General features: G+C 33.3%; 7 protein-coding genes, 1 long non-coding RNA gene and 3 pseudogenes across 15 annotated transcripts in view; 7 read left to right on the top strand and 4 right to left on the bottom strand.

Annotated features, from left to right (window-relative positions):
* Window positions 1–9,155: 9,155 nt before the first annotated feature.
* Window positions 9,156–9,728, bottom strand: LOC110673967 (uncharacterized). The gene has a single exon (XM_021837219.2). It carries the CDS (start codon window positions 9,726–9,728, stop codon window positions 9,156–9,158), a length of 573 nt encoding a protein of 190 aa, XP_021692911.2.
* Window positions 9,729–11,238: 1,510 nt separating this feature from the next.
* LOC110631475 (60S ribosomal protein L19-3) lies at window positions 11,239–15,800 on the top strand. The gene is made up of 5 exons (XM_021779315.2): window positions 11,239–11,438; window positions 14,669–14,791; window positions 14,966–15,279; window positions 15,415–15,461; window positions 15,534–15,800. The coding sequence occupies exons 1-5, from the start codon at window positions 11,327–11,329 to the stop codon at window positions 15,556–15,558; spliced, it is 621 nt and encodes a 206-aa protein (XP_021635007.2). The 5' UTR covers window positions 11,239–11,326; the 3' UTR covers window positions 15,559–15,800.
* A 140-nt stretch (window positions 15,801–15,940) lies between these two features.
* On the top strand, window positions 15,941–27,155 carry LOC110631474 (phospholipase D zeta 1). Of its 2 annotated transcripts, XM_021779313.2 has the most exons (20): window positions 15,941–17,220; window positions 17,646–17,747; window positions 17,892–18,007; window positions 18,109–18,250; window positions 18,774–18,944; window positions 19,524–19,697; window positions 20,556–20,798; window positions 20,903–21,019; window positions 21,415–21,554; window positions 21,666–21,815; window positions 22,303–22,459; window positions 22,546–23,055; window positions 23,883–23,993; window positions 24,328–24,474; window positions 24,555–24,752; window positions 24,935–25,036; window positions 25,681–25,812; window positions 25,951–26,016; window positions 26,521–26,582; window positions 26,697–27,155. In XM_021779313.2, the coding sequence occupies exons 1-20, from the start codon at window positions 16,948–16,950 to the stop codon at window positions 26,941–26,943; spliced, it is 3,360 nt and encodes a 1,119-aa protein (XP_021635005.1). In that variant the 5' UTR covers window positions 15,941–16,947; the 3' UTR covers window positions 26,944–27,155. The 2 variants fall into 2 exon arrangements, with proteins under 2 accessions (XP_021635005.1, XP_021635006.1); XM_021779314.2 differs by lacking the exon at window positions 15,941–17,220 and having other exon boundaries at window positions 17,654–17,747; window positions 17,917–18,007.
* Window positions 27,156–28,329: 1,174 nt separating this feature from the next.
* LOC110631440 (probable protein phosphatase 2C 34) lies at window positions 28,330–30,586 on the top strand (annotated as a pseudogene).
* A 714-nt stretch (window positions 30,587–31,300) lies between these two features.
* Window positions 31,301–33,001, bottom strand: LOC110631442 (mediator of RNA polymerase II transcription subunit 20a-like; annotated as a pseudogene).
* Window positions 33,002–33,217: 216 nt separating this feature from the next.
* On the top strand, window positions 33,218–35,808 carry LOC110631441 (uncharacterized; the record flags this gene model as incomplete). Its single annotated transcript, XM_058137209.1, has 8 exons — window positions 33,218–33,515; window positions 33,595–33,725; window positions 33,821–33,898; window positions 34,030–34,074; window positions 34,176–34,220; window positions 34,349–34,400; window positions 34,752–34,848; window positions 35,390–35,808. Coding segments are annotated over 8 exons (912 nt in total), but the record flags the coding sequence as incomplete, so codon positions are not given.
* Window positions 35,809–42,984: 7,176 nt separating this feature from the next.
* On the bottom strand, window positions 42,985–47,222 carry LOC110660274 (uncharacterized; annotated as a pseudogene).
* Window positions 47,223–47,626: 404 nt separating this feature from the next.
* On the top strand, window positions 47,627–49,773 carry LOC110660271 (uncharacterized). 2 transcript variants are annotated; one of them, XM_058136436.1, is made up of 4 exons: window positions 47,627–47,988; window positions 48,091–48,142; window positions 48,234–48,301; window positions 48,949–49,773. In XM_058136436.1, the coding sequence occupies exons 1-4, from the start codon at window positions 47,848–47,850 to the stop codon at window positions 49,498–49,500; spliced, it is 813 nt and encodes a 270-aa protein (XP_057992419.1). In that variant the 5' UTR covers window positions 47,627–47,847; the 3' UTR covers window positions 49,501–49,773. The 2 variants fall into 2 exon arrangements, with proteins under 2 accessions (XP_057992419.1, XP_021674206.2); XM_021818514.2 differs by having other exon boundaries at window positions 48,955–49,773.
* A 90-nt stretch (window positions 49,774–49,863) lies between these two features.
* Window positions 49,864–59,123, bottom strand: LOC131173850 (uncharacterized). 2 transcript variants are annotated; one of them, XR_009144159.1, is made up of 4 exons: window positions 58,783–59,123; window positions 50,616–50,662; window positions 50,192–50,377; window positions 49,864–50,103 (listed from the first exon to the last, which is right to left on the bottom strand). It is a non-coding gene; the product is annotated as an uncharacterized LOC131173850 (long non-coding RNA). The 2 variants fall into 2 exon arrangements; XR_009144158.1 differs by having other exon boundaries at window positions 50,616–50,693.
* Window positions 59,124–63,497: 4,374 nt separating this feature from the next.
* LOC110660268 (probable polygalacturonase) lies at window positions 63,498–67,579 on the top strand. 5 transcript variants are annotated; one of them, XM_021818506.2, is made up of 7 exons: window positions 63,498–63,647; window positions 63,960–64,043; window positions 65,030–65,347; window positions 65,472–65,592; window positions 65,702–65,876; window positions 65,986–66,056; window positions 66,595–67,579. In XM_021818506.2, exons 2-7 carry the CDS (start codon window positions 64,032–64,034, stop codon window positions 67,260–67,262), a joined length of 1,365 nt encoding a protein of 454 aa, XP_021674198.2. In that variant the 5' UTR covers window positions 63,498–63,647; window positions 63,960–64,031; the 3' UTR covers window positions 67,263–67,579. The 5 variants fall into 5 exon arrangements, with proteins under 5 accessions (XP_021674198.2, XP_057992720.1, XP_021674197.2 ...); XM_058136737.1 differs by lacking the exon at window positions 63,498–63,647 and having other exon boundaries at window positions 63,771–64,043; window positions 65,986–66,044; XM_021818505.2 differs by lacking the exon at window positions 63,498–63,647 and having other exon boundaries at window positions 63,775–64,043.
* Window positions 67,580–69,581: 2,002 nt separating this feature from the next.
* Window positions 69,582–71,157, top strand: part of LOC110660267 (uncharacterized) — a 7,202-nt gene continuing 5,626 nt past the window's right edge. The window contains exons 1-5 of the mRNA XM_021818504.2: window positions 69,582–69,734; window positions 69,925–70,018; window positions 70,269–70,409; window positions 70,541–70,656; window positions 71,113–71,157. The exon at window positions 71,113–71,157 is cut by the window's right edge and continues 110 nt beyond it. Coding sequence (XP_021674196.2) covers window positions 69,929–70,018; window positions 70,269–70,409; window positions 70,541–70,656; window positions 71,113–71,157 — 392 coding nt within the window. The 5' untranslated portion in view covers window positions 69,582–69,734; window positions 69,925–69,928. The remainder of the gene's footprint in view (window positions 69,735–69,924; window positions 70,019–70,268; window positions 70,410–70,540; window positions 70,657–71,112) is intronic.

Here is a 71,157-nt window from a genome sequence, read left to right on the forward strand (position 1 = left end):
AAAACTGTATCTTCCTTACCACCAATCCATACTGCAAATGGTACTAAAATGAACATCACACATACTGGTCATGTGTCTACCTCAAATCTTCATCTCCCTGACACCTATTATATCCCTAATTTGGCACTCAATCTTATTTCTGTTGGTCAGTTGTGTGAAAAAGGACTAAATGTTATTTTTTCTCACCATGGTGTCCAGGTACAGGATCCACAAACGGGACAGATTCTTGGGGAGGGTCACAGAGTGGGTCGATTATTTGAGCTTACATCTTTACATCTTCCTCAGAGATTTGTGTCTGCAGCTACAATCCCTAATTCCTCCATTCACCAATGGCATCTTCGTCTTGGTCATGCTTCTGCCAGTAAAATTCAACCTTTAATTTCTCGTGGATTATTAGGATCTACTAAGTTTGAGTCATTTAATTGTTTAAATTGTCAGCTTGCAAAACAACCTGCATTATCTTTTTCTCATAATAATACTACTTCAGACACTCCTTTTGGTTTAATTCATTCTGACATTTGGGGTCCTTCTCCTATTTCTTCAATGAATGGTTTTCGTTATTTTGTAATATTTATTGATGATTATTCTCGGTTTACTTGGATATATTTTTTGAAACATCGATCTGAGTTATCACAAATTTACATCACATTTGCAAAAATGATTAAAACTCAGTTCTCTTGTGACATTAAAATTCTCCGAATGCATAATGCCATGGAATATCGGGATTCTTCTTTACTTCAGTTTCTTAGTCAACAAGGCACCGTTGTTCAACGTTCTTGTCCTCACACCTCTCAACAGAATGGGCGAGCCGAACGCAAGCATCGCCATATTCTTGATTCTGTACGTACTCTTCTTCTTTCTGCCTCATGTCTAGAAAAATTTTGGGGAGAAACAGCTCTTCATGCTGTTTATATTATTAATCGTCTTCCTACCTTGGTTCTTCATAATTTATCTCCTTTTGAAAAGTTGTTTGGACAACCTCCTGACTTTTCCATCCTTAAACCTTTTGGATGTGTTTCTTTTGTTCTTTTACAACCTCATGAACATACCAAATTAGAACCCCGTGCTAGTCTATGTTGTTTTCTTGGTTATGGCATTGAACACAAAGGGTATCGTTGTTGGGATCCTGTTTCTAATAAGTTACGCATCTCTCGTCATGTTACCTTTTGGGAAAATACTATGTTCTCTTTTCTTTCCAAATTTCATCACTCTGTCAATCGACTCTCTATTTTCACCGACTCCTCCAAAGAGTTGTTTCCAAGTCCCGATCCAGTGATTGTGATGTGCTCAATATTAGCCCAACTACACCGCCTCTGTTGAATCGCACCAGCTTGTTGATCCAAGACTGCACCTGCATCTCCTCCTAGCACTACTCTTCGTCGTTCTACCCGTGTAAGAGAAACTCCTCATTATCTTTCTGATTTTCACTGTTACTCTACTATTGCAACCCTTCATGAGCCTCGTTCTTATCATGAGGCAAGTACTGACCCTCTTTGGCAGCAAGCTATGACTGACGAACTTCAGGCTTTAGAGAAAACTCATACTTGGGATTTAGTTGATCTTCCACCAAACAAGACCCCTATTGGTTGCAAATGGATTTACAAAATCAAGACCCGTTCTGATGGAACTATTGAACGCTACAAAGCTCGCTTAGTAGCCAAAGGGTACACTCAAGAGTATGGTATCGACTATGAAGAAACTTTTGCTCCAGTGGCCCGATTAACATCTATTCGCAGTCTCTTAGCTATTGCTGCAGTTCGTAAATGGAAACTTTTCCAGATGGATGTCAAAAATGCTTTTCTTCATGGTGATTTAACAGAAGAGGTTTATATGCATCCTCCTCCTGGTTATCATTCTCCTCATAAGGTTTGCAAACTTCGGCGAGCCTTATATGGATTAAAACAAGCTCCCAGGGCCTGGTTTGCCAAATTTAGTTCCACTCTTGCTCAACTTGGTTTTCTCTCTAGTCCACATGATTCTGCATTATTCACTCGCCGAACTGACAGTGGTATTGTTCTTCTGTTGCTTTATGTTGATGATATGATAATAACAGGAGATGATTCATCTGGTATTTTAGAGTTACAACATTATCTCAATCAACATTTTGAAATGAAAGACCTGGGTTCTCTCAGCTATTTTTTGGGTCTTGAAGTTTCTCAAAATTCTGATGGCTATTATCTATCTCAAGCCAAGTATGCATCCGACTTACTTTCTCGAGCAGGCATCACTGATAGCAAAACAGTATCAACCCCATTGGAGCTCAATTGCAAACTCACACCTCTTGATGGCACTCCTCTTGATGATCCTACTTTATATCGACAGCTTGTCGGGAGTCTTGTTTATCTCACAGTTACTCGACCTGATATTTCTTATGCTGTTCATCCGTCACCATTTATGTCTCCTCGCTCAACTCATTTCTCTGCAGTACTTCGAATCCTTCGTTATATCAAAGGCACTCTTTTTATGGTTTGCACTTTTCTGCTATCTCCTCCCTAGTATTATCCGCTACTCGATCTTGATTGTCGACAATGGTGATCGGCGCATCGTCGCTCTACAACTGGTTATTGTTTCTTCTTGGGTAATTCTCTTATCTCTTGGCGTAGCAAAAAGCAAACTGTTGTTGCACGTTCTAGCACATAATCTGAATATCGTGCTCTTGCTGATGCTACATCTGAATTACTTTGGTTACGGTGGTTATTAACTGATTTGGGTGTCAATCATTCTTCTGCCACTATGCTTCATTGCGATAATAGAAGTGCCATACAGATTTCTCATAATGATGTATTTCATGAGCGTACCAAACACATCGAAATTGATTGTCATTTTGTACGTCATCATGTTGCTCATGGCACCATATGTTTGATTCCTGTCTCCTCTGTCACCAAACCGATATATTCACCAAAACGCATCCTCCCTCGGCCGCCAGATCTCTTAAGCAAACTCAAGTTGGCACCTGTGCTACCACCTTGAGTTTGAGGGGGGGTGTTAGCATAATTACAGCAATTAGCATGATTATAGGAGATTTGTGTAGCATAATTACAGCAATTAGCATGATTATAGGAGATTTGTGTAGCATAATTATAGCAATTATTATTCTTGTCCAAATTAGTTCATATTCTCATGTATAAATAGATGTAATATCTCTGTAAATGAGATACAGACAAATATACAATCCTTTCTTTCATTACTTGTATTCTCTCTTCTAACAAACATCACCCAAACCACGTCACAATTGATCAAGCTTAGATTTTAGCCTGTCTTTTTCAGAAATGAACCTCTGAGCAATAGACTTGCCCCACGATGCCAAATCTTTAGCACAACCATCAATCCTTTCTAACAAGTGTGAACCAACTGTTAAACACCAAGAATTCTCCACTATATGAGTAAGTTCGGGTTCAAGGAACCACGCATTTTCAAAGACAAACCTATACTTCGAATAGCGAGATGGAGGACTATCAAGAACAATTTTAATCGATGAATGATCAGAAACAGAAGCAATAAGATTATGCAAATGAACATTCGAAAAAAGAAGAAGCCAATCAACAGTAACAAAAGCTCGATCCAATTATTCTTGCACCCACCTTTCAGACCCCCTACTCCGTTCCCAAGTGAATTGATAACCGATTAAAGGCAAATCAAGAAAAGCAGTCATCTATGGTCGATTGAAAGCCATTAAGTAAAGATTGAGATTGAAGAACACCACCACTCTTATCTAAGGCAAAAAGCATGTCATTAAAATCACTCATACACAGCCAAGGGTGATTAGAAACCAAAGCAAGACTCTGAAGAAAATCCCAAGAAGCTTGCCTACGGGCTTGTTCAGGATACCCATAAAAACCTATAAAACGCCAAGAACCTGAAATGTTGGAGTTAACAACACAATCTATGTGATTTTGAGAAAAACCACTCACTGGAACAGAAACTGAATTCTTCCAAAACAGAGCTAAACTACCACTTCTCCCCACACAATCAACCACAAAACAACTATCATAACCAATAAGGAGCTTTATTTCACTAATTCTTGAAGAAGAGACTAATGTCTCCATTAAAAATACAATAGAGGGCTTATTTTTAACAACCAGCTTCTTTAAAACACGAACTGCACAAGGGTTGCCCACCCCTCGGTAGTTCCATCTTACACAATTCATGGCTCTCGGTGGGCCTGAACATCAGAACCCGCCAATATATTAGCATTGGAGGTCATTACAATGTCATGAGAATTAGCTAATCCAGATGACACACCATGCACGCGTTGCCTCTTTTTACCATCATAAACGTCAAGCACGTCAACTTCACCTTCCTCAATAGTTGCGTGGTTTCTGACTAAATTCTTTCCCGTCTTCAACGACCAGTCCATTATGCACGCTTTAATAGTTTTTCTCTTAATATTATAGTAAATAGTTACAATATATTAACCTATATTAATTATATATATTTATACTTGTAAATTTTTTTTATTATGGAGTTTTTATTAAAAATTTTAAGAAATAAAAAAATAATAAAAATAGAATATAAATAATTATTAAAAATTTGAAATCATATTATTTTTATGTATTAAAATTAAAAAAATATATAAATTAAAATTATTAATACCTACGAGAATTAGAATAAATAATTTTTTAATTAAATTTAAAAATAACGATTAAGATTTCAAAAAAATTTTTAAAAAATTATTATGTGATGCATCCATTAACACACCACGTGGCTCAGCTTACTCCCCTCTAAAAAGTAGCAGTTTCCTTTTATTCCCTTTTCACATGAAAAAATTGCTTGCATTTTTATAATTAAAAAATTATACAATATATATTTTTCTCATTTGTAAATTTATGTATTTTTTACTAATATAATTAAATTATACATGTACAATAATTTCTATGTAATTTTCCTCAATATCTACGTACATTTTTCTTTTGTCTATTTGTAATAAAAAAAATAATAATTTTATTTAAAAAAAATGATCTCACCAAATTCAAAATCCAAAATGGGAATTATTGAGATAGAAAACAGTTGATAAATGAACATAAACAGTCGGAGGAATATGTTCAGGAATTAAATAGATACCTAAACAGTTAAGTCAAGATATTTGATAAATTTTTAAAATTTTAGTTAATAACTGATATATTTTTTTTTGTTTTAGATTTGATGGAGGCTCAATGGACCAAATAATAATTAATAGACTACACAACGAGAAGTAGTCATCTCCTTTCTTACCATAAAGGTTAGAATAGGTAATTAATTAAAGAAACTCAAACTCAAGACCTCTTCACTTCCTACACCTTAAAGATAAAGGAAGACCAATCAAATTAGCCATTGATTGACTAACTGATATGAACTTGTTAGGATACTAAACAACAATTTGCATCAGCTCTAAACTTAGGTTTGTTCTTAACTACTATATATATATATATAAGCATTTGATAAAACTAACCCTTCTTTATTGTTATAAAATTTGGACCGAATCAGTTAATTGAACTAGTGAACCGGTAAATTGACCCCTTAAACTAATCCAAATTTGCAATTAAACTAAACAATGAACTAACTAGGTGTGACCTAATTGACTTGACAATTGAACCACTAACCCGATTAATCCGACCAGTACAATAATTCAATCAAATCTTTTTTTTTTTTAATATTGCTATAAAAAATTAAACTCAAAATTTCATAAAAAGCATTTAAAATCAAAATTAATTAAACTAACTTAGTAATTATGTGTTTTTTTATTTGAATATATATATATATATATATATATATTTTAATATATAATTAATATTTCACAAATATCAAAAAGAGAATATATATTTATAGACATTTTTATACATTATATTACTTGAATACTTTTATATAAAATTTAAAATTTAAAAACACTATTAAAACTTAATAAATGTAACTTAATAAATGTTATAGTTTTATTTTAAATAATTAAAAATTAATGAATTAATTATATTTATTTATTTATATTAATAAATATTATATTTAATTAATTTTTAATAACACTAATAACCTATTAATTGAATCATTAGCCCATTTACTACTTCTTTCATTCACTACTTTTTTCACCGGGATAACCTTTGAGTCGAGTTTAATATCAATACTACTTGTTTTATGTATATTCACAACTTCACTCCATGAATACATAACATTAGGCCTTGAAATCATAATTTTTTATAAACACATTTCTAAGCAATTTTAAGTTTGCTGGAGTAATTTGCTTCTTTAACATAAAAATATATTAGACATTCTTATGATTTCATTATTTACTTATGTAAAAATAATTTTTATATAGGTAGCTATCATTACACCCTTCGATTTCTCAGTAGGATAATTAATATTGACAAACAATGATAAAATAATAAAAAATAATATTTAAATAATAAATAATATAGCATAATAAATCAATAACTATACATTTATTTTAACAGTAAAATAAATTATATAATATATAATCTTACTACTAATTTTATTAAATATAGTTTCATCAAACATTTAATATAAACTATTTACCATCTATTAATTACCTGTTGTAAGCTATCCATAATAGTTATTAGCTATTAACTTTCGTCTATCAATTAAACTCGTCTATCAATTAAACCAAATAGGGCCTAAGTCAGATGGACTGTTGGCTCCACCACCATCACAATATCCTCTATTCTTAAAGCCCGTTGAGAAAAATTATTTCTTCCTCTTCAGAAAAGCATCATCAGATAGGGATTGTTTAGCCAGACCTCCACTGGATTTCACCAAAGACATCATCCGTACTTGTTAATCTATAACTACAATATATCTGTGATCAGATCTATCTAGCACATATATATATAAAAAAAAAAACAAAAAAAACCCACTCTTACCACAAGCCGAACCATTCTTAGGAGAAAGAAACTACACTCTTCGTTCCATGTCTATATCAAGATCTACTGTCTCAATATAATTAAATATAGAGTAAGTTCAACACCTCCAGTCCACAAAGTGATTCCCAGTGATGAAAGGGCCTCAATTGCATTGCCAACTCCAAATTACTTATCACACAATATAGAAGTGGTACATCTTAAATTATAATTGTCTAGCAATGCTAAACACCAATTTTTGCCTAAAAGGACAGGCCAACAAAATAAATTAAAATTTCTTCCAGGGTTTTGAGATTCAGGTAGTAATTCTTCATATGAACTCTAAAATACATTAAGTATGCAGCCCAGCCTCAATATAGATTGCAGCCCAGCCTCAATAAAGAATTGATTCTATACAGTATTTATAATTTACTATTCGAAACATGTCCACTTTTCAGAGATAATATATAAATTTTACCAAAGAGGATGACAATGAATAACAAGAGAATCATCCTAGATACAACAAAAAAAGGATGGAAGGAAACATATATCAGAGAAAAGTTAAAGGTAAAGTAGACAATATGAACGGATGATAAGCAAGATAAAAGAAACAAAGGTGAGAATATTAAGCTGGCATCAAGTTTTCAAAACTGACAGAAGCATGGCAAGAAACAATTTACAATGTAAGAGCAACAAAAGGATGAAGAGATAGCACAAACACAAAGATTTGGTTACCATAAGAAATAATGGAAGTACCCGTCTAATTATTCAAGATAATACAAGGGCGTGCGATTTCAGTCCAGTTTGGGGTTTGCCTAGGAATCGGAACTGAACCAAAATTTCAGTACGGTTCCAGTTCAGTTATTGATTCTTAAAACAATTTTATGTAATTATTTTCTTAAAAAATCATACTTAATTAGTATTTAAGTTTTGAATTGGGTTATTAATACATAATATATCTTTTAACTATTTCTAAATTATACAATCTTTAATTATAAGGTGCATATATAATTTAAGATTATATATGTTATATTATATAATATAATATATAAGTATATTATATAACATACATTTTAATTATTTATTAATTATGTAATATCTAACTATAAGATACAATTATAATTAGGAATTAACATACACAGTATAATAGTATTTATAACTAAAATTATTAAAAAAATATAGAGAAATGAAACATAATATTAAGTTGTATTTAGTTCATAATTATATATAAATATATAAATATATATAATCATATTGAAAGTATATAATACATCTAAAAAAAAAAAGAAAAACATATGTATAAATTAAGTTCTCGGTTCGGTTCTGATACGGTTTTTAGTGAAAAACCAGAATTGAACCAAAGAATCAAAATAACTTTGATTTGGTACGGTTCCTAAATTAACTTAGAGGAGAGTAGTACAAAGCATTATAAATCGTTTAGAATGGAGAAAGAGAATCCATATAGCCGACCCTAAATTATTTGAATAAAGGCTTAATTGAGTTGAGTTGAGTTAATACGGTTCCTGTTTGTTTAGTTCGTTCTTCGATTTCGTGCACAGTCCTACAGGATATCCCAAACCTCAACTTTAGAGACACTTCACAGACGGAAATCCATGAAACAATGTCAGTTTCACCATACAACTTTGTATTGACAGTCTCTTGCCATAAAAAGCACACAAACATCTCGTACCATATCCGTCTAACAGATGCATTTCAATAACTATCCACCTTAACAGCCAGCACCACAAAGCTAGTCATGAGAGAAAGGCAAAGAAAAAACACCCTAGAATTTCATTGAAATTTCGTTCATATTCAAACTTAAGTCGACTATAATTGCAGTCAAAATGAATGAAGACCATGAAACGAGGATGATACAACAGATAAACAAGAACATTGCTATCTACCTAGATTATAAAAAATGTAAGATTACATGTATCTCCGTCATCATACCATGCCAAGACAATAACTCTAGAGCATACTATGTCATTAAGGATCTAGAATCTCAACAGAGTTATAGTATCATATAATTACTGTTCCACATTATTATAACTTGAAGGAACTCGAATTCTTAAGTTGCCAATCTGCGACTGGCAAAAAATGTGAAACCAAGGACATTATCTGTGAAAAGAAACAATGTGGAGAAAAAAATAAATAAAATAAAAAGAGGAACCGTCACAGAAACAGTGTAGATGAACATATATACGATATTTACATTATCTGTGAAAAGAAAGTCGGAGCAAATAGCATATGATATGATATCCCAATTAAATACACTAAGTCTATTATCACAATTCATTCCCCTTCATTCATAAATTTGCAATATCATTTACCAATTTAGCAAACGGAAGTCAATCTCATAGGAACCTTCTCCCTCTCAGCATCACCGATTCCATCGGTCATGATCCTCACAACCTTCTCGAACGCAAATTGCGTGCAAGTCGACAAGGCAATCCAATAAATCACCTCATAAACGAACCCATAAGCAAACTCAGATGATGACGACCACGATGACTCGTCCCAATTTTGCCCTCCAAATCTGTCAAAATTCCACCCTCTGCCACCACCCCAACTTCCACCAGCTCCACCAAACGGACCGTCACCGTCACCATCACCACCCCAAAACCCTGCATACTCGCCGCCATCCTCGTAGCCTCCGCTGCTGCACCATTTCCGCCTCGTCCGTTGCTTCTTGCGAAGAAGAGTCCCGCGAGCGGTTTTATGCGGGTTTGATTTGACCGGCGGAGGAGCTAGTGCGTCCAAAATAACCACGGAGATTTGGAGGAATCTAGCGGAGAAAGCAAGGTTGCTATTGGAGATGCAATTTTGTCGGTGGAGTAGCGGATTCGTAAACCCTACCCCTTGCTGTGTGGCCACGGTTACAGTATCGGCGATGACAGAAACATCCATTGTGATTTCGATTGGAGGTAAAAATAATAGCTAAGAATGAGATTTTTTGAGAATTGGTGATTGAGGAGAAGGGGCATGGGTTGGGGGGTTTTATTTTCCCGGGAAATGTCCTGGGACAAAAAGGAAAGGGTAAACCAATTTGGAACGGAATTGGATCCCGTGCATGACACGAACCAGAATGCGTGAATAGGAAACGGAAGGTGTTAGCGGGCTGAGTCTCGCAGCGTATTTGCTTTATTTTTTTGGCACGTGCCTCGAACTGGATGCTTGAAAATATCGTTCAAATAATTTTTTTTTAATATGCATAAACTATTTCCATAATATTTTTATGATAATTTTATTTTTGCACAAAAGTAAATTTTTTTATTAATAACTACAACTCAACTCAACTCAACTAAGCTTTTATCCCAAAAATTTGGGGTCGGCTATATAGATTCGTTTTTTCCACTCTAAACGATTTTGGGTTAAATTCTCAGGAATGTGTAATACTTCTAAGTCATGTTGTACTACTCTCCTCCAAGTCAATTTAGGTCTACCTCTTTTTTTCTTTCTATCCTCTAACCTAACGTGCTCTACTTGTCTAACTGGAGCCTCCGTATGTCTACGCTTCACATGACCAAACCACCTTAATCTCCATTCTCTCAACTTATCTTCAATTGGCACCACTCCTATCTTTTCTCTAATATTTTCATTACGGACTTTATCTAGTATAGTATGGCCACTCATCCACCTTAACATTATCATCTCTGCAACTCTTAACTTAGATGCATACGACTCTTTCAGTGCCCAACACTCACTGCCATATAACATAGCTAGTCGTATGGCTGTACGGTAAAATTTTCCTTTTAATTTATTTGGAATTTTACGATCACATAAAACTCCCGTGGCACATCTCCACTTCAACCATCCGGCTTTAATCCTATGACTAACATACTCCTCACATCCCCCATCTACTTGAAGGACTGAGCCTAGATATTTAAAGTGATTACTTTGGAACAATACTACTCCATTCTTTTTTTTATCAATAACTACAATTAGATTATTTGTTCCAATGAAGAAATATAAAAAATATAAATAAAGTGAATTAAACTTAAAATAATAATATCATACACTATATTTGTAAAATTATTAATTCAATAATAATAAAAATAAATGATTTAATATAAAATTATCCAAAATATCATATTTAATCCATAAAAATTCAAGCATAATTTTTAGTAGAGCTTAAAATATTAACAAATTAAAACTTAAACATCATGGTAGTTAGATTTGGCTCGGCTGGTTTTGAATGTAATCTTAATTTTTCAATTGTTAAAAAGTTAGTAAAAATTAGGAATTAAAGTATAGTAAATGTAATATAATTTTCACGAAGGGATTAAAATGATATAGTGAAATTAAAAAGTTAACACATTTTTTTCAAAACTCGAGGGTTAACTGTGAAATTATAGATAATTAGTGGACAATGTATGTAAATATCCGAAAACAAAAACCCTAACCCTAAACTATTCTGTTTTGCCTGTATAGTATAAGATTGCCTCTGCATCCAATCCTAAAACTCTCTATTTGCCTCTCACGCCGAGTGATAAAGAAGAGAAACGATGGTTTCTTTGAAACTCCAGAAGCGGCTTGCCGCTAGCGTGCTCAAGTGCGGAAAGGGCAAGGTCTGGCTTGATCCTAATGAGGTTAATGAAATCTCCATGGCCAACTCCAGTAAGTTCCCTTTTTTCTTACTCCTTCAAATTAATTTCTGGATTTATAAGATCAAACGGACTTGGTGAATATGAACTTTATGTTCTAAATGGATCATTTATACATCTATTTTGATTCAGAAGTCTAAATTTTCTCTTAGATACATTCGATTACCGATTTAAATCGTACCCAGATTCCAAAATCCAAGCAAAGCTTACGATGCTCTTTAAAAAATCGCCTAATATTCAGGTTAATTAAATCACTAGGAAACCCAGCTGTACGCATAATATGCATTTTCGAAAATAAGGAAACCTATGATTGTTCAAATCACATAAAAGGTAGAACCCAGAAAGAAAAATATCAAATTGTTGAAATATTATGGGAAAGTGACCCATTAATATTGCTTGGTATTATTAGAAGATGATCATTTGTGGTGGGAAAGTGCAGTACGTTTCTATTGTAGCCTCATTTGAAGGTCGACATAAGAGCAGGCGGAAATGATCCACAATTTATATTTTCGGAAGAAAATTGGTGGTGGCTCTTATGGAGTAACTGAAAGTGGTGGCAATGGCGTTGGGTTTAGTTGTATCAGGGAGGCTTGGCCACCGTTCTTGTTCCGTTCCAGGCCGGAACCTGCGGTTCTAATTGGGGAACAAGGGGCACCGGGACTGGATTGCTTAGGGACATTTCCTAACTGTTATGGTCCTAGTGGCTTTGGATCAGGTTTTTGGAGCTGGTGGCGGCCTGATTTTGGCTTGGAAGCGGCCAGAAATTTTTTTTTAAAATTGTAAAAAATTTATTTTTAATTACAAAGAATTGAAAAAAATGTGTATGTAAATATTTTAAAATATAAATGTATTTTTTTTTGCAACTGGTTCCCTTAAAAATTCATTTCTCCCTTTTTTAAAAATTAGTCAAATTACCTTATATTAATTTATTTAATTTACTTTTTTTTGTTATGTTATTTTTCCCTTATTTCTTTTAATTTTTATCTTTCTTAATTATATTATGATTATAATTAATATATTTTTCCTTGATTGTATTGTATTTATCAAATTTCCTTATAATTATAAATGTGTAATTAATCAAAAAATTATTTCTTTAAATTTAAATAAATTGCCTTAATTATATTGCAAGTTATAATTAATTAAAATTTTTTCTTATATTTCATTTTTAATTTTTTTTATAAATCCGGGCGAACCGGCAGTTCCAGTCTGGCTCAGTTTGAGGATTTTTTTAAAACATTAAACCGTATCATGGGTTGGGCTGTTGGGGAGAGGGGCTGATTATTCTTGTTCAGGCTGGGCTTAGGAACTATTTACTGGTTCTGGTTTGGGACCCAACCCAGATTGTGGAGGCATTACTGAAGATGTGATGTCTGAGAGCGCTTTGCGTAAGTTAAAGAGGCCTGAATATTTGAAGGACGGAGAAAAATTATGGGGATGTATGTCTGATATTTATCCTTTTTACTCTTCTTAATATATATATACAACATTTAGAAGACTATGATACAATTAAACTCAACTAAGCTTTTATCCTAATAATTTATTGGGATCAGCTTTATAGATTCTCTTTCTTCACTCTAAACGATTTTGGGTTAAATCCTTGAAAATGTATAATACTTCTAAGTTATGTTATACTACTCTCCTCCAAGTCAGTTTAGGCCTGCTCCTTTTTCTCTTTCTATCCTTTAACCAATGTGCTCTACTTATCTAACTGGAGCTTCTGTATGTCTATGCTTCACATGACCAAACCATCTTAATCTCCCTTCTCTCAACTTATCCTCAATTGGCACCATTTCTACATTTTCTTTAATACTCTCATTACGGATTTTATCTAGTCTAGTATGGCCACTCACCCACCTTAACATTCTCATCTTCGCAACTCTCATCTTAGACACATACAGCTCTTTCATTACCCAACACTCACTACCATATAACATGGCCGATCATATGGTTGTACGGTAAAATTTTTCTTTCAATTTATTGGGAATCTTGCGATCACATAGAATTCTTGTGGCACATCTGCACTTCAACTATCTAGCTTTAATCCTATGACTAACATCCTCCTCACATTTTCCATCTACATGAAGGATTGAGCCGAGATATTTAAAGTGATTACTTTGGGATAACACCACTCCATCAAAACTAACTCCTTCTCAATCACCAGTTCGGCCCTCACTGAACTTGTAATGTATGTGTTATGTTTTCGTTCTGCTTAACTTAAAGTCATTTGACTCTAGAGTACTTATCCAAAATTTTAATTTTTTATTGATTTCTTCTCGCGTCTCATCTATCAGAACTATATCATCCGCAAATATCATGCACCAAAAGATATTATTTTGTATGTGTTTCGTCAATTCATCTAGAACTAATGTAAAAAGGTAAGGGCTCACAGCTGAACCTTGGTATAATCCAATTAAGATAGGAAAATCTCTTGTGTCCCTTCCTACTGTGCGCACAACAGTAGTTGCTCCTTCGTACATATCTTTCATACCTAATAGATACTCTCTTTTGTTTTAACACTTTTCATAAGACATCTCTTGAACATTATCATAAGCCTTCTTCAAATCGGTAAAAATCATATGTAGATCTTTATTCACATCTCTATACTTTTCCATTAAGCTTTTAATGAGAAAAATCGCTTCCATAGTTGAATGACCAGACATGAAGTCAAATTGATTGAGAGAGATAGAAGTGTCATGACGTAGTCGATGTTCCATAACTCTCTCCCACAATTTTATAGTATGGCTTATGAGTTTAATTTTCCTATGATTTGAACGACTTTGTATGTCTTCCTTATTTTTAAAAATAAGTACTAAAATACTCCTTCATTCAGCAGTCATTTAGAAGGCTATGACATTTAACAAAAAAAAATATTGTAAATGTTTCATTAATTGAGTCTGAATTGCAATTTAAGACGATATTTTTCTAAGGTAAAATGAGCTACCTTATGTGTTGAGTAGGTTTGATTTTTCACCAAGTGAATTGAATCCAGCAAGTTTCTTACACACCAATATAGGCATATAATGTTTTACTTTTTAGGCTGAGAGACTTTTGTTTGGGTTGATTTGTTCTACTTTATGGCTCTTTTCATATGCTGAATTCATTATGAGGCTGCTTTTATAACATCTGGTCTTTTCTTTGACTGTTATATTTTGAAGGCTAAGATATTGCAAGTTACTTTGATATTTATTTATTTTTATTTTCCACGATTCATTTGTATTTGTCTATCATGATTACTGATTGCAGGGCAGAACATTAGAAAGCTAGTGAAGGATGGTTTCATCATCAGGAAACCAACAAAGATTCACTCACGTTCTCGTGCTCGCAGAATGAAGGAGGCCAAGAAAAAGGGTCGCCATTCTGGATATGGTATGGTTTCATTCTGAAATAATTAAGTCCGTTTCAGTTGATGTAATGTCATGTCTTGTATATTAAAACAATGACAAACTTTTGCTTGGATTGAAATATCTTACATGATTCATGGATTGCAGTACTTCCTCGTCTTATTGATAAAATGAATGATACACTTCTTTATGTTTTCAGGTAAGCGCAAGGGTACCAGGGAGGCTAGGCTGCCAACTAAGATCCTCTGGATGAGGAGAATGCGTGTTCTGAGGCGCTTGCTGCGCAAATACAGGGAATCTAAAAAAATTGACAAACACATGTATCATGATATGTACATGAAGGTGAAGGGTAATGTTTTCAAGAACAAACGTGTGCTGATGGAAAGTATCCATAAATCAAAGGCTGAAAAGGCAAGAGAGAAGACTTTGTCTGATCAATTTGAGGCTAAGCGTGCTAAGAATAAGGCAAGCAGGGAGAGAAAGATTGCTAGAAGAGAGGAGCGTTTGGCACAGGTAGGATAAAAAATTTGTAATGCTAACCATTATCTTTGAAAAATGGTGTTTAATGATTGAGAACTGGATATTCTTTTTTTTTTTTTTTTTTGTCTATTTTGTGGCATAATGTAATTTCATTCTCTTGTATTACAGGGACCTGGAGAGAAGGCACCGCAATCATCTGCCCCTCAGCAGACTGAGTAAGACACTAAGTGACTTTTTGATATTTTCCATTTTGTAATGCATTAAATTTAAATTTTCTGGTTTTGTAGGGGAGCAAAGAAATCTAAGAAGTGATTGCTGATTCTGATGAATGCTGGAGGTTGATACCTGAGTCATACTGATATCTGGTGTAGGAGTTTGTTTGCTAAAGCTATTATGTTTTCTTTTATAGAAACTTTTTCCATGAGTTGTAGCTTCTTTGCACATATGTTGAATCACGTTTTTATTGATAAATTAGTTGACTAAACATTGTGGAACTTACAATTGGGACGTGAAGAGCTATTTAATTTAAGTTCAGTTTTCTTATTTTTTTTAAATCTTTATTGTTGCCATTTTCCCTTTTTTTGAGGAGTTATGGGCTATAGCTCTTTTTGCTGCTTTGCATGGATGAAATGGAAGTGTTGAACTTTTCTTTATGCCCTTGCAAATTCTTAGATGTCATTGCATGAAATGTAATAAGGTGGCTTTCCCTAGTCATGTGGAGGAAAAACTTTGTGAGAAAATCCAGTGGCATCAAAACAAAAATGGCGTCGGGGTGTGAGGGGTGAAACTACAAAGATAAGGACATAGTTTTCTTTAGCAATTCTTTACATGGCTAGTTGAGTGTGCTTCGGTTGTATCTCTTTGAAGTTGATCTACTGTGCCAGGGTTTCTGAATCAGATTCTAGGATGGCATGTTGTTGCCTTTTACCTTGAGCATATTATATTAGCCCTTTGCGTTGTTTCAGCTTCCATTTGGTTTATTGAAAATTTTTCTCAGTTCTATTTGGCGTTGATATCGTGAAAAATATATTTTTTTAAATATATTAGGATATTAAAATTTAATTTAAAATTAAATTTAACATATTTTAAACATAAAAATTTTGGAACTGTTTTTGCAAAAAGTTTCTAATCTGGCCCACAAGTGTCAAATGGGGTCTCAAACCTTTTATAACAAGAGCTAAAGCATGTTTTGCACACGATTCTTAGTCGTAATCTGGTTGCCATTCTTGCATTATGCTGCGGTCGGTCCTATTTCATTTGTAGCTGGTTTTAACAGGATTATGGTATTAAAATTGAATGGTAGTTGGTTGAGAGTCGGCCGAAATTATTTAAATATAAAGTCGCAAATGAAATCCATTTCACGAAACAGCAAATTGTGCAAATTATTTCATATATTCCTCAATAAATCCGTTTTCTTGAAAATCGGACTGTCCGTAATCTCTCTCTCTCTCTCTCTCTCTCTCTCTCTCTGGTGTGAGTTGCTTGTAAAAACTCCAAGTCGAAAATCGGAACCAGCCAAACGTCTCTCCTTCTCAAACTTTCCAGATTTGACGCTTTGTTTAGTTTTTTTTTTGCCTTCAATCCCCTCTAGTTAGATCCGAATTAACAAAATCCATCCAAAACCACGATCCTCTCCTATCATCTCATTCCTTCTATTCGATTTAGCGAGACTACTGAATCCAATCATATATTCTGTACCAAATGTCATCGTCGGATCAGTTTATTGGTGGCGGGACTAATGGTCCCCGCTACGTCCAAATGCAATCAGAGCCGTCGACGCCGCAGCATCACCAGCAACAGCATCCACAGACGATGATGTCGTCCTTTTTCTCTTTCACTCAGGGCGTCACACCTGAGGCCACTCGGATTTTCGACGAATTACCGACGGCCACCATCGTCTCTGTGTCTAGACCTGATGCAGCCGATATTAGCCCCGTGCTTTTATCTTATACCATCGAGGTTCAATACAAGCAGGCAAGAATTCGTCTATATATTCTCTTTTTTCTGGCTTATTAATGAAGTATCATATTATCCTTGTAATTGAATTCAAATTGAGTTTTCGATTATTCAATTTGGCATTTCTTTTAGGTTTTATGCATCTTTTGGATGCTGAGAATATGCGCAAAGCTGATTAAAAGAAGTTACCTGATTGAGTGAAGCGTCACTTTGCGTTGTCTCTGTTTTTCTTTTGGTTGTTCTTTTCAATAAACTGTTTTTGCTACTATCTATTTGTCTATGTGGTCAATAGTTGTTTCATTGTATGAAATTTTTCATAAGTGTTGAAATTTTTTTAACAGTGATCTGTTCTGGAATTTGTTAGGTGGGAATTTTGTGGCATTCTGTAAATAGAAAAACATATATGTATATATTTTAATGCTTTGCGTTTCTTCCTTCACCAGTTCAAGTGGCAGTTATTGAAGAAAGCAGCACAAGTATTCTATTTGCACTTTGCATTAAAGAGACGGGCTTTTTTTGAAGAAATTCATGAGAAGCAGGAGCAGGTGTGTGCAAAATGACATCGGATCTGCCTTTTATGTCTTTGATTTCACATAATTGAACATTTTAGATTTTTTATATTATCAATTACATTAGGTTGAAAAGGTGTAAGGTTTTGATATACTTTTCGTTGGATCATTATATTAAAGGTTAAAGAATGGCTTCAAAATCTAGGAATAGGAGATCATGCGCCAGTGATGCATGATGATGATGATCCTGATGATGAGACTATTCCCTTGCATAACGATGAAAGTGCTAAAAACAGGTGATACTTTCACATGTTAAGATGGACACAAACATCAATATGTCCTTCTCTGTTGTAAACTTGTAATTTTTATAGTTCTTACAGGTGGGTTTTTTGTTCAGAGACGTTCCTTCAAGTGCTGCCTTGCCAGTTATTCGTCCAGCCTTGGGTAGGCAGCATTCCATGTCAGACAGGGCAAAGGTTGCAATGCAAGAATATTTGAATCACTTTTTAGGAAATATGGATATTGTTAACTCTCGAGAGGTATGCTTAATCTCTTCATTTTTCAAGTTTGTGATGCTTATCTTATTTTCGTCCAAGCATTCTATGAAATTCAAATTCGTGATGAAAATTTTTTCAGTTCTATTTATATTAGAACTTAAGTAATTTTTGGACAATATATTTGTGGCCTCATCTTTAAGTAGGCAAGTAATGATAGATAATGAAGTCTAGGGAAATGTTAGATGGACCCCTATTTTCCTAGTTAAACCATCAAACCACTGGTGTGGCAGAATGTTGCATCATCTGCTGAACTCTACTAAGTTTTATAGTGCATGGATTGAGATGTAGATTGATTTCCATGTCTGTAGCCAAACGGAACTGGTAGTAGATAAATCCAGAAGCCATTGTGCTGCTCTCACTGCCATCTTGCTCAAATTTGCCTCAACTTTCCTTTTATTATTTATTTATTTATTTACTTAATATGATTCACTTATATTTTATTGAACATGGTAACATATCCATGTTATTGATATATGTCCTTCAAAATGGGCGATTTATATTGTAGGTTTGCAAATTCTTGGAGGTATCTAAATTGTCCTTTTCTCCAGAATATGGTCCTAAGCTGAAAGAAGACTATGTTATGGCAAAGCACTTGCCAAAAATTCCAAGTAATGATGATTCTGGGAGATGTTGTGCTTGTCATTGGTTTAGTTGCTGTAACGACAACTGGCAGAAGGTAATGTAACCTTGTATGTCTGATGGATGGTGCTGAATCATTGCTTTTCAGTTTTTGAAAAAAATCTGAATAGTTATTGTGGAATATTCTTCTAGGAATATGCATATGAAGATCTTGCCATTAAGTGCATTTTTAGATACACACATGTTTACATGTGGGTTCCTACCATATCTTTTCCTCTCATCATTTAGGTGGATAATACCTTTGGTCCTACTGTTATAATTTATGTAAATTGCCTTTATAATAGAATGAAGACTCTTTAAAAAGCATTTCTTCTTCATGCATCTATTTGAAACTCACTTTTAATAGGTACAACTCAGGCAGATATTTTAGGAAAAGCAACTGGGTCAATGCTCATTATTGTAACTGAATATTCTGTTGGATAAGACATGGTTAGCCAATCCAGAATATCTATGGGTTTCTCTATAGAAGTCAGTTAGGAATGATTTGGGTCATGCCAGGAAAGTAATTGGGGCCTTGGAGGCTCATATACGGCAAAGAATTGAACTGCTATACTTTCTATAGATTCTCCAATAAGAGAAATCATGCTAATTTCCTGGTTTTTATGATTTTGTGCAGGTGTGGGCTGTATTGAAACCTGGATTCTTGGCCCTGCTGGCCGATCCTTTTGATACCAAACCTCTGGATATAATTGTTTTTGATGTACTACCAGCTTCAGATGGTAGTGGGGATGGTCGAATATCATTAGCAGTAGAAACAAAGGAACGGAATCCTTTACGTCATGCATTTAAGGTAAGCAGCATGTGCATCATTTTTTCCCTGGTGGATAAGTTCTCTCTATTGTACTGCTGTCCAAGTATTAATTTAAACTTTTCTTTTTGGCATTCATCTTACAATTTTATTGACAATGTTTTGTCCATGGTCTTAGTACTCTGCTGATAATGGTGTATCCTGGTTTAGGCATCTGCTGACTTTATTGAACTAAAGAGATTTTTGATATATGGGAGCTGATGTTACCAATATGTTGCTGATTTCCTGATGGCATGCATTCTTGCCATGTGTTAGTGTTTGAATAATCATGTAGGCATGCATTGGAGGGAAAAGATATGGGAGAGACCACATATTAAAATAGTTGAGAAGGAATTTTAAATTATTTATATCAAGATGTGAATGTCTAATTTTGGAAGGATATGATAGGCATTTACTCACAAGATAGTTGACACTCATAGAATGAGACTTTCTTGCCATAGCACCAAGTAGTCTCTCTTGTTCTTAGTTGAAGCCTTCAAAAACTTAATGTGGAATTCAGCTCTACCATTCTTTTTAGGTTTTGTATAGACACTAATATAAATGAAGAGTGAAGATTTCCACTTGGAATCCAGTCACTTATTTAGATCTTGCTTCACTTCTTTTTCAAACTTTCTCTGATTTTTTCCCGTTCTTTTCCAGAACAAATTAATTTAAGGCTTATATGACCTCTTCACTGATAGAGAAAATAATATGTGGAGTGCCAGTGGCTGAGTAAATTGTACCAGTTTTTGATGGATCTTACCTTTTCACTGAACATAGTTAATTTTTAGGTGATCATCTATCTATAATGATGCAATACAGATTATTGCTCCCGCTAACAGATGATTCAAAACTTCAAAGGTCACATGTGGTAATCGGAGCATAAAGTTACGAACCAAGACTGGTGCTAGAGTTAAAGATTGGGTTGCTGCAATTAATGATGCTGGACTTAGGCCTCCTGAAGGTTGGTGTCATCCTCATCGCTTTGGCTCCTTTGCTCCTCCTAGGGGTTTGACTGAAGATGGTAGTCAGGCTCAATGGTTTATAGATGGTAGGGCAGCTTTTAGTGCTATTGCTTCGTCAATCGAGGATGCTAAATCAGAGGTCTGTCTTTTCGAGCTCAAGCACATAGAATTAAGGTGTGCTAAGCACTAGTTGTTGTGATGCTTAATTTAAAATATCTGTGGGATTATTAAAATTTTTTGCAGATATTTATTTGTGGCTGGTGGCTGTGCCCAGAACTTTATTTACGACGTCCTTTTCATGCCCATGCATCCTCTAGGCTTGACTCTTTGCTGGAAACCAAGGCTAAGCAAGGAGTTCAGGTACTTACTAATTTCTTTATTATTTTTATCATGGTTGCTGCTGCAATTGTTTACAAAGATAGCTGATTTGTATTTATTTTTATTTATTACATGGGAAATGGGTTGGTTGTTGTTGTATATGAGAAAACTTGTCATTAATTTTATGAACCATTTATATTGAGCCTGAGGTCATAGTGAATTGTAAATGATTTGTGTGGACATGAATCATTTAGTCCTCCAGAAAAATAATCTATTGATGGCAAAATATTTTGACCTTTGGGAGGAATAGTAGAAAAGATTTATCAGCACTTTATGCTACGGTGAACTTCATTGACCCTTTCACATGAATCATTTTGAGACCCATTTCTTCTGTTTGGATTGGATGATTTGTCATAATGTAAATCTCATTGCTGCAGATATACATTCTTCTATATAAAGAGGTGGCTCTTGCTCTGAAAATCAACAGTGTGTATAGCAAGAGAAAGCTTCTTAGCATTCATGAGAATGTGAGGGTTTTGCGTTATCCTGACCACTTTTCTAGTGGGGTTTACCTTTGGTATGCATTGTTGGAAATTTTAAGAGTTTTTAGTAAGCACTAAATTTTTAGCTATTTTCCTTCGTAGATTGGATTTCATCAGTTTCTGATATACGGTTTGGTTACTTATAGGTCCCATCATGAAAAACTGGTCATAGTTGATTATCAGATTTGCTTTATTGGAGGACTGGATTTGTGCTTTGGCCGTTATGACACAAGTGAACACAGAGTGGGTGACTGCCCTTCTCTTGTCTGGCCTGGAAAGGATTATTATAATCCAAGGTAAGCAATTATTTTCTGAAAGAATGTTCAACGATCATTTGTCAAGGTGAAATACAAATGATCTGCTCTCAGTTACTTTTGTTCTTATCCTATATCTATTGTCATTGATTGTTGTTCTTCAATTCACATATCATCCTTAAAGTTGTACCGTCAAGATTGTTCAAGATTAATATAATCATTATTCTGAGCATTAGCATTTGAAGGAGCATACTCAATCAAAGAGATTTAAATTCTTAGAGTTGTGAGCTTTTAGCATATTTTATTTTATGTCTTGGCAGTGAGAGAATATGACCTATTAGTCCAATATTATAGCCAGGCAGTAGAAAACTTCTTTGCAGAGAGGTTGAGAGTCTGAAAATTCTCTAAGGTGTTGATAATTCTAACTAGTGTGCTTCACAATTACCCAATCAGCACATTTGTTAAGTTGATAAGGAGTATGCATGCATTTTATAAGTAAACATGATGAACTTTCAATTTTACATGGCAGGGAATCTGAACCTAATTCGTGGGAAGATACAATGAAAGATGAACTGGATCGTGGAAAATATCCTCGAATGCCTTGGCATGATGTCCATTGTGCCCTATGGGGACCACCATGTCGTGATGTAGCTAGGCATTTTGTTCAGCGTTGGAACTATGCAAAGGTCAATCCATACCTCAAATCAGTATGATTATTCCATTAAAGTTTGTGGCACCCTTTTAATATTAATGTAAATTTGTACCTTTCCAGAGAAATAAAGCTCCGTATGAGGAAGCAATTCCACTACTTATTCCTCAGCAGCACATGGTTATTCCACACTATAGGGGAAGCAGCAAAGAGTTGGAGGTTGAAAGTAAGAATCCTGAAGATAATTATAAAGGCATTAAAAGGCAGGATTCTTTTTCCTCTAGATCATCTTTACAAGATATCCCTCTACTTTTACCTCAAGAAGCTGAAGGGCCAGATGTTTCAGGTGGAGGCCCAAAATTGAATGGGTTAGACTCCACTCCTGGAAGAAGTCTCTCTCTTGCTTTTCGAAAATCCAAAGTTGAACCTGTTGTTCCAGATATGCAAATGAAAGGCTTTGTGGATGACCATGGTGTCTTAGATCTTAATGTGAAAATGTCTTCAGATCCACTGCCACAGACGAGCGCTAAAACTTCAGATTTAGAGTGGTGGGAAACACAAGAGCGGGAAGATCAGATTGGTTTTGGAGATGAAACTGGGCAAGTTGGTCCGCGTACTTCTTGCCATTGTCAGGTGGGTTTCTATATTCTCGAATTAAAAATCTGCTGCTAAGGAGGCATCTGATGGTCTCACTTCCTTGGCTAGGTCCAATAGTTTACTTCTCTCTCATTGGACCTTATCCAACTTAATTTGTGCTAAACATTTTATGCAGGGGCAAAACTAGAATATTAGTTTTGGTTGGGGGAGGGGGGGTTGGGGGCGGCGCGCAATGTCCATATGAAATTAAAATATAGGTGAAAATTGATAAAATAAATTGGGGTTATAAAACAAAAAGTTTTGAAGGGGCCATCCTTATATTTTGAAAATTTTAGGTGAAATTTTAAGGGTATTTAATTAATTTTAGAAGCTCTGGAGGGCTGTAGCCCCATGAAGGCTCTTCCTGATTCTGCCTCTGATTTTATGGTTGGTGAACTACACATTGGTTTTTTTGAAGTTGGCCCAGAGCATCTTATATTTTGTTTGGTTAAATTCATTGGCTGCAAAGGAATTTTGGAGTAATTTGTAGTTCTTTGGAACAGACAAGTTCTAAAATCTAAGAACTGTTCTAGCCTTGGATTGCTAGTTTGCTAACCTGGGAAAGTGAAAATGAAGGGTTATGTATCATGCTTTTGTAGTTCACACAGGAAGTTCACGATTCATTGGTTGTACATGACTAGTAGTTAATCTCGTACGCTAGGAAATAGTCTCCTTGGGGTCTTTTCTTTTGTGATATGTGTACATGCTAGATCACGGACAATTAATTTTTCCTTTACTGTTACTGGAGCTATTCCACAATCATTATGTTTATCTATAAAATTAGTCTTTATGCTCTGCTTTCAATGATGACCTCTCATTTTCAGGTTATAAGGAGTGTGAGCCTGTGGTCAGCTGGAACAAGCCAAATAGAGGAGAGTATTCACTGTGCTTATTGCTCTCTCATTGAGAAAGCGGAGCACTTTATATACATTGAGGTACAATCTTTTATATATATATTGGGGTACAATCTTTTATGCGTGTAATTGAAACTTTCAGCGAGTTCCACTCACTGTTACAAGTAACTTAAAAATAGCATATCCTGTAGAAATTTGGCTGACACTCGGGGGAAATATTTTGGAACCATAAATAGTGCTAGTGAGAATTTCTAGTAATCTTACACAACAGACACACTCACACATTTCCTTTGGTTTTAAGTTTTCCTCATTAGAATGTTTCAGGGTTTAAGGTTACAAGTGGCTTGCCATATTCTCTGATTTGTTGTTCCTTTTTCCTGACTTTTGCATAATTTCTTGGGCAATCTGTTCCCAGAATCAATTTTTTATATCAGGTCTTTCAGGAGATGAAACTATACAGAATCGTGTGTTAGAATCATTATACCGTCGTATTATGCGAGCATACAATGAGAAGAAGTGTTTCAGGGTTATTGTGGTCATACCTCTGATTCCTGGTTTCCAGGTTCAAATTCTCAATTGATTTCTTTTAATTTAAAATTAGGGTATTTAATTTTTTTGCTTACTGAATTTTTAATTTTACAGGGGGGTTTGGATGACAGTGGTGCTGCATCTTTGAGAGCCATAATGCATTGGCAATATCGAACCATTTGCAGAGGACAAAATTCAATATTGCATAATCTTTATGATGTTCTTGGTCCAAAAACACATGATTACATTTCCTTTTATGGTCTTAGAGCTTATGGCCGACTTTTTGATGGTGGTCCAGTGGCCACCAGTCAGGTATTGGCTTGTATGCATTCATCTGACTATTTTTGTGCCTTTAAAAATATTATTGTTATTATTGACAAATGCCGTTTTTCTGCACCATGGCTCAAATTTAGAACGTCTAAGTAATGTGGTATACTAAGGTTCAGTATGTTCTCTTAGTACTTGTTAAATCATATTGTTCTACAAATATGCAGGTGTATGTGCATAGTAAAATCATGATGATTGATGACTGTGCAACTTTGATTGGATCTGCTAATATCAACGATAGGAGTTTGCTTGGTTCACGAGATTCAGAGGTATCACTTATTTCATGACCCTTTTGAAACAATTGTGCTTTCTGGTTAAGAAATTATATCTAAATTTGCTCATGACATGTGGCAATCTCAGAGCTTATATTTCGCAAGTTATGAATGAAACTTGAGGACATTGAAATTGATTTTGTGGCACTTGCGTATGTCTAAAAAGTTCCATCAATTTGAGGAACAGTCTTAATCATTATTAGCATTCTTATCATCAATAAGAATTACAAGGATTCTATGAATCCAAAACATCTGTTGCCAGAGTCTTGATTATTTTGAGTTGCTATCGTTTTGGTTGTACATTGCATTCATTAACTAATATGCAGTTATTAGAGGAAGTTTTTCATCTACCTCTTGCTGTTTCTGTTTCCCTTCAAATTCAAATTTTCTCTATAGCATACTAATGTCTTTTCCAGAATATTGACATTCTTGTTTCCAATGGAAATTTACAATGTGCCATAATGAGCTGTAGGCAAAATTTTAGGTCCTTACTTTCATTTTTCTTTGCCACCCAATTTTCTATGATCCCTTTGTAAAAATATAGGCTTTTGTAAGATTCACTTCGTCACTTATGAAGAATATTTTTAGACTTGTGGAGAAGCTTCTGAGTTGTTCACTTGTTGCAAAATCTGTTGTTGTAGATTGGTGTACTTATTGAAGACAAAGAGTTGGTTGACTCGGCAATGGGAGGGAAGCCTTGGAAAGCTGGAAAATTTTCTTTGAGTCTTCGCCTTTCGTTGTGGTCTGAACACCTTGGTATTAAAGCCAAAGAGGTCAGTATACCTAACTGTAGAAATATCGACAGCTAAACAATTGAGGATAATTTAATATGTGTAGATTAATAGTGCTGCAGTAGCTCATGCAATTCTGCCGATGAAGTAGTGTCGTTCTTTTCTTTTTCCTCATCTCAGATCAATCAAATAATAGACCCAGTAGTTGATTCAACATACAAAGACCTGTGGGTCGCAACTGCAAAGGTGAGAAACAGAATTGAATTGTAGTTTATTTAAAGTCCTACATTGTTCTAAACAAAACTTTGGTTCAATAATGAACTTAGTGGCAGAGCTAGAATTTTTTTCTGGGGTATTTGTATGGCTTTTCTATGTGGCTAGACAGAAAAGAGGAGGAAAAAGGAGAAAAAAAAAAAAAAAAAAAAAGGAAGAGGATATTTTTGTTCTCGGTTTATGTATAGAAGAACCAAGGTATTGAAAATTTGAAGTTCTGAAGAACAATCTGGACGATCTTTCTAATGTTAAGTGGTCAAGAGCCTGGCCAAACCTGACTGGCGGCCCACTATGGGCAATGTGGTCACGGTTTGACCACAGCCACATGGTGGATCCATCAACCTGGCCATGGCTACTCAGGGAGAGAGAGACAGAGAGAGAGAGAGAGAGAGAGAGAGAGAGAGAGATTGTTTGAATTGTATTTGCATTGAGTTTGGTCTCAAATTAACAATCATGTGCTGGTGATTCATTTGACAGACAAATACCACCATCTACCAGGATGTCTTTTCTTGCATTCCCAGTGATCTTATACATTCCAGGTATGGATTCCTTCTATATTTGAAACTCACTCTTTTTTTTTTGGTTCCCTAATGTTTTTCACTCTATGTAGTGTGCCATATAACCTATGACATATACTTATCGCATACTTACAGAGCTGCAGTTAGACAAAGCATGGCCTTTTGGAAGGACAGACTTGGCCACACTACCATTGATTTAGGAATAGCCCCAGAAAAGCTTGAATCTTACCAAAATGGAGACATAAAAAAAACTGATCCCATGGAGAGATTGCAGGCAGTCCGTGGACATCTTGTTTCTTTGCCTTTGGATTTCATGTGCAAGGAAGATTTAAGACCTGTATTTAATGAGAGCGAATATTATGCTTCTCAAGTTTTTTATTGATCACTGACTAGTTAAAGAGCAGTAGCCTAAGTGTTTTTCATCCTTAGGTAAATGCTGTTGTTGCTAAGGCCTATGCCTGAAATTGGGAGGGGGGCTCTATTTATGGCCTCCTTGAGAATGTAATATGAAAACTGAACACTGTTGTACCAAATTCAAATCCTACCTTCTTTACTAATAATGGCTTAACGAGCATCCTATTCTTTTACAAATAATGACATCCAATAGTTTTTTCATCATGCAATTAAAACGTTTACGTGGGCGCGAATGGTTTTTTAAATCAAGGGCCCCTTTACCCTTATCACTAACGCATTTAAATTCCATATTGAAAGGTTAGCTATAGTCCATGTGTTTGTGGTCCCAGACACGACGACGGTCCATGTACATCAAGATACAATATGTTCTGTTTATGGTTATAAACTGATAATGTTAAACACAACCATCAGGTCATAGTCATCTGTAATGTTTGACGTCCTAATTCCATGGTCCTCCAATTGCCTCCTTATATTTCAGCCCAAGTGTTTGGTATCATCATGATCTGTTTTTAATTCAACATCATTTCGTAACCAAACATTTTTTTTTTTTATCATATTGCAATTAACAGCTCTTCAAGATATACAATTTTATTGCAATTGTCCTACTGCCATGAGTATATCTTATTTTAATCGCCATGTACCAATATTTCCCTATCATATGCCTATTTTATATGTTCTTGACCGACCTTTTATTTATTTATTTATATTATGATTTTTTTAATAAAATTTATATCTTCAATTTCATTCATGTTGAGAATAAAAAATCCATAATTTTTTTTATGCTAAACTCTAAAAATATAATTCTAATTAATAACAATATAAATTGCACGCCCACTTGTCAAGCAAATCACTTCCTTAGCTTTTGACCCACTTTTATATCGATAGCAAATAATAATATTATTATTAGCTCATATTAATCTTGTATCCTAAACTAAACGAGGTCGTGATGCAAGGAAAATTATAAAAATATTTTAGGTATATTAAAAATAACACACTTCATATTCACAGATATATAGTTATTTATTAAAATATATAGGAAATTCTAAACCATGTAATGACCTAGTCAAATGTCCAAAATGCCCATTAGTCATACATATATCGTGGCACTGGAAATGGCATAATGGTCAGATATCTATCCAACTTACAGCAGCTGTGAAGCCATGCATTACTCACGAACTTAAGAACTTTAAAAGCTGGAAAGAAGACAGGAAATGGAGTATAAGCGACGAGAAGAAGCCTTTGAATTTCCGAGCTACAGATTGGCTTGCCGCCGTGACGTCAGATTCCGGCTGTTCGGGCGAATTTGATTGTTCTTTTTTTTTTTTTAACCGAGTAGCTTACGGACAAGGTTTTGTATACTTCTTTTCTTTTTCTCTTATTGACTTGGTGATGTGAGCGATCATAGAAAGCGAACTTTGATTTTGCTTCTCTTGGAACTTAGATGTTCTATTTTTTTCCTTGAATTGAAAAATTGTTCGGTCGAGGTGACTTCACATATATATATATCATGTGATGGATTTAGCTTGGCTGAAAAGTTTTGAGGGGATGAGTTCAAAAGAAAAGACTTCGAAACCTCTTAAGAGTGTTAACTCAGTGCGCACAGAAACGTGACATTCTGTATGTTTGTATCCGGGGAAATTTGCATATATTAGTTGTTCTTATGAATTTAATGACTAATGAAGCTAAATAAAGAACAGCACGGTTGAAATTATTCCACGCGAAAGTGAATATGCACCTTGTATGTTTGTTTTTATGATTTTGTAAACCATTGAAATTATTTCAAGTTTGGACAGATTAATCGATATAAAACAGCTTCATTTGTTTATTTTGATTAGGTAGTAAAAGCAATGGTGCTTTTTCCATCTCTTTTTTGATGGATTAGCTAGGACAGTATCAATCAAGAAAGGGAAGAACTCCCAAAAATATGTTGGAAGGGAAGCTGCAGAAGCTTTGGCAAAGGATGCAAGGAGGGGCGAGTTGATGTTGAGGTCCTCTGGCATTGTCAAGTCCAGCAGATCAAATAATTTTGCCTCCGTCTGCTCCAAGAGAGGACAGAAAGGAATTAATCAAGATAGCTTGATTGTGTGGGAGGTATGTCAATCCATTTGAAGCGTTTATGTGCTGATCATCATAAAAGTTAAAGAAAAGTTTGTTCATGTACCGGCTACTTTTGCTGTTTGAGATTGGTCCTTCTTTGACTTAGTCTTCCCAATCTAATTAGAATCCGTTATAAGAGTTTGTTCATTCTGCTAGTTTTAGAGCTATACTTTACTAACGTCTAGTGATGCATTGGTCTTTCTTACTGAATATTTGTTTTTGGTTTGGTAGGAATTTGGATGCCAAGAGGACATCATCTTTTGTGGGATTTTTTATGGGCATGGTCCATGGGGACATGTTGTTTCCAAAAGGGTTAAAGAATCTGTTCCTTCTTCTTTGCTGTGCAATTGGCAAGAAACTCTTGCATTGACGTCGCTTGACATAGATTTCCAAATGGAATTGGATAGAGATCTCCATCAGTTTGATATTTGGAAGCAGTCCTATTTGAAAACTTATGCTGCCATTGATCAGGAACTCAACCAGCATCCTGACATCGATACCTTCTGTAACAATCGTCAAACAGGTTAGATGCATTATTCCATTGTTGGATGTGGAAGCAATTGGGGATTATGTCATTTTGCTATTTAATGTTTCATCACTCGTTAATGATCTTTCTCTGATTATTTCAAAGCAAAATAAAAGTTTCCTGACGCAGAACGTGAAATACAACTTCTAAAGGAGTACCAAAATTTTGGGTCCAAATTTCCAACTTGGAAGACAAAACAATAACTATTCACTAGAGCCCTAACAATAATGATTAGCCTGTAGGCCTCTTGCTAAGTAAGAATTTTGTAAAGTGAATGAGAAGTAGCCTAAAATTTTTCGCCAATTGTCTTCAGGGTGAACACCTTGTTATAGCAAAAGTTGGGGATTCTCGGGCTGTGCTGGCAACAACTTCTGATGATGGCAGTTTGGCGCCAATTCAGCTTACCATCGACTTCAAACCCAGTTTACCCTGTTAGTGCTTTTCCTCCCTCAATATGCAATCAATGTTATATGTAAGCATTTTGTTACCTGAAGATTTTTGCTTCTGTTTAAGGTGGTTGTAGAGGAGGCTGAACGAATAATACAGTCCAATGGTCGAGTGTTCTGTTTACATGATGAGCCTGTTTACATGATGAGCCAGGGGTGTACAGGGTCTGGATGCCAAATGGAAAGAGGCCGGGACTCGCATTATCAAGAGCCTTTGGTGATTACTGTGTAAAAGATTTTGGGTTCATTTCCATACCTGATGTGACCCAAAGAAGCATAACAAGCAGAGATCAGTTTGTGATTTTGGCAACGGATGTGGTATGCATTTTCTCTATCCTTAAAGAATCAACTTTTAATTTCCTTTTCCTAATGCTTGACTTTGTCTTTTGGAAATGCAAATTTCTTTTAATTTGGTTGGCAGTTTAGAACCCTGTTAGTCATCCTTAGGTCGCTGGTTCAAATTCCGCAGGTCGGAGTGTTTCGAATCTGGCAGTCCTATTTAGATATAGTTCTGATAGATGAGACGCAAGAAGAAATTAATAGAAAGCTAGAGGTTTGGAGAAGTACTCTAGAATCAAAGTGCTTTAAGTTAAGTAGAACGAAAACATAATATATGCATTGCAAGTTCAGTGAAGACCGAACTGGTAATAGGGAATGAGTTAATTTGGATGGAATGGTACTGTCCCAAAGTAATCACTTTAAATATCTCGGCTCAGTCCCTCAAGTAAATGGGGGATGTGAGGAGGATGTTAGTCATAGGATTAAAGCCGAATAGTTAAAGTGGAGATCTGACACGAAAGTTTTATATGATCACAAGATTCTCAATAAGTTGAAAGGAAAATTTTACCATACAACCATACGACCGATTATGTTATATGGTAGTGAGTTGTATGTGTATAGAATAAGAGTTGCGAAAATGAGAATATTAAGGTGGATGAATGACCATACTAGACTAGATAAAGTCCATAATGAGAGTATTAGAGAAAATGTAAGAGTGGTGCCAATTGAAGATAAGTTAAGAGAAGGGAGATTGAGATGGTTTGGTCATGTGAAGCGTAGATATACAGATGCTCCAGTTAGATAAGTAGAGCACATTAGGTTAGAACTGTGTTGAAAAATATCATATAGTGTAAGAATTCAATAAAAAGCACCTAACGATCAGGCTACCCAATATTATCTTTCATACTATAAAAGGATACTTAGATCCATTTTCTTATTATTGCATATTTTCACTGGCATGAAAAAAAAATATAATGGCCAAATCAAGAAAGTGGCAGCATAGAATACAACAAAACATAATATCAAATCATGATCATTCATCTTTTAGCTTACAAAAAAGGGTCAGTTGTACAATAAGCCTATGGTAAAAGTAATTCCATGCTTAATTTCTAGCAGCCGGCACTGTCTGTGCTGCAATCATTTAAGCCACAACAGTAGCCTGTAGCACACTGCACAGCCGTGTGTTGTGGAGTATAGTGATCCAAGAGCCATACTTAGCAAAGTTAGGTTCTATATGCAAAAAATGACCCCGTAATGATCTTTTTGAGATGGCTTCTAGCCATATATCAACAAATTCTTCCATGATTTGTCTGGCTTTATCCATTGAAGATATGGAAAGATACTCAACCTTCAAAGCAACAAGTCAATTAGAATGGCTTGTGGTTTTAACAACCAAGTTTCAACAAGCAATGGAGAAAGACAGTAAAAGCATTATTATAGGCATGAGAAAGTATGCTTGGTGTGATGTCATAATACTAATAATGTCAAAGTATCACAAAGTTGAATATATTGTACTCAGTCCTCAGTCCTACACCCTCAGAAAACTAAGAACAATTCAGTAACAGGGATTATACCAATAGATTGTATCTCAGCTACAAAAGCTTTAACCTTTTGACAAAAACAAAGTGCTTAATGAGCATTGTGAATCCGATTCCTATATATCCACCAGATCAGGGCAAATATGCTATGAAAGAAGCCAACATCTCTACAACATAAATGATTCCAAAAAGTCAAAAACTTGAAATCTGAGTCTGCATTAGCATTCATAAGAAATCAAAGCCCAAAACATGCATTAATAAATAAATACATCAGACTATCCAAAGAAAGCAGAGCATTAGATAAAATGAAAGTTCATAACCTCCATAACGATTCCTCTCAAGTTCCCAGAATGACTTGGAACAACCTTTCCCACTCTCAACTGAAAGTCTCCAAGTTGATACTCAAACCCCTACATATAACAAATTACAAACATCAAACAATGCCATAGATTAAACCAACCAAAAGAATCACATTTACAAATCCAATGAAAATTTTCCATCAGATCAGTAACCTTTTTTGTCGTTTTTTGAAATATTCGGATCAGTAACTTAACGAAAGTAACCTCAGAAAAAAAGCGCCAACCTCGATTCGCAAGACTGAAGTTTCTCCATTATGGTCTAATTGTTGAATCCGCCTCGACAACGAACCTTTGACCCCAGATCATGAAATAGTACTTGTTTTGGCTGCTCCAGTAGAGAAATCCCCAAGAAATCGCGTGGAAACTCAGCAGCTCGCGACTGTTCTGTTGACCAAATTAAATCAAATTTCAGAAATATTTTCTTAAAAAAAAAAGAGCTCAAATGAGAAATAAACATGATTAACCTCGGACCATGGGTTTATAGGAGTTTAGAGTAGCTTTCCACCTCCCTTCTATAACTCCGCTGATGCTCTCTACGCACTGCGACACCTCGTTGACGATTTGGGTGTTCGCAGTTGTTCCTGCATTGGGATGCCAATGCAAAACACTACACATTCAAATTTGAATTCGAAATTTGACATTAAATCCATAACAAAAAAAAGATTAATTTGCTTTTTCTTTCCAGGGTTACATGCTTACCATTTCAGTGGCATCGTCTTCGGTGGAAAGTGAGAACCAGCAATCTGTGAAGACCAGAAGCAGTGAGGCAGGGACGTATGAATGAGAAGCACGACGTCGTATAACTAATTGTAAAAGTTCAAAAAAAAAAGGTCACGTGTAATGCATGTGAAGCTCTTCCTCACGAGCTGACCAAAGTACCCCTGTCATTGAACAAAATCACAATTACAATGCTCGAAAATCGGAATCTACTCTTACGTCAGTTGTTTGTCATCAGGCAACCCTTCCAATGTAATTTTCCAGTTGTTCTCTCATATGAACACCTCTCTCTCTCTCACTTTCCCTTTCCTTCAACCTCCTCCATCACGCCCCTGGCGCGCGTGTTCTTTTCACTATCCGATCACCCTCTTGCCTCTTAACAGTTCAACATTCTACTCACTTAAATTATCTCCCAATTCTTTCCACCGGAGAACTCTCCGTCGACTCTCTCCTATCATGTCCTCGGCTATCTCTCAACCGGGAATTACCGAACTCAGTGACGAGTCCGATTTCCATAGCGTTCTCTCTCCCTCCGGTCTCATCTCCATTTGTGGCTTCGGTTCTCTCCTCTCCGGCACGTATAATTTTTTCAACATCATTTGACTAAGTTTAATTTACACATGTATTGGTTGTTTGATATGATGTTTGATGGAACAGAAAGAAGCGCAAGAAGCACATTTCCTGATCTGGTAAATTTCAGAGTTGCGAGATTGAACGGATTCCGGCGCGTGTTCGCTCATGTGGCGCCCGTTTTCTTCGAACGTGGCATCGCTAAGCCTGAAACTAAGGTCTCTAAACCGCTATAAAAAAATTCAAAGACAAATCTATTAGCTTTGATGTAATAGCTGTCTTTATCTGTTCGTAAATTTATAAATGTTTGCAGGAGATTTCGAGCTTGAGTGTGGAGCCTTGCGAGTGGGAAACTCTTATAGTTACAGTTTTTGAGATTGATAAATCAGAGGTATATAGGAATGTGCATAGAGTAGTTGTGTTCAATTCTAGAAACTGTGATTTTAAAAAGTGAGGAAGAATTGGGTGATTGTATGTGTTGTTGATAAACTTGTCTAAATGTGTGTTATTTTGTGAAGTCAGATCCCTGCTTTTATGGAAAGGGAGCTTGAGTTTCGATTTTTAGCTGTGAGTTGCTGGATTTTTTTAGCAATGATTACTGTTCTTTGATTGATCAAGCTATTTTGAAACGGCTGTTTTATGTGTTTTTCTCATCCCACCATTGGCAGGTTATGCCTCAAACACTTGATTGCAAGCCATTTGATAGTCCAGCGGTATATGGATGTTGATATTTTTAGTTTGCTGTAGCTTATTCTTCTCTTTCATATACACGTTCTTTACCTTGCTTTGTATGAGCACATCAATTTTTGTTAATAAACTGCTGGTTTGCAAATGGATACAGGTGCTTTGTGCTCGTTACAGTGATGAGGAATTTTTCCAAATTAGATGCAAAGGTAATCTGTTCTAGCTAGGCGCCCATAAGGTGGCACATTGAAAAAGAATGTGACACAGTTACTGGTAATGTGCTTCATGAGCATGTGACCAGCTTCCTGGTGATATTCTGCAATTTATATCATCCTGAGGGCTGTCTCCAATAAACAAGACAATGGTTCAATCATCTAATGATGAGGTTCTCTACATAGAGTAATTAACAATATCATTTTGATGTCTGAGGTTGCACTCTGAATCATGCCTTTGGCTGAGTTGATATCATAATTTTCCATTTCCTAATTGTTGTTGGCTCTTTTGCCATCAATTAACTGTAACACAAGGCAATATGATATCCGCCACCTAATCTCATGCAGGGAGCAAGGAGATTTATTTTCAGCATTATGGAAGGTTTAACATCCACAAGATCTGGAGAGATGATATCTTACCTTGTCGTACTTATCTTCGGCACTGGTAAGTGCTACGTTTGATAACATACTGCCATGCAATCTGGAAATTTTATAGAAGTCTTCATTGAATAACTTGACAGTACTTGCATAGCACATGAAAGTCAGAGAGCTATGTTGCTTAAATTGCATATGAGATGGTAGCAAGGTGAGGTTGAAACAAAATATTTGCACATATGGTAGCAGAGTAGATAATGTAACTTTGACCCAAAGAACAGCTTATTAGTTTTGCACATCAAAGAGAAATAAGCGGGCTTTTATTAAACGTGAAAGGATTGCCGGAGCAGAATTTCTGGCCTCCTGAATATTAAAATTTCACCAGTTTCTTCAGTACAGGATTTCTCGTTTGTTGTTGTCCTTAAATTTTGTCATCTGAATGAGCCCGTTTACTTCTCCTGGCCCAGTTTGTTTTTGAGCTGCCAGAAGAATAAGTTGAAGCTATTTTGTTCATTTGAAGTCCTTGAGTGGGTGCCAATAATTTTCCTTGAACCCTGTTTTCGATACAGCCTTCTCTGTGTATAAATTGAAAGTGACAAAATGCCCTGCAGTGTATTGGCAGCAAAGAATCTGGGCAGTGTAGCTCATGACAACTTTTTGGATCATACTTTCCTTGGAGATCGTAAAACAACCATCCATGAGTATCTAGCAACAACTGGTGCAGGTATAATGGAAGAAGAGCCCCCAGAATCCCTTAAGACCCGATATGGTGGCTGATATCAAAACTTGCCCAGCCGTACATTGAAGGGTAGTGGTGTTTCAAGACAGGCTGCTTCGATCTTGTTTTCCCCATTGATCAGGGATGGGGCTAATGAAAACCGTTTTCATGTTCTAGAAGAGTGATGATTGGAAGGCTCCTAGTAGGGAGAGTGAGCTTTTTTACTTTATAAAATTAAAGCAAGAATTTATTGCAATAAAACAAAACATGGTCAGTTGTCATCCTTCATGAATGCATTCCATCCTTAGCATATCTCTATTTGGAAGCAAAACTTTATATATATATATATAAAGCAGGTAAATATTTCTCAAAGCTAACTATTGTCGTGTGTTATTTTCTTTTATAGTATTATCATATTACATTCTCTGTTACATGTGAATTATAAATTATTTAATAGTTACCCTTTTAATATTATAATAAGTAGCAATCACTATTATAAATATATATATATTAATTATTTTTATAATGAAATTTTTATTAAATAAAATAAAGTAATTAATAAAAAATTTAAGATGTTATATTATTTTTATGTATTAAAATTAAAAAAATATAAATTAAAATTATTAATAGTTTAGTATGAGTAAATCCCTAGTTTTTAATCATCTGTTTAGATCAGTTATGGGAGAAAGAAAAATAAAAGAATGATTTTTTCTTATTTTCCTTCTTTGGGTTTAGGTAAATAAAATGGAGAGAAAATATCCCTCTCTTGTGCTGTTATTTCATGCAGGGTATTTTCCTCTCTCCCCTATTTTCTCTTCTTTCTCCGCAAGGGAAAGTGGATATTCCACTTTATTTTCCCTCGTTATTTTCTTTCACCTCCCTTCTTCATCAATTCAAACGAGTCGTTGGGGTGATTCAACACCTAACTGTATTAGTTCCCATATGGATGCATTATAAAATTTTCTTCAAGTTGTTTAGACTTCAATTATCCTTGCACGCTCGATCCACTTGTATCACTAAAATGCTCAAGTCGTTTTTTAATTTGATTGGCTTAATTTGGAAAGACAATAATAAACAAAGTAAAGGTATTCTTTTCTTTTTTTTTTTTTTATCAAGAGTAAAGGTATTCTTATTTGTAGAGGTTTATTTCGATTCTTGAATTTTGATGACCATTCCAATTGAAACCTGCTGTTTGGAAGTATACAAAGCCATATCCCACATCGGAAAACATAAGAAGCAGGGGTTGGCGTCAGCCCATAAATAAAGATGGGGCATGTTGAATTTTGTTTAACCCGTCCTGTCAGGGGTGAAAGGCGACACGTCAATGATCGTATAGAGACGGCGGGTCGTGCCGACACCTTGTACAAACGAACACACCTTTTAGGCGAGCGGGTCCAGCCCTACTTTAGGCAGGCCTGCCCGTCAATTTTTGGAAGCCTCACCTACGGGGAAGGCTCGCAAGTCTCCTCAAATATGAAAATAAAATAAAATATATATATATATATATATATTTCTTTTGTTTTTTTTAGATGTTGTAAATTTTTATTTTTATATTGCATAATAATATTTAAAATAATTAAAGTTTCTCGTTATATAAAATTTTAAAATTAATATATTTTTATTAAAGTATGAAAATTTTTTATTATTATTGTTATGTGGTATTTTAAATTTTAAATTTTAATGCTATCACATGAAATTTATTATATAAAAAATTATTATATTTTATAATTATAATAATTAATATAAGTAATTATTGTCTTTTATATTAAATATTTAATTATATTTTTTATTTAATTTTAATTTCCTTTTAAATATTTTACTATTACTATTATTATCATTTATTATCATAGTTTTTATATTTAACTAATTAAAAATAATAGATATATTTCAAAAATTTATAAATTTTGCATTTAAAAAATTTTAATTTTTTTATTATTACATTTAATTATAAAAATTTAAGAATTATAAATCTTAAAATTAATAAAATAATTTAAAATTATACTATAAAAATTATCACATAGAGTTAAATATTTTATCATCTTATCACATGGAGTTAAATGATTTATCACTTCTCTCTTTTTTATATGTTTAATAAATTTTAATTTATCTAGATTTTATTTTATTTTAACACATATTTAATGAAAACATATTTTTAATTATATATATATATAATAATTTATAAAAAATGAAATAAAATTTTATTTTCATAGTAATGAAAAATAAAAAAATTATGTTAATATTAAATTTTCATTATTTTTTTGATATTCTTTATAGTATAATAAATAAATAACTAATATTAGTATTAATCATATTATATTATTTAGAAAAATTTTATATATATATATGCATATCTGTCCCACTTAATTAGAGAAAATAAAAATTAAGAATTAATTAAATTAATTTTACCTAATAAAAATATATATTAATTTCATATATATTGCATTTTCACTTTCTGATAAAAAAGTGATTCATATTTTTATAAAAAAAATTCAAGAGGAGGTAAGATTTTAAATTTATTATATTTATTAATGACTATTTTTTTTATATTTTCTAAAAGTTATAATATGCCAAATGACAATATTAAATTGAATTTATTACTTTGTCACACACACATAAAACGGAGAGATTTTTTTTCTTAAGTGAAGAGATTTTTTTTTTATTGTTGCCACGTGGCACTCTAAATTTTAGTACTGCTACATGTCACTTACTATATAAAAATTATTATATTTAACAATTATTATAATTAATGTAAGTAATTATTATCTTTTATATTAAGTATTTAATTTTATTTTTATTTAATTATATTTTTCTTTTAAATATATTTATTATTACTATAATTTTTATGGCTATCTAATTAAAAATAGCATATATATTTTAAAAATTTATAAATTTCTCATTTAAGAATTCTTAAATTTTTTATTATTTCATTTAATTATAAAAATTTAAAAATTATATATTTTAAAATTAATAAAATAATTTATAATTATACTATAAAAACTATCACATGGAGTTAAATATTTTATTCTTTTATTACATGGAGTTAAATAATTTATCTTCTCTTTTTTTATATATTTAATAAATTTTAATTTACTTTAATTTTATTTTATTTTATTTTAACACATATTTAATAAAAATATATTTTTAATTATATATTAAATATTATATATATAAAATGAATTATGAAAAAATGAAATAGAATTTTATTTCCACAGTAATTCAAATTAAGAAATTTATGTTAACATACAATTTTTATTATTTTTTAATATTCTTTATAGTATAATTAATAAATAATTAATATTAGTATTAATTATATTATATTATTTTATTATTATTTAAAAAAATTATATATATATATATATATATATGCACACCTACCCTGTTTGAAGTTTGATTTTTTATTAATTAATTGTATAAATTTTTTAAATTATGATTAACTTATTAATTTTTTAATTATGCATATATAAATTATAAATTGTTTAATTATTACATTTAAATATTATAATAAATAGCTATTATTATTATTATTATTTTATTATTATTATTATAAATATTTAAAATGTTCAATTTAATTAGAAAAAGAAAAAATTAAGAATTAATTAAACTAAATTATTAATTTTACCTAATAAAAATATATATTAATTTTATTTATGTTACATTTTTACTTTCTGATAAATAAGTGGTCCATAGTTTTATAAAACAAATTTAATAGGAGGTAATATTTTAAATATATTGTATTTATACTAATTGATAATTTTTAATTAAATTTATTGATAATTATTTTTCTATGTTTCCTGAAAGTTATAATATACAATTATTATATAATTTGATTTTCTAAATACAATCATTTCTTATATATATATAAAGTACGAATACATTTACAGGGAAATGATTTGTAACACTTTTCTTTTAAATATATTTACTATTATCGTTATTACCATAATTTAAAAATAGCATTTATAAAGTAGGAATGCATTTACAGAGAATGCATTTATAGCTAACTACTTAAAAATAGCAGATATATTTCAAAAATTTATAAATTTCTCATTTAAGGATTCTTAAATTTTTTATTATTTCATTTAATTATAAAAAATTTAAGAATTATACATCTTAAATTAATAAAATAATTTAAAATTATACTATAAAAAATTATCATATAGAGTTAAATATTTTATTATCCGATCACATAGAGTTAAATAATTTACCATCTCTCTCTTTTTTATATATTTAATAAATTTTAATTTACCTTTATTTTATTTTACTTTAACACATATTTAATAAAAATATTTTTTTAATTATATATTAAATGTTACATATATATAATGAATTATGAAAAAATGGAATAAAATTTTATTTTCATAGTAATAAAAAATAAGAAATTTATGTTAATATTCAATTTTTTTAATATATTCTTTATAGTATAATTAATAAAAAACTAATATTAATATTAATCATATTATATTGTTTTATTATTATTTAGAAAAATTATTTATATATATATATGTGTATACATCTGCCCATTGAAGTTTTATTTTTTATTAATTAATTATATAATTTTTTAAAATTATGATTAAGTTATTAATTTCCTAATTATGCATATATAAGTTATAAATTATTTAATTATTACACTTTAATACTATAATAAATAGCTATTATTATTGTTGTTATTATTATTATCATTATTATAAATACTTGAAAGGTTCAATTTAATTAGAGAAATAAAAAATTAAGTATTAATTGAACTAATTTATAAATTTTATCGAATAAAAACATATATTAATTTTATATATGTTATATTTTCACTTTCTAATAAAGAAGTGGTTCATATTTTTATAAAATAAATTAAAGAGGAGGTAAGATTTTAAATATATTATATTTATACCGATCGATAATTTTTAATTAAATTTATCAATGACTATTTTTCTATATTTTCTGAAAGTTGTAACATACAATTATTATATAATTTAATTTTTTAAATACAATTTATATATATATATATATATATATATATTCACAGGAAAATGACATAACATTTTTCTTAGAAATTTTGTCACATATCATTTTCTATAAATGTTATCTTCTATACTAATTACTATTTAATTTTTTATTTATCTTTTAATTATCATTATTATTTAAAATACTACATTAAAATTTATGATTTAAATTATTATTTTTTTTAAATTTAATTTTTTAAAAATTAAGATATTTTATAATTAAATACAATATTTATAAATTATTTATATTATTCTATAATAATAATAATAATAATAATAATAATAATAATAATAATAATAAAAGGTAATTGAAGACCATTGATTTAAGGAACATTGATTATTAATTTATAATTTCATAATTAATAATAAATACTCTCATTTATATTAATTATTATTTAATTTTTTTATTTCTCTTTTAATTATTATTATTATTATTATTATTATTATTATTATTATTATTATTATTATTATTATTACCTTAGCATTGATATTCAAATTACTATTTTTTTAAAAATTAAAACATTTAGTAATTAAATGTAATATTTACAAATTATTTATATTATTTTATAAATACCAATTATTACTTTTTTATTTCTCTTATAATTATTATTATTATTTACAATATTACTTTAATTTTTATGATTTAAATTATTATTTTTTTGATTTTTATTTTTAAAAATTAAGATCTTTTATAATTAAATATAATATTTAAAAATTATTTATATTATTTTTTTATAAATTCATTTTTGTAAAAACATTTTTTACCAAATGTTACCCTCCATATAATAATAATAGATTTTTGATGGCCTTAGTTTAAAAAAATTAATCATTAATTTGTGATATGATAATCAAGTATCATATAATTCAATTTTAAATTATTTTATATCTTTAACAAATATTTTTATTGTATTTTCTATATTTTTTATTATAAAATATTTATTAAAAAATTTAAGAGACAAGGGTGTAGTCTACATAAAAAGTTATAAAAATAAAATAATAGAGATTTGACTTATTTATAATTAGTATATATTATTTTTTATGTTAATAATTTAATATTCTTTTTATTTTGCTTTCCTAAAATTGATTAATACTTATTATTATTATTATCATCACCGTCATTATGGCCAACTTATGATCATTTAATTGAAATAGCTAAGTAAATAAGAAACATTTTACTTTTAAAAAATTGAATTTAAATGTTTTTGTTACCCTTTTTCAATTCAATAATATTTAGTTATAAATTATTTTTTTATTTAAATGATTTTCATTTATTTGTCAATATATAGTATCATATGAGATTTTTGATATACATCAAACACCATTTTTTATCAAGTATTTTTATTTAATCTAAATATGCTCAAATATTTTTTATATTTTATTATTTATTTTAAAATTATTAGTTATTATTCTCAAAATTTATTTATTTAAATATCTCTAATTAATATTTATTTAATTATTAATTTTTTAAATTTTCTTATTTAATATTTCTTAAACTTTGAATATCTTATTTCATTATAATTATATATCGAATAAAATTATAATTAATATTTTTATTATCTATATTTTATTATAATTAATTTTCATCAAAATTATTTTTAAATTTTAATTAAATATCTATATCTTAGTGCATAAATTATCTCTTAACTATATTTTTATATAAAAGTAGAATTTTAAAGATAAATTATAAATATAATAACATTGAAAATTTAGCTACAAATAAAGATGATTAAGAACGATTAAAGTTATAATATTATAATCATGAAATTTACCTTTTTGAAAAATAATATGTATTTATAGTATTTATTTTAATAATAGAAAATATGAAATTTTAAAATTATAACTTTAATGAAATGTATTTATTTTATATTACAAATTTATGTAAAGTGATAACTATTTTTGTCAAATAATTATTTTATAAAAAAATATTGAGATAAATAAAAAAATTTACATTTAGATGTAGTAATTTTAAAAATAATATAATAGAATGTTATTTTTAATTGATAATAATATTATATATTTTCATTATTACTAAAATTAAATAATTTAATTCATCATTAACAATTTAATAATTTTTTATTATATTAATAGCAAAAAATATTATATTTATACATTTTAAAAATAATATTATTCTCATTAATTTAATATATTTTCTATCATTTATAAAAAATAAATATCGATTTACATAAATTATGAGATAAAATATAAAAATTTTATGAAATTTAAATTATTTTTTAAATAAAATACTTTAATTACATTTTAAACAAAAAAATAATAATGAAAATTACTCTTAATAAATGTATAAAAAGAATTAAATAGGCATTTTAATTAATTATAACATAAATTAATTAAAAAATTATTATCATGATAGGTTAAAATTTATTCAAATTAAATTAAATAATAGAACATTTTTATTTTAAAATTAATTTAATATTAATAATTTATTTTATTTAAAATATAATTAAAAATTAAATTATAAATTATAAATTATGCATGGGTATTATGCTAGTTGATTATGTTTTTATTTAGAAGTAATTATCCCTTTGCTTACAGGCCTTCAATATAATTTAATATAGGGATGGTGAGATAATTCGATATTCTCAACCCTCTCGAATTCATAATTAATATCAACGTAATAATAGAAGAAATTTTAAAATGGAAATCTAAACACTGAAAGGCTTATGGTTTACTGTAAGGCTTATTTTAAAATTTTACAATCTTCATTGCTTTCCAGTTCCATGACTAACAATTCCAACATCTTCTTATTCATTGGCATTTAATGATCATTAATCGTCGTCCGTGAAAGGCGGATCTTGCTGTACAGTTCTCTAGGAGTCTCGTGTATAACCACGTGTTCAGTGACCCATCATCATCTAAATTAGCAGTATTGGAAGAAGGCACGGAAACAGTATGCAAGATTCTAACTGGTTGCTATCTGAAACATCAGCCGAAATGATGGGACTTTTGGTTTCAAATGCATTGGTTATAATATTTTCTTCTACAGTATTTTCTTTTGCTACTGCAGCTTCTTCTGCCCGCGCGTCAATATCCACTTCACTCTCATGCCTCTGAAGCTCCTTCTCCAGTTCATACCACAGCTCACCTTCAGTAACATCTTCAATGGCAGATGAATTCATGACTCTATCATTAGGAATAAGAGGCCCGTCTTCCTCAGTATCATCATGCCCTGATTCACTGCTTGAATTACATCCTAGTTTGTTCTGCACAGATTCTTTTGTTTGAACTTGAGTGACAATAGTTTCAGAACTTTCAGATACCACAAAAGCTTCTGGCAAAGCATCAACTTTAGAGTGTGCTGATGCACCACAGAGAGACATCATGGCCCCATGCATAGCCATGATGAAAAAGATAAAGGTGTTCTAACAACAGCTTGGGCAACATTTTGTGCTCGCTTCATCACGACCTATATATATATATATATATATATATATATATATATATATATATATATATAACAGAGATCTTATCAAGTTGGGAGACCAATAAATAGTGTCGTTAAAGATCTTATATGTATATATAGAAAACATCACATCAAAATTTCAATTGATTTAATAGCTTCACATGATCAACAAATGAGAGGTTTGACTACAGGTCTCAGGATTGTAAACCACACGGATAATCAAGATCTTACCTGAGTGCTCCTAGGAACAGGGCACAGAAGAGCACCTGCACCAGCAACTCTGGCTTTGGCAATAGCTATAGATGGTAGATGAGATCCAGAGCAGTTGCAGAACGATAAACAACATTTAGGACTCTGGTGTGCTCAACCTGATCCCATAAATCATTTAAACAAGATGATGCTGTTACCCGGTCAAACATTTAAGAATAAGAAGCCTGACAGTAGATGGTAAAGACTAAAGAATTAGCATTGGGTTTAAGTCAAGACTGAATTTGTACTTCAGAGCGAAGGTTATCAACAGAAGCAGCTGAAAATGTAGGCACCAGATCAGATCCATAGATTATATTAGTGATAAAGTGCTTACCTGATTCTGCAAAATCACACGTCATACAGGCAGCTGCAAATAGTGCAGTTCAAGGCATTTAGTGAAAATTGTATCATACTAGCCAAGACACATCATTATACACTTATTACACTACTTCATTGATCTGCTTCTATTGATCCTTGCCGTTTTAGGAACATTGAGTCTGAGACGGCGTGTGCCATGGCAATGAAAGATATGCTTGCTGGAAACAAAAGATATGTGACTCTAGCTGGATGTGGATTTGCATCATACAAATCCATAAATTATGCAGAAGGAAAAACTTTTAATAATGGCAAAGCCAATACGATTCTTGTGGTTAGGTTTTTAAAATCCCTGCGCATCAAAAAAGTAATTTTTCATGATTTAGTGGATCATTTAGGTTTTAGAACAGTTAATCAAGACTGGAAAAAATATAGTAAGATCAGCAGTAACCAGCCTGGGGCAAATGTGATGCAAGTGCTAGAAGAGAACTCCTTCTGTTCCCAAACAACATATGTTAATAATGCAGCAGTACCCCCACCAAGTGAATGCCCAACAATCTGAAGACAATTAATGAAGAATTAGATGCAAAGTTCATAGAAGGGGAGAACTGTACTACATGAATCTGTACAATGTTTCCTATACAAACCATGATAACAGAATGTCAAGGCACATAGCAAGAACATTAATCAATCATAAATCTTCAATGAAATATAAATTTTCAAAATAAAAAATCAAAATGATATAGAACATTTCAAGTATGAAAGGTTAAACGATCTCTGATAGTGGCTTCAGCTGGATGCAATTGCAGTACACTTCTATGCTGAGCACCACGAAATGAAAATGATTGAACACAAATTTTGCAAGTTACATGTTAAAATATATTAATAATTTGAACTTACTTGTAATTATAAATTTGAAAAGTAGATTTGAGAACTCATCCAAAAGAAGTCCACATAAAGTTCACATGCAGGATGTAACATAAGAAAATTTAAAGAAATGTCAATGAAAACAAATATAGTATGATTGCATTTCGTACCAAATATATATTGCAATTACCTTAACATTGTGGTCGGGATGTTCGTCAAGTGCCTTGAGCATGCAAGGATTGCTGAGCTTAGCAATCCAACAACTAGCAGCAACCATTCCACAGTGGGCATATCCTAAAACTTAATTGCTTATCCCACCATCATGTAAAACTGAATGATGAAAAGGAACCACAGCACCAGTTGCTGCTGTTAATGTATCTTTGATGCTATGAATACCACAAATTAATAGAAGGAAACATTTTGAATCTTTATCATGTATAATTGTGAATGCTGGCTTCAGAAGCTGCAATCATTGCTGCAAAAAGTTAATGCAATCTCCATTTCAAACACACACACACAATACTATAATCATAGAACTTATAGTATAGAGAAGACGATAAGCTACACAACTACTTCAAAATATCAGATCCACCAACAATAGTTTACAAATCCATCCTTATTGGTGTTTTCACGATCAAGACGCAAAACTAACAAGTTAATTGGCCTGTGAAGATTCAACTTTTATCTACGGTGACAGTGCTACAATTGGGGGAAGCTGTGAGCTACTTTTATTTACAGTCGAGTTAAACAAGTCAACTTTTATCCAGTATCAGGATTTAGTATCGCGGTTCTATTTGGAAAAGGAAAACCCAAAACGAGTTCACTGAAAATGGTAAGAGTATATTAAAGAGTGGGTCCATGTAAATATGCTACCTGTATCACCCAGCTCATCTCTTAATATATTTAAAGCATACTATGTTTCAAAATATGATATGGACAGCTTTGCATGTCATATAAATCGAAGAGCGTTCTAATGCAGAATGGTTACTCACCCCTGCTTTAGGCTTCTGAAGAAGAACATCGTCCAGACAATATCCTGCAGACTCCAAAAACACTGGAAAGGGCTTCGTGGAGAAAAACATGCAAAGGGTTAGTAATCTCAACATGTTATTCAACTCTGCAAACTTAATTTCTTTTAGCTGTAAGAAGAAGAAAGTACAAAGCTCAAATTAAAAAGCTAAGCAAGAAGGCAGAAATAAATTGCATGAATAAAAAATGAAGGGATGTGAGTCTAGTGCTGTCTCTAAAATTAAGAGATACAAAAACAAATATCTTCGCTCTTCAGTCAAGCCTGAACGCTAAACCCCTAGAATTTAGATAATAAGCGCAGCCTACCTGCCTCCGCATGAGGTAATTGATACCAAAAGCCAAATCTCCAATCGGCCATTTGCCTAAAGTCTCAGAATAAAGCGTCTCCGATAGCGTAGTTATTGTTTCAAGCCAAGTCGCCGGTGCTTGTGCTGGCCTGCGAGCGATCCTCCTCCTCCCCTATCTTGATTTCGACAAATCCCCACTCCGATCGGCTTCTTCCCTGCCCATTCCGACTCAAAATGTACAAAAACACCGCTGCTCCGGCGGCGTTCCCCATTGCCCCCGCCGCCATAAATCGAATTAGAGGAAATTGAAAGGTCCATCAGAGAAAAGGACAAAAAACAAAAACTCCATATTGCTGATGTCGTAGGAAATGGAGAACTGCTGTAGCAGCTTAAAAGCAATAAATACATAAAATATGAGGAGTTCAATTCAAAAAAGAGAAGAAGAAGAAGAAGAAGAAGAAATCAAGAGGAAATGCGTGAAAAATCCAATTATTATTTAATTTTTTTATTTTAATAAAATTAACTATTAATTAATTAATGAAATGGTATTTCTCTTATTTAAAAAGACAAAGAAACCCACGAGGCTCAAATTGCAATTAAATAGGAAATTTCGTCATTGGTTTGGATGGGGAATGCAACTGCTTCATGTAGAAGAGGATGCTGCCGATCCCAGCTATTAATCCATACCCAACCAACAGACACCAATCAATCAAATTTGAAGTTTCCCAATCTCTGGGCATAATTTTGAAGAAATAAAGGTTGTAGCTTTTGCCACCGTTTCAACTGGGCATTATATGGGTGGGTCACTCACCCCAACCATACGCTCCGGCCTTACAGTAAATAAATAAATATATAAGCAAAATACTTTTATCAAATATCCCATTAGCCCATAAAATTTGTTTTAAATATGTTAATAGTGATTAAGGAAAAACTAAGAAGCTTAATAGCCTTTGAACCCTGCGAGAGGAGAGACGGATGACAGCAACGTGGCCCAAGTTAACGTTAAGGTCTCCGTCTCTACACTTCCCACCAACTGATCCACTTTCAAAAATCTCTCCCGCAAACTTTGCTCTTTTTTCTTAACCGCTCCACCTTCTTAATTCTTGTTGAAATAAAAAACCAAGAAAACGCACACCCACATTTAAATTCCACATACTCCATTTTTCTTGTTCACTATCCATTTTCTTTCTCTAAAATGGGTAAAGAATCTGATACCGTCAAATCCCAGTTGGTGTTGGAAATTTGCTCTCTGTCCACCCGCTCCATTTCTTGTTCTCATAGGCATAATTTTAGGCCTGTTAAGTCTCATTTCATCGACTGGTATCGCCTGCTCGGAGTACGTATGTTCATTTTTGATTAATTGTCTGTCTTTCTTGCTTTATGGGCAGATCCTTTTATCTGATTCAAATCCGTTCTCTTCAATATAACTTGATTATAGGTAGAGGAAGATGCAGAGATGGATGTTATACGAAAGCGGTATCATAAACTGGGTAGGCTTTGTTGATGGGTTGGTTGTTTTCAATTTGTGATGTGCTTTTCTTGCCTGTTTCGTAAGAGAGAGGATATTGTTTCTTGGTGCAGCTCTGCAGCTTCATCCAGATAAGAACAAGCACCCCAAGGCTGAGATTGCCTTTAAGCTTGTCTTGGAGGTTAGACAAATCCTTTTCCATAAACTGGGGTTAATTTCCATTTGGAATCTCTGCATAGTTATGTTCAAGAATTTCATAGCATTAGAGAAAATTCATGTATTTAATACATTGGTTTATTGCATTTACTTGAGAATTATGTTTCATGAGGGATATAACTTCTTTTCTATTATTTAAACTTAAAATTCTCAAGTTTAATTAAGGAGAAAGTTTTGGAATAATTGCGATTAGACATCATTCTGTTAATATGGTAGGTAAAACCTCCATGAGATACCAAGTCTTGTCATGGACTGTGAAAGAAGCCCGTAAAGTAAAAATGGTCATGTTCTGTTGAAAAAAAAAAAAAAAAAAAAGCAAAAAATGGTCATGCAAATGAAGTGCATTATTCAACTCATTGAATGGATTATATAGCATGTACTACATAGGGTTCCCTCTCGTGATAGGACCATAAATATTGAACACAGCATTTAATTTAACAGCAGAAAACCCTTTTAGACAGCTAAATTTCACCAACAGCATCGGCAGGTTAGGTAGGACTGCATTAATATGCATATTTAGCAATACACTTTTGTCTTCATCAAACTAAAGATGTTTCTGTTGCTCATCTTTATTATGTTGTTTTTTGCTTTCTCAGTTAGAATCCTAATTAGTTGCAGGCTTATTCGTGCATCTCTGACAATGTAAAGAGACAAGCCTTCAACCTGGAGAGATGGAAACACTTGTGCAATGAGTGCAATAGAGGCCCATACATGCGCTGCAATTCCTCGACCAACTTATATAATACATCAAAACTTCAGGGATGGAATCCTGCAAACCATTCAAGATCAGGCAGAATTCTGCAGGATCTGAAAGACATCAAAGAAAGATTCAAAGAGGAAGCCAAGGTGATGGAGAACTGTTTGAAGGCTAATGCCGCTTTAAGGAAAGGATCCCCACTGTTCAATACATCTGACCACCCATACCAGAGCAACACTCGGTGCAGGTCACGAAGAGAGTCCCCAATTTTTGATCCAACCGACTATATATTTGAAGGCTACCCTCACACCAGGAACCGAATATACAAGAAACCTGAGGACGTTTGTTATTCAAAGAAACGAAATTCATCAAATTATGACCAAGAAACAGCATATGATTCTCCAATCTTTGAGAACAGACCACACAGAGAAATGTTTAAGGCCAAATCTACTTGTGTTGGTTCATAAACCAGAACAAAGTGTATGCTGAGACTTTTGTGATGTCTGTCAAGGGAAAACTCTTCCGTATTTTTTATCATTTCGAATTGTCAGTGGCATGGCATCACCAAAGAATCAAATATTGTTCAGATGCCATCATGATTTTATAACCAGGACAGAATCAAGGCTTTTAAGGAAGTCTCAGTACCAGAGAACCCAGGATAGGTAACAGAGAAACTATAATGTAGGAAGTTTTGTTGTTGCAAAAATGTTGCATAATAAATGATGGTCTCATTTTTTGCAGTTTACTGCATCCATCTTCTGTATAATTCATTTCAGCTCGAAGAACTCTGCCTATTATTTCTTTGTAAAACAACGATCTTCTAGATGACATTCTTGGCTGAGATGAAAAACAAATTTAATTTAATTCAATCAGTGATCCAACAGAAGCTATGCCCATCCCTTCTTGCAAAAATAATTGCATCCTTCACAAGCAACCCGCCCTTCTTTCCTGGTAGCTTGTTTTCAGGTTTTTTGAGAATACCACTATCTATCAATGGCTGAAGCTCTTCACTGGCTAGTTTACAAATTTTGGCATCCGAGGATTCCAAGAATGCACATATTACTTTAGAACTGCAGGATAAGATCAAACGGGATAACATCAGATGTAGGCTATGTCCAATACTTTGGATGCAGAGGTTAACATCAGATGTAATCTAACCTGTGACCTTGGGCCCATAACCCACATTTCCCTTTCAAAGCTTTCATCCATAAACGAGCAGCAAACTTAGGGCTATCCATGATTGATTTTCGAATAGTTCCACTGGCGTGAAAATTTTCTAGGACTGCTCCTCTTCATATTATTGAACATTGGATGGAGAATGCCACCAGCACCCCAAGTTGCAACCTGTATCCATCACCAAAAGAAATCCAATGTAATGATTTGACAGGTCAAAATAGATGATTCACAAAGATCTCCAATGCATAAAGTGTAAATAAAATCCAGGAACTAGCAAAACAACTTGCTGATACCATAATAGATTTTGAGGACTAATTTAATTTCAAAATTTTCTAACAAAGTACATCCGGAAGTTAAGAGAGAACCGTCTGATAAACTATCAGAAGTGGTAAGCAAATTGACTTACCTGATACAAGACTTCTTTGCTAAAATTTGATCATAGCAACTCTCCTCCTGCATTCTCAATACATATGTCAATGAGATTCTGCAAGATACAATAGCACAGGATTTCCTTAAAAACAAGTCCAATTGAGTGTGCATCCACACATGCACCTCCCATATGGAGACAGAAGAATGGTAAAAATAAAAGAGAGAGAGAGAGATCTGCAAAATCAAAGTGACAAATCTCAGCAAGGCCATTGTCAACCAACAATTCTTGCCTTCCCAGTCCCCCAAAAAAGAAAGGTCAAATTGGAATTATATTTATAACTTCAAACCAAAATTTCGCTACCTAATCTTCTCCCAGAGAGATGCAAGTTCCTATTGAAAGATAGTAGAAATTAGAAAATTGCTTCAACCAACCGTTAACAGAAATGGTTTGATAATCTTTTCATTCAATACAATACAGACGATAGATAAATTAAAATCATTCAGTACGATATGATACTATCCATTAAAAATAGTAGAAATTAGAAAAGATTATTGATATTGCCGTGAATTTCCTAAATACTGCATTTGACCGGATTAAGAGTCTTGAAAATCAAAGAACAGAAAAGGGCCAGTGGTGGTTGACAATCACTCCGACACTTAAGTCAGTAATCAGATTATGGATTGAGTATTTAGTATATTAGAAGTGAGAGTTTTGTTTTTATACCTGTTTCTGAAGTTTTACTTTGTTTTATAGTGATTGGGATGAAATCTTAGTAAGATCTTTGCTGATTCCTTATTTAAGTTGTAACAGTAATCATCCTTAGATTGTGTTGAGAATTAGGCGTGATCAATTGTGCGGTCTTCGTTTGGTCCGAACTCGAAGTGAGTACCGATCTCTCCGATCTTATCCAATCTCTTCGAAATGGGTTGGAATGCTCTTTGGGCTCTCTTTAGAGCTCGATATCAATCTTTGAGATAGGATGGGCGAACTCTATCAGGTTACAAGCTCGGATGGGAGAACCGGTTGTTAGAGTAAACATTGATGTACAGGCGGGTGGGGATCCATTTGCCGAATGACTATACTTTCTTATAATTATTAATGAAATATAGGTTATGTTTCAACCTTTCTTCTTTGATTTGAGATTGTTTAGACTAACCTATTATCTTTTGTCTGCAAGATCACCCCGTTTTTGTACTTGGTCAAAAAATTCTCTAGAAACTCGAACCTTAGGCAGGGCAAATAACTTCTATCCATAGACCGAAACTTTTGAGTGGGATTTTGCTAAGAACTATACCTTCAATAGGATTTGTGCTTTGGATGAGGTCTTTACGCCTCAGAAGAGGTTTTTTTTTTGCCTTATACCTCGGATGAGGTCTTTTTGAGCCTCGGATGAGGTCTTTGTGCCTCGGATGAGGTTTCTTTGCGTCTTGAATGAGGTCTTTGCACCTCGAATGAGGTCTTTGTTCCTCGGATAAGGTCTTTGTGCCTCGAATGAGGTCTTTCTTCCTCGGATGAGGTCTTTGTGCTTTTGATCTTTTTTAGAGATCGACAATTAAGTGTGTGGATTGGATGTCTCTTCGGAGATCATCTCTTAATAAAAACTGAATTTTAACTCATCTATTGATAATATTTTTTCAAGTTGCAAACATTCCATGCCCGTGGGAGTTCCCTCCCATCCGAGTAAGCGATCTTATAAGCTTCCAGGCAGATAACTTTCGAGATTACATATGGTCTTTCCCAGTTGCTACCTAACTTTCCTGCTCCTACTGTGCCTCCTGAAATATCCAGTCTTTTCATAACTAGATCGCTAATAATAAATGATATGTGTTTTACCTTCTGGTTGTATGTGCTTGTCATTCTCTAATAATATTCTGTTATCTTGATGAAAGCTTAGTCTCTTATTGTCTCTGCTAGATCAAGATTGAATCTGAGGTCTTTATTATTCATTATTGCTTCTGCATTCTCCATTCAGGAACTTAACATACTGATCTTCGTAGGGATTATTGCTTCTGATCCGTATGCCAAGGAAAAAGGAGTTTCACTTGTTGCTGATCTTGGAGTAGTTCGGAACGCACATAACACAAATGGGAGCTCTTTTGGCTATCATCCTTTTGCTTTGTCTAGTCTGCTTTTTAGTTCGTTTAGGATAGTTCGATTAGTGACTTCTGTCATGCCGTTGGATTATGAATGATATGTTGAAGTGAATCTGAGGTCGATTCCCCATTCTACACAAAATTCTCTGAATTTATGTCCTTCGAATCAGAGTTCCGTTGTCTGTAATGATGACTTTGGGGATATCGCTATGACAAAAGATATTTTTTTTTTTACAAAAGATATGGCCGTGTCTGCGGTGATGAGTTGTGTTGCTTCTGCTTTAGGCCATTTGGTGAAGTGGTCTATGGCAACGATGATGTACTATCTCGATTCGGCTGCTTTTAAGAACAGTCTAAGCACATCAATTCCCCACTGGTAGAACAGCCAAAGGCTTCCGATCGCTGTCAATTTTTCTGCGGGAGTTCGAGGGATGAAACCATGCTCCTGGCATTTTTTGCATTGCTGAACTAGGTTCTTGGCATCGTCTACTATTGTAGACCAAAAGTATCCTTGTCCGAATGTTTTTTTGGTGATTGTCCGAGCTCCTTCATGGCTTCCGCATAGCCCCTCATGGATATCGATCAGGACTACCGCTTCTTTTTCAGGTGAGATGCATTTTAGCCATAGTTAAGTGAAAGACTTCTTGTAGAGTTGACCGTTGAGAACACTGTAACCTGATAACTTTTGAATTGTCTTTTTTGCCTCCAATGATTCGTCGGGCAATGTCCCATACTCGAGATAATTGAAGATCGGGGACATCCATGTTGAGCCGATGTCGACTGGGAGGATCTCTTCCTGGTTAATTATTGGTTGACTTATTTTCTCAAGATGGATTGGTTGAGATAGGCGCTGCTCCCCTGCTGCTGCCATTTAGGCTAGAGCATTGGTGTCGCATTTCTCTCCTGTGGGGCATGATTGTGACATCTCCAAAGTTGGAACAAATTTGGGTTAGGGCTATTAACTGTTGTATCCGGGCTTCGTATTTTCCCAGGTTTGGGTCCCACGCTTAGAAATTACCCTGACACTGATTCACTAACTGAGAGTCAGAATATATAGTAACATTGGGAGTTCTTACCTCCTTGATTCTACTTAGGGTGATTAACAGAGCCTCATACTCAGCTACATTATTTGTGGCCTGAAAGTTCAACCGTACAGCATACTTGAGTTTTATGCCTTGAGGGCCTTCCAAGACGATCCCAATTTCAGATTCACTGGTGCCTGCCGCTCTGTTGACCCAAACCCTCCATTTTGCTTTTTGCTCTGCTTCCGCTTCTAGCAATGGTGTGAGTTCGACAACAAAATCAGTAAGGACCTGTGCCTTTAGGGCTGTTCGAGGTACATACCTGATGTCATAGGCTCCCAAAATTACTGACCAAGTGGATAAGCGACCTGACGTATCCGGCATTTGCAAGATCTTCCTTAAGGGGTAGTTTGTGCGTACTTCGATGGTGTGGGACTCGAAGTACCGTCTTAACTTTGTGACTACTGAAAGTATGGCAAAGGCTAATTTTTCCAAGGTCGAATAGTTGAGTTTAGCTCCTTTCAGGACTTGGCTCATATAGTAAATTGGTCTTTGTTGTCCGTCTTTTTCTCTTACTATAACCGAGCTCACAGTCTCCTTAGTCACTGCAAGATAAAGATACGGAATCTCACCTCATCTGGGTGAGTCCAATAGAGGAGGATTTGTTAAAAAAACTATTAGTTCACCAAAAGCTACCAACAGTCTTCTCCCCATTTGAAACTTTTCCTTACTTTGAGTGCTTTGTAGAATGGTAAGCATTTCGCTGCTGAGCACGACATAAAATGCCCACGTGTGGTTATTCTTTCGTTCAATCTTTGAATTTTTTTTTTATGCTTTTTGGTGGCTCCATCTCCATAATGGCTCTGATTTTTTCAAAGTTGACCTCTATTCCTTTTCGGAAACTAAAAATCTCAAGAATTTTCCTGCTTTGACTCTGAATGTGCATTTTTTCGAGTTCAACTTCATTCCGACTTTGTTGAATATGTCAAATGCCTCTGCGATATCTTTTGGATAATCTTCCAGATTTTTATCTTTATGATTATGTCATCCACGTATACCTCTAGAGTCTTGCCAATTAGCTTTTCAAACATTTTGGTGACCAGCATTTGGCAAGTTATACCTACATTTTTAAGGTCAAAAGCATTACCTTGTAATAGAAAATGCCCATGTCTGTGATGAATGTTGTTTTCTCCTCGTCTTTGGGATCTATCTTTATTTGATGGTATCTTGAGATGGCATCTACCAAAAAGCATACGGAATGTTTGGCTGTGGAGTCAACTAGCTTATCAATTATAGGTAGTAGGTAATGATCCTTTGAGCATGCCCTATTGAGGTTGGTAAAGTCGATGCATATACTCCGTTTATCGTTCGACTTTTTAACTAAAACCATGTTCGCTAGCCATGTTGGTTACTTGACTTCCCTTATTAAACCAGCTTTTAATAGCTTTTTGACCTCCTCTCTAGGGGTGTGCAAACGGTCGGTTCGGTTCCGAACCGAACCGAACCGATAAAACCGAAAATCGAAAATCAAAAATTTTAAAAACCGAACCGAACCGATTGATAGGAGAAAATCGAACCGAATCGAACCGATAAATTTCGGTTTGGTTCGGTTTTAAACCGATCAAACCGAAATTTATAAAATTTCATATTTTTAACATTAAATCTAAATAATAAAAACAAAAAAACAAAAAAAATTAAAAATCAAAACTCAAAAATCTTTAGGTTCGGTTCGGTTTCCTTTGATTTCGGTTCGGTTCGATTCGGTTCGATTCAATTTGATTCGATTTTTTTGATTTCCTATATATTAATAATTTCGGTTCGGTTCGGTTTTTTTTATTTTTTTATGAAAATAACTGAACCGAACCGATTTAACCGAAATTATTAAAATTATAAACCGAACTGAACCGATTAACTTTTAAAACCGAACCGATTGAACCGAATTAATCGGTTCGGTTCGGTTTTTCGGTTTAAACCGAAAACTGCACACCCCTACTCCTCTCTAACGATTTGCTGCTTATCCGTCGTAATTTTCCTTTTCTTTTATTGTACTGGCTTAGTGTTCGGGTCAACATTGAGGCTGTGAACCATAACTGTCGGATATACTCCTGGCACCTCTTTGAAACTCCAAGTAAAGGTGGGTAATCTCCCAACAAGCATTCTGATGAACTCATCCCTGTTTGGACCTTGCAGTGCAGCACTGATCCTAATCTTTTTTTTTATGTGGAACTCAACCTCTTCTATCTGATTAGTCGGCTCTAGAGAGATGCTGCTTTCTGGTTTTTCCAGGAGATCAACTGGTAGCATGACCTTGCTCGCTACTTTTGTAGATCAATTGTAGCATTCTTGGGCTAATTTTTTGCTCTCTTTTGCTATGGCTATTCCACCTGGTGCTGGAAGTTTCAAACACAAATAGTCCATGTTAATTAAGATATTATTACCATTTAAAATCGATATCCCAAGATGACATTGTGGGACAGTGGGATGTCCACTACTACGAACTTTGCGTATATTGTATGCTTGTAGACTTTGTCGCCTAAGATTGTTGTTAAATTTGTGGTTTCAACTACTGGCATGGTCTTGTCTCCTAGTCTGACCAAGGGGAATACTACTTTGGTGAGATCTGCTTTCTTCAATCCTAACTTCTCGTAAACTTCCAGCATGATTAGTTTAACCGAACTGCCTGTATCGATGAGAACTCTTCGTACCATGTACCTGTTCAACAAAATATTAACCACCAGAGGGTCAGAATGAGGTCTTTTAATATTTTCGTAGTCTTTTAGCTCGAAAATGATCGAATCTCTGGAGACGAATTATGTGTCGACAGAAAATACATTTTCCAAATTGAGAGCCTCAACTACCCTTTTACTACTATTTTTATGACCTGCTGGTCCTCCTGCTATGACATTGATGACTCTAATGGGCTCTTCTTTGTCGTATTTTTCTTGGCTCCTGTCTTTTGATTTTTTCTATCTCCCTTTTTTCCTAGGACAACTTTTGCGATTTCCTTGTTAAATGAGTCTTTCGATTTCATCATTCAGCTATCGATATTTACCTGTGGTATGTTTGTGATCATTGTGGAAATAGCAGTACTTCTTTTTGTCTCTCTGATTTGCAATTTCTGGTTATATTTTTTGTGGCCATTTGATTTCTTGGCCATTCTTCTGTATCCACATTAATACCTAGGTTCTGGGCTCTATCAGAGGCGTGTAAGAGCTGTATCAATCTCATTGAGAGGTTCTGGAGTCTGACCCATAAGTTTGCCGATTACAACATCTTTTTTCATATCTCTTTCTAAACTTTGGCCAGTGTGCCATTTTTCTTTCAAGGCTCTTCTTTCATCATCCAAACTAATATACTTCTTTGCTCGTTCCATCAGTTGCTCATAGTCCATAGTTTGATTTTTTATTAGGGAATCCACAAATCTTTTATTTTTGGATCCCTTTTTCATTGCTTCGCAGGCTGTTTCGTGATTAAGGTTTTCTATCTGGATAGCTTCTGCGTTGAACCTGGATAGATAGTCCCTAAGAGATTCTCCTTCTGCTTGTTGTATCTTTATGAGGTCAAATGATAGTTTTCTGGGTGTGATGCAGCTCGTAAATTTCTGCTTGAATGAGTTTGCCAGTTCTTTAAAGTTTTCTATGAAACTGTCTGGCAGCCTTTGATACCACTTCTGGGACAGTCCTATTAGCATCATTGGAAAAATTTTACACAAAATAAAATTATTAACATTTTATAAAATCATAATTGTACAAAAATTTGCCAAGTGGCTTTTGGGGTTAGAGGTCCCATCATATTTTTCTAGAGTTGGTAATTTAAATTTTGGTGGGAAGACTTCTGATAATATTTCTTTGCTCAATGGTGAACCATCTTCTATTCCATAATCATCATCATCAGAACTCTTCTGGAACTTCTTGATTGCGCGTGCAATTTTCTGGCTAGGGGTACTCTGTTCAAAATCTGATTCATCATCATCTAAATAAACTCTCTTTGCCTCGCCTTTGCTGATTCCAGACTTCACTTCTCTGACTAGCTTTCCGATGGTATGGTGGTTACAGAAGGTAGACGAGGTGGTATTATCACTGGTGTATCAGGGGTGCTACCCTTAATATTTTATTCATATTCTTTATTTAATAATTCCAGCATAGCTTCTATTTTCTTGATTTTTCTGATCATAGAATCGAAATAAGAGAAGCCTCCTAGCTAAATTCCATGGGCTGCTGCATTTGGTTATGGGTTTATTGCCATTGGCAGAGCATCTATGTCTCTCAAGATTTCTAAAGGTTTCTTTTCGGAGTTTGAACCTGCATCAGCTATGAAATTGTTATGAACAAAATCAAAAATTTTTTTAGAAAAAACCATGAATAACATTCTAATGAGAAAGTGAAGGAAAAAATAGCCGGTGATTTTTTTGCACAGACGGCGCCAACTGATATTGCTGTGGATTTCCTGGATACTAGATTTGACTGGATTGAGAGTCTTCTAAAAATCAAAGAACAGGTGAGGGCCGGTGGTGGTTAATAACCACTCCAATACTCAAGTCAATAATCCGATTATGGATTGAGTATTTAGTATATTAGAAGTGAGAGTTTTATTTTCATATCTGTTTCTAAAGCTTTACTTTATTTTTATAGTGATTGGGATGAAATCTTGGTTAGATCTTCGCTGATTCTCTATCTAAGTTGTAACGATAATCATCCTTAGATTGAGGTGGGAATCAGGCGTGATCAGTGACGTGGTCGGTGGCATGGTTCTTCGAAATAGGTCGGAATGCTCTTTGGGCTCTCCTCAAAGCTCGGTATCGATCTTTGAGATCGGATGGGCAAACCCTATCAGGTTAAGAGCTTAGATGGAAGAACTTTGTTCTGAGCTCGGATGGGTGAGCAGTCCGGTTCTAAGTGCAGATGGGTGAGCTACAGCTAGATCTATTTATTAGTTTTTTACATTAATTATTAAACTATTTCTGATATCGGTAATAATAAAAATTATATAATATAATATAACAAGATACAATATATTAATAAATTATGTACACTTCATCCAAACACAGTATAATTGTTAATAAAATAAAAACGATTGACCAAAATTCACCTTGGGATGAAGTCAACGCTCTTGCTTTGTTTTGGTTGCATGCTTCTCTTTACAGGATTCTGATTTTCTCAACTCAAATACATTCAGCTTCTGCGGTTTTTTAGAGGGCTTGAAAGGTTTCTTCAATCTCTTCTGGGTATTGGAGGTAACAAGCTTCGGCTTTTTGGAAGCTGAGTCATCTGTGCCAATCTTGGCATCCAGGTATTGCTTTCTTTTCTTAAATTTGCTGCTCTCATGTTTCTTCGCCTCAACGGGAACTGAGATAAAGGTACTAGTCTCCATTTTCGCTGTTGCTGCCAAGATTTTTTTGAGGAATTTTTGGTTACGGAAGAGAAAGACTGAGAGACGGTAACAGCCCATTATGGGCCAGGTCCTAATTCAAAGATGCACATGTCGAGTCCCATTGGGCCAAATTGTGCTTGGACAATATACCTTGTCCGAAGCTGGTAAGACGGCCCTAAACTTGATACGTTACCGTAGTTATTGGGTGCAAAGAAAAGGCATTTCAGACGACCAACCTCTGGCATGAAAGGAGACAAATTCCAGGAAGGATAAATGATATTTACATGTTTCTGAAATGAAATGCATTCTGTATATGGTATATGTGAAAAATGATGAGGTATGAGAATAGTGGGTGTTTCACCGATCATCAGTTTGGTTTGGTAGTTGAACCTGGAAAGTCATTTTCTACCAAGATCTGTGGGGTTACTAGCAATTCAGGAAAAGGACACAAGCTGTACCTCTGGTGTCTGGTAAACGCCACCTGAACTGTGAGTTTATAACTGGTTACCATTCATTCAAGGTTCAACATTATCACTGTACCTATAATTAATTAACCTGCGTCTTGTTAATAATTAGCGTGCTAAATCAGCTGTTAACAATATGCATGGTGAGTTGCATACTTGCTCTTCAAGTTCTTGGCATATATCCTCTTCTTCCTGTTAATCCTATTCTTAATTTTCTGGACAATCCCAGCCCCATGGTGAGGTGGAGGAATTGTACTTCCATAGAAAATAATTTGTTTTGTAGGGAATAATTCTCCTTCAATCATGGCATGTAATCTTCTATGGGGAAATAATGCAGAGACAAAATCTAATTTGTTGTGCTGTTTGATTAATATATATTTTATGAAATGCATGTTTTTCCTGATATTTAATCATGATCTTATTTCTCTACCTACCAATCTCTAGTCACTGTACAAGTATATGTAATGTGCTGTTTCCACTAATTACCACCTGGTTGGGGTGTTGATTCTATGGAGTTTTGTCAGTATTAGACTGACATGTGGATCCGCACAACTGCAATATTACTATTCAGCCTCAGAATACGTCCAACACCCATGTGTTTTTAAGCAGGGACAGGCCCGCTCAGTGGTCAATATCTCCATCCTTCGAATGAATTTCATTTGGAAAAGGAGAGAGAAAAAAAAAAAAAAAATCTCCTCTCCATGAACCATTCTATTTGCTTAATTTCATAATAGAATGTGAAAAATAATTTATGTATGGAAAAAGTATTTTTATAAAAATTATCTTTTAAAATTATTTAATTATAATATTAAATTAATAATATATGTTCTCATTATGTATATACTTGTTTTCATATTTTAAGAATATCATTAAAATTTAAAAAATAATTAAAAAAAATCATTTTCTTTGAAAACAATTTAATTTTCTTTTGATTATGAAATTTTTTCTCATTAATTCATTTTTCGATTGTCTAAATGCTAAAAATTACAAAAAAAAAAATTTCACATAAAATATAAAGCCTCAATGTATATTCCAATTTGAAAAAAAGTCTTAAAAAGGTGTAATTTAATTGACTTTTTTAAGGAGATTTTGAGTTAAAATCTCTTAGTTTACTTATTTTAAAAATAATAACATATTTATGGTTTAATTCAAAACTTATCTTGAGAATTATAAGACTTTGGTTTGATTATTATTAACTGAAATCAAAGGAGTAAAAAAAAAAGGGTTTTCCTTCAATATTTTTATAAATTAAAAAAAATGGATATTATTTTTAATTACTGTACATGCTATACATGAGTAAACGCAGCATTGGATGCTGCAATGAAATGAGGATGGTGCTTTTATTGGAAAACCTAATAAAATTACAGTACAACATCGGATGCTTTCAGTACAATCATAGGAGAGGTTTCTAAGCCAAGAAGATCAGCCCATGTTATGTTAGGAATACCAGAGGAGGTTAAAGTCCTCGAAAATTTCAACAATTAACAGCTTAATTAATTACTTGAATTAAAAAAAAATGTATTAATTCAGGTGTTGTGATTGATTGATAATTGATGAGGTTAAAACACATGGAACCTGCATCAAAGGCAGCCATCACATGATCTAGTCCATGTTTGGTGTCATGTCACTACTCCACCATAATCCCTACAGATATGGCTTTAATGATCACATGCCTGCACAAATCATTTGCTTAAAATGTCAAGTGCTCTTCATTAGGGAAACCTCAGTGATTTCATGAGGATCCAACGTCTATTTCCTCTCACTCCTGTAAATTATTAGCTCAAGTTTTCATTTACTTCAGAAATTAGATATCCACAGATTTCTGCTTTTGTTTCTGACCTTAATACCAAGTGTTCAGTTTGCAATACCCTTAATGGAGGCACAACCCCCGCAAGGGTTTAGGCATTTCACATTAATTGTCCCCACATTCTTATTAACTAAGCGGTACTTTTTGGTGGTGTACCTAAAATTTTCATAGCTTTTGGGTGATCTAGTTCTAATAGGTTGGGGTGATTAGTTGTATGAACACATCTATTTTGAGTTAATAACATGATAACTAATGAAAGTTGGCTGCTCAATGCTTAAATATATAAATTTAATAGAGATTTCAATATTTGTAAAAAAAAAAAAAGCCCTTAGTTTTTAAGGTCCCAAAGCCATAATCTCTCACTCTCTCTCTCTCTCCCTGTTAAGACTGCGCAGTGGGGCAATGCGAAAGTATCCAAAGGAAGAACCCCATAAGAAAAAAGAAAAGGGTTAGTATCTCATAAATTTATCCTTCTTGTTCCTCCCTGCAAAGAAACATTTGGTTCCCAGATATATATATATCACTCTCGTCAACTTTCTATACACAGTTTTAATTATTTTGATATTATTTTTATGTGCTGGTTTGTTTTTTCTGATTCGAGAATTTATTTGATATAAATATTTTTATTATTGATTATGATAAGATTTATATGAGATATATCATAATTAATAATTAAAATAAAATTTTAATAAAACTTTTTATTACAACAATATATTATTTATAGTTATAAAAAAAAGAGATTATATTTAAAGGGATAAAAAAAATTGTATTTGAAGATTTTTTTTAGTTTTTGTAAAAAAAATTAAAATTTTTTTATAATGGTTATATATAAAGATTTTTTTACAATGGCTATGTTTAAAGATTTTTTTTTTTTATCTTTTTATAAAATTTTTTACAATGAGATCAATATATTTTATTATAACAATTAGTCAACAATTCTAACAATAATTATAATCTATTGATTATGGTTTCATTTTAATTTTAGTTCAATTTTGATTTATTTTTATTTTAATTAAATTTAATATTTTTTTAAAATATTATTTTTTTAATAATTTAATTTAAAATTGAATCAATTATTTCAAACCTACCTTAATATTAATTTGAATTAATTTAATTTTAATCGTTACAATCTAATTCAATTTTCTTATTTAAATTAATTCAAATAATTACAATGAGTGTAATGGCCAGTCCCATAAATTTTATTCCAGATTAAAAATTCTATGTTACTGGATAATTTTGGTTCAACGTATTTATTTTATATATTTATTATGATATGATATGATGATTCAAATTCAAAAGTAAATTCCTTAACGTTGTATTAATAATTTTGTGACCCATCACAATGAAATTTTAATTCGTACATATTTCTTTATAAAGATAAAAGTTGATTATAATCTTTTTATAAAAGAAATTTATGTCCGTTAATACGATTTTGTGAGTTGTAATTTCCTTATTACGGAAGATCAATTATTAGCTATAAAAGAATGACAGAGGATTTTTTTTTTTTTTAATTATACGTTTATTGATAGATTTATTAAAAAAAAAAAAAAAAAACCCTTAACATTTTAAGTTGAAACTAAATCCAGGTTAGAAATTCTGTCCAATACACATCACAGACCAATGAATTGAACCATCCTTCATTGGTCCACCTCGCCGAGAATTTCTCCTCTTGTTCTTGATTGGGCGAACCATTTTGGCTGAACCCATAGGTCCCGGTTTTGGCTCTATTTAGACCAAACCTCTTTTTTTTTTTTTTTTAAAAGAACTTATAAAAGGCCATTAAAAATAAAAAAAGGAAAAAAAAAAAAAAAACTGAAGAAACTCTCTCTCACTTCCAATTCTATATTTGTGTGAGTGTGTTCTGTTATGTTTTGTTCTGTCAAGTGATTGACGCCAGGCTAGCATCTTAGCTATGATTGATGTGGGTCCCACTCTCCTATCTGCCCTGTCAACCCACATGCTGTCTCAATACCCCATGCACTATCTCTTCCCTTATTTTTATTCCTTCTACCCGCAGTAACACTAACTTCCCCGTACCACCACTCACTTATGCCTATCTGAACAAATGGGCATCCACCATTTCATCACCACACCACCTCGTTTCACCAAAACTCCATCTGCCTCCCTCGTCACCCTATCACTCCCTAACTTATTTTTGTTCTCTTACAAATCAAATCTTAACAAATGTAAACGCAAACTGGCACTGCTGCTAAATTTTAGCTTCTTCCAGCCCTTCCTCTCTCCCTAATGGAGGGCCGTTTCAAACAAATTTGTCGGCGATAGACGTTATTAATCATATTGATGTAAACACGGTAATTACTGATTAGTGTCAATAAATATGATTTATTAGTATTAATTTCATATTCTTTTATTCCTTTTGTTCTTACTTACCCTGTTGTTTGCTCTTGCATTTGCTTAATATTGATGCATGGAGGAAAATAAAAGAGCTGTCATTTCTTACTTACCAAATATATAAATTATTTTCTGTCCTATAAAAAATATATATGTCACTACTCCTTGTGTCATTTACATAAAATTAATGCTTATTATTCGCTAGCTTACAGAAAGGTGGTGCCTTGCCCCCTTGTGTTTCTCTGGTGCTTCTTCTCCTCCTTCTTGTGCAGTTCTTTTCTTTCCATCTGTTGCTGTTTCTGTATTAGACTCTGTTCCTTGTCTCCTGCAGAGGCTGTTTCTCCATGAAGATGCCAGTAAGTACGTTTTCTTTTTTTCAATCTGTGTTTTGGGCTTTTTTTTTTCCCTTATCTTTTTATGTTCTTGCTAAGTTTGGGATTTTTTGTATTTTGATTGCTTTAATTCTGTGAATATTTGTGACTGACTGAAGATTTTTTAAGGTACCATATTTGATCACCTTTCTGTGGTTTTCATCTATTGCTACCAGTCTATCGTCAATGGCTATGATAGGGAATTCATTTCATTTTACTGTATTTGCATAAATAATATGCTTCTATATGTTTCTTATTTCTTGAAAGGGAAGACTGATTTTGCGTATCATGTCCAGAAGAATTCTCTCATTCCTCTTGTTCTTGGTGGCTCTGGAATTCTAACTTGAATAGTTGGTTTTCCTATGTTCCTCTACTTTTGAATAGCATTGCTTTCTTTGGATCCTATACCTTTTCAACTTTTCATAGGTTGGTTATTTAATGCATTTACTTTCCTTGCTTTTGGAGTTACCAAACCATACTTCAGCTTTTTACATTTGAGCTGTCTAATTTGTTCTATTACATTATGGTCGCTTGCCATCTCTCCTTTTTTTTTTTTTTTAAATAAATTTTTTGCTTCCTATTTTAATTAATGGTGATCTCTCATATTCCATTCCTTTTACTTGAAGTTAATATCTCCAATATTTAGCGTATTTGATTTTGTCAAAAAGCCCAGTAATTGTTACCACTTGCATTTGGAATTATTCATCAACATGGATGACATTTGTTTTCGTATCTGTGTTTGTATCCTCTTGTTGGTTTTTTGGAGCATTTTACTTAATTCATAGATTCTGTGAGTCCACTAAAGGAGGATGACTAAGTTGGCCTTTCCGTCTTGTCCTTCTTACGGAATCGTCATTGTCTTCTGTTTCCGTTTCCGAGTCTCTTCTTTTTAATGTTATTATATTATTTACTGCAATATTGAATCTTGATTATGGGACATGTTTTGAGAATTGTGTTTCTCAATATTTCAGGTGGCATTGCTCTTGCTGCTGGCACTAATCAATGCTATTGGAATTAATGGAGAAATGAGCAGTGGACTATGTGATTATAAGCCTAGTTTATACCCAAGACCACATAGCGTTTCCATTCTTGAGTTTGGTGCTGTTGGAGATGGGAAAACATTAAATACCATTGCTTTCCAGAATGCTATTTTCTATCTCAAGTCCTTCGCTGACAAGGGAGGAGCTCAGCTTTACGTGCCACCAGGAAAATGGCTTACTGGAAGTTTCAATCTTACCAGTCATCTCACACTCTTCCTTGAAAAAGGAGCTGTAATTCTTGGATCTCAGGTAATTTATATTTCATCTTTTTATTTTAGACAGTGGAAAAATGTTCTGACAATGTTAAAGCTATTCGGTTCTAATTATTTTTTTCTACTATTGGATTTTGATATGCACCTTCCTTTCTTGGTAGAATCCATCTCATTGGGACGTTGTAGAACCCTTGCCGTCATATGGTCGTGGGATTGAACTTCCTGGAAAAAGATATCGAAGTCTAATAAATGGATATAAGCTACGTGATGTGGTGATTACAGGTAGCTAGTGTGTCTGGAATTTCATTTCCCACCTTTCTGCCTCCTTTTTTTTTTTTTTTTTTCCTTTGGTCTGCATAACGAATTGTCTTACATTTAATAACTGTTTTAGGTGATAATGGAACCATTGATGGCCAGGGCTCAGTTTGGTGGGATTCGTTCAATTCTCATTCTTTGAACTACAGCCGGCCTCATCTTGTGGAGTTTATAGAATCTGAACGTCTGGTGGTTTCAAATCTTACCTTCTTGAATGCTCCTGCTTATAACATTCATCCAGTATATTGCAGGTAATTTGGCCAAAGCTTATGTGATTGCAAAGTCTGTCTTTCAATTCTCTGTTCAACTTATCATTATACAGCTTGACTTACACGTGAATGTGATTATACTCTGATGCAGTAATGTTCTTGTTCAAAATATGTCGCTCTCTGCTCCTCCACAATCCCCTTACACCATCGGTATAGTCCCAGGTCTGTAGAACTGAGTTAGTTATATTTATGGAAATAGTGTCATCTTCCTTTAACTGCCCTTGCAAATTAGTAGTTATTCCCTTTTTTTTAAATGTTGCATGATTCAACTCCTAGAGCATTTGAGGTGCCAAAATCTGAAGGTCATAGTTATCGGTTGGATTGTTTCAGCTCATAATGATCGGTTGGATTGTTTCAGCTCATATTTGGATCCCTTTTTGAGGAATTCCCTAAGGGTCTCATTTGTCTAATGTTACAATCCCCAAACTTTTTGCGGAATGCAGTTTTTGAATAATAACTAGTGGCTGTTTAGCATTATTTCATATCAGCAGACTCCATTGAATCATGACAAGTAAAAAGCACATTCTGCATTCTAGGAGGTTTTGAAGCTTCCTCATTACCGTTCTAAAAGAAAAGCCCTTTGCTCTTTGCTTCTTTGATAATTTTTTCTATGATCATTCTAATTGTTCTATAGAATTATTTAACTATGCATTGTGGAAATGCTCTTCTTATGCTTTCTAATTGTAGTAAATATTTTCAGATTCTTCCAATAACGTTTGCATAGAGGACAGTATTATTGAAATGGGTTACGATGCAATTGCTCTCAAGAGTGGCTGGGATGAATACGGCATTTCCTATGATAGAGCTACTAGAGATGTGCACATAAGAAGGGTCCACATTCAATCATCTTCAGGCTCTTCTATTGCTTTTGGTAGTGAGATGTCTGGTGGCATTTCTGATGTGCATGTGGAGCAGGTCCACCTATACAACTCATTTAGTGGGATTGAATTTAGAACAACCAAGGGCAGAGGTGGTTATATTAAAGGAATTTATATATCAGATATTGAAATGGAAAATGTCAACTTAGCATTTGGTGCCATTGGCGATCTTGGGTTACATCCGGACGACAATTTTGATCCTAATGCTCTCCCAGTTCTTGATCAAATCACGTTGCAAAATGTAACTGGTGCAAACATCACTATAGCAGGAAATTTCACTGGAATTCAAGAATCTCCCTTCACCTCCATTTGTCTCTTTAACGTCTCCTTAACGGTTTCAGCATCCACAACGTCTTGGATATGTTCAAGTGTTATTGGCTTTTCAGAGTCTGTTTTCCCTGAACCATGCCCTGAACTGATGAACCCGTACTCAAATTCCTCAGGTTGCTACTCCCTCCTGATTTCTGATGGTAAATCAGCAAGCTTATGATACTATTCCTTCACAGTAAAATCACATGGGGTAAAATATGGATTCTTCTACAGTTTACTGTCTCTAAAGTGGGTAAGATTCTTTCCAATAAGACCCATGTCTAGAGGAGTATTTGTTGGTACCTTGGTTTTGCATTCTCCCATGTTGAAATCTGCAGATTAATTATTTGTACAGCTCCATTTCTTCATTCATGTGTAAGAAAATTTTTGGTAGTGATCTGCAAAAAACCACAAGGACTCAGATTAGCATTACTATTTATAGTTTATTCCTTTCTTGTTTATAATAAAGTTTGCAGCTGTAAAGTTCCATTGTCAGAAGATTTAAGGTTTTTCAGCCTTGTGCAGTATCTGACTGGATCCATCCAGCAGGCTTCATAGCCATGGCATTTTTCCAACAGTGGCCAAACATATAATAGGTTATCTAAAATAAAGACAGAATTTGACTTCTCTTTATCATTTGGCTTGAAAATTTCTTCTGTCTTCTCGACTGATTTTAATGCACTTTAGCCTGCTCTTGATAGAGAAGGCAAAAGAGGCCTAAAGGAAACTAAAATGAAACTAGTAAAACAATGAAAATGATAGTGTATTGAGAAAGGTGAGTGAAAAGGGCTTTTAGCAGGAGAAAGACTCAACTGCCACTGTCTGTTAATTGCCAATTGTTCTTGGCATACCGTTTTGTTACTGAATTGTTGAAAAATTCAAGCCCATACCTTCTACAAAAGATAGTAACCCTTGTAGCGAAATATTGAAATACAGAACCTTATTTCAATTTCTCACACATCATCACAGTTAAAGCTGGGAATGGCTATGGTCCGATCCCTGCTGATTATGGTTCGTCGGTTTAAAAGAATCAGAATTGATCCGTAGAAGGAAAAATAATTGATCTAATTTTAATCAAATATAATAATTTATATATATATTTTTTCTCTCTCTTTTAGAAGGAAAAATAATATTTTTCGACTAAAATCAGAGATTTAATTAAATCATTAAAAATGTATGAAAATATGATTACTTCATAAATTTAATCAAATATTTAAATATACTTAAATTAACATAATGATTACTTAAAAAATTAATTTAAATATGATTACTTGTTTTGATTTTTTAATTTATTATTGTCTGGCTACTATTATTACTACACCTACTATACCCTGTTAATACAACTATCGTCCTCTTACCACTATTGCTAATACTACTGTTATCACTTTATCACCATTTTTCACTACTTGTTTATTCTATCATCAATTAGCCACTACCACCACTATTATTTCATCTTGCCACCACCACTATCATCTAACAACCTATCACCACTACTACCAGTTAGTCATTATTGTCACTCAATTATCAATCACTATAACTATTACCGATAATTATTATTAATATTGTAATTAAATTAAATATTAAAATAAAAATTATCAATAATTACATAACTTATATTTTTATTTTGCATCTAAATATAAGAATATAAATAATAATTATATTATATTACATTATAATTTTAATGAAATTACATAATATTTAATTACATTGTATTACACTTAGGTTACATTTGGTGGAGTGTAATGTGATTTAATATAATCAATTATTTAATACAATCAAAATTGTAATTCAATTTAATGTAATTATCATTACATTCCTCTATTTGATTATAAAATAAAAATATAAGTTATATAATGTAATGATAATTTTTATTTTAATATTTAATTTATTTATAATGTTAATAATAAGTGGTAATAGTTAAAGTATTGGTAGTCAAGTAATAGTAGTAGCTAAATGGTGGTGGCGGCGACAATCACAATAATTAGATAGTAGTAGTGATCATAAAGTAAGCTAACGGTGGTGGTAGTGGACTGGTAGTAATAGAGGTAACAATAGTTAGATGGTGATAATGGAGGTCAAGTAACAGTGATAGCAATAGTGATAACAAGATGGTAATAGTGATGATGGTGACATAATAGGATTAATGGTAGTAGTAATGGTGATAGTCGAATATTGATAATAGTGATAATATTTATAATAAATAAAAAAAATTAAAATTTATTTTTACACATAATAATTATTATATTATTTTAAATATAATTAATTATATTATATAATTATTATTTTATTATATTAAATTTTTATATTATCAAATAATATAATTAAATATATAATATAATCATGTTTACGATGTAAATTTGATAACATTCTATTAAATATAGCCTTAGTTTCATTTCCGAATACAGTCTAACACATCATCCCGAAACCCAGCCGAAAAGGCCCAATAATCTGTCACGAGAAAGCCCAAATAATACCTAAAATTGAAACCGAAACGCAAAGACAAGTTTCGGTTAACCAACGACGAACGCCCTAAACCAGAGAGCCCTCTCCCTCTCTCTCTCTCTCTCTCTCTCTTCTCTCTCTCTCTCTCTCATTTATAGCCATCGCAAGTTCTGCCTCTAGATACGCAGACTGCGGGAAGTTAACGTTTTAGGTAAGTTTGCCTCCGCTCCTCTTCTTTGGAGTTTTCTCCAACTCTATGCGGAGAAAGTAGTGCATACCTTACCCTTCAAATTTCAATGCAACTGTACAATTTCTTCAGTTTCTTGCTGCTCCTCAACTCTATTTGCTTTACGAACTATGAACGCGATTTTCAATGTTTGGTTTGTCACTTTCATTTTCAGGATAATGGTCTCATCGAATATCAGGGACCTCTTGACTGCATTTAGTCCTTCATTGGACTACTTCGCTATCAGTTCTGGAGATGGTCGCATAAAGGTATCTCAACTCCTTTTTGGATTCTGCTAATGATTGGGAAGCTTTTAAAAAAATTGATATTGGTATTGCTGAATATATAGTTAGCCCATCTGTCATTAGTTAATTCTGCTCTGATTTTGTTTTCTATTGGGCATTAGAAATTACATCACGGGTTAACTCCTAAAAGCTGTTTATAAATATCTGTTATTCAACTAAAAAAGAGCTTTTTGTTTGGATGTTGAAGTTACTAATTCTGCTTTCCCCTTCTTAGATATGGGACACGGTGAAGGGCCAGGTGCAAACTGAGTTTGCAGACATAACATCAGATGATGCAAATTTGTATGCTAGACCTGAACGAGGTCACCTTTCAGTTGATTATACATGCATGAAGTGGTTGTCCCTAGACAGAAAGGTTCACGGTTTTTTTTTTTTGTTTTTTTTTTTTTTAATTTATGTGAAAATTGGCTTCATTATTGCATTTCCAAATGTGCAAACTATACCTTTCTGATGTAACTTTGTGCTTAAATACGTGAATAATTTCAGAAAAAAAGGAAGCTAGGAAGTTCATTGCTGGTATTAGGAACAGGCAGTGGTGATGTTTTGGCACTCGATGTGTCTGCTGGTCAATTGAAGTGGACACTCAGTGATTGCCATCCTGGGTGAGCTCCTTGCTGCATGGTTCTGCTCCTTCATTATTATGGATAGCAAAAAAATTTACAATTTTGTGGTTTCTTTTGATTGATGTGAACTATAGGATTTCACTTTGATTTGCTTTCACAATTCTGCCACATTGGGCTTGAATCAGGTTTTGGTCAGTTATCCATGTGGTTAAAGCAATATTTTGATTGTTTCAATTCTATTCTATTCTTTCTACTCAAATACTAGAATCAGATGACTTTTCTTCATAGTAGACAGTCAGCATTTCTGTATGTGTGTAGACACACAAGCACCAGTCTCATGATGATGAAATGCAAACTTCAAATTTGCTCAAGTACTTTTGCCAATTCATCTTAGGTCTATTTCAGGATATACTGATTAACGGATTTTAGTTGGAGTTTATATATCAGGTTAAAATTTGACTCGCTGCCTAACTCTTTTTACTCCCTGATTTGCAGGGGTGTTAGTGCTATTTCATTTTCAACGCAAGATTCATGCATTTA

This window comes from Hevea brasiliensis, chromosome 15 (genome assembly GCF_030052815.1).
Source record: "Hevea brasiliensis isolate MT/VB/25A 57/8 chromosome 15, ASM3005281v1, whole genome shotgun sequence".
Lineage (NCBI taxonomy): Eukaryota > Viridiplantae > Streptophyta > Magnoliopsida > Malpighiales > Euphorbiaceae > Hevea > Hevea brasiliensis.

Coding starts and splice junctions, on each gene's coding strand:
- LOC110673967 (XM_021837219.2), bottom strand. CDS start 9,728: ATGGATGTTTCTGTCATCGCCGATACTGTAACCGTGGCCACACAGCAA.
- LOC110631475 (XM_021779315.2), top strand. CDS start 11,327: ATGGTTTCTTTGAAACTCCAGAAGCGGCTTGCCGCTAGCGTGCTCAAG. Junction 14,792..14,965: donor GGGTCGCCATTCTGGATATG/GTATGGTTTCAT, acceptor TTATGTTTTCAG/GTAAGCGCAAGGGTACCAGG. Junction 15,462..15,533: donor TCTGCCCCTCAGCAGACTGA/GTAAGACACTAA, acceptor CTGGTTTTGTAG/GGGAGCAAAGAAATCTAAGA.
- LOC110631474 (XM_021779313.2), top strand. CDS start 16,948: ATGTCATCGTCGGATCAGTTTATTGGTGGCGGGACTAATGGTCCCCGC. Junction 26,017..26,520: donor TGTGGGTCGCAACTGCAAAG/GTGAGAAACAGA, acceptor TTCATTTGACAG/ACAAATACCACCATCTACCA. Junction 26,583..26,696: donor AGTGATCTTATACATTCCAG/GTATGGATTCCT, acceptor GCATACTTACAG/AGCTGCAGTTAGACAAAGCA.
- LOC110660271 (XM_058136436.1), top strand. CDS start 47,848: ATGGGTAAAGAATCTGATACCGTCAAATCCCAGTTGGTGTTGGAAATT. Junction 48,143..48,233: donor AAAGCGGTATCATAAACTGG/GTAGGCTTTGTT, acceptor TTCTTGGTGCAG/CTCTGCAGCTTCATCCAGAT. Junction 48,302..48,948: donor CCTTTAAGCTTGTCTTGGAG/GTTAGACAAATC, acceptor AATCCTAATTAG/TTGCAGGCTTATTCGTGCAT.
- LOC110660268 (XM_021818506.2), top strand. Junction 65,593..65,701: donor ACGTGATGTGGTGATTACAG/GTAGCTAGTGTG, acceptor TAACTGTTTTAG/GTGATAATGGAACCATTGAT. Junction 65,877..65,985: donor ATTCATCCAGTATATTGCAG/GTAATTTGGCCA, acceptor ACTCTGATGCAG/TAATGTTCTTGTTCAAAATA.